Consider the following 72,089-nt stretch of genomic DNA (forward strand, 5'->3'; position numbering starts at 1 on the left):
TGAATTTTGACTTGACTGTGTTTGTTTTTGAGCAAAGAGTTGGGAACGCATGTTTTATGATCTGAAAATATAACAAATACGTTGCTAACTGTAAATAGAAGTAATTTGGGGGCAGCAGGAGACTGATAACGCAGGATTCATAATAAGATGCATCTCTTCACTTCTCCTTCTCTTCCTTTAAAAGGACACTGAATTTACACTTCCACTGTAGAGCATGAAATGAGACTCTTACACCAAATTACTCATTCAAAGATTCCTTCTTTTTTAATGACTGTCCATACTGTTGGAAGAGACTGAGCACATAAACAAAAAAAGTGAAAATGACAAGTGAAATTACTGAGCACTGAAAATGTCAGTGTAAGACAGTTTGCTGTGAACTTTTTCAGAATATATGAAGTGTGTATTGCCTTATCTGATCTGTTGCGCTCTGTGCTAGCTGGGAACTTTACCACGGGAAACAATACAATATAAATTAATTCTTGTGGAAATGAGAATCGAGTGTATCATGAAACATCCGTATTTCCAGAAAACTACTGTCTAACGTAACTATAATTGACAGAATGTTTGTTATAGTCTATTGAAAGGTTTGCTATGTATCTTCTGAGTGACTATATTTGAGAAAATGCCATTATTAGATTAGATACTTTTATTATCACCATTAGCAGGATTCCCTTGAAAACTATCTGTAGCACTTCCTTTTCTTGATGTTTCTCTGGGGATTTAGTTTTCATATTACACTACATTTTACACAAAATAAGCAAAACTTTGAACTTCCAAATTTCAATTCCTGCCACGTCCTTTTGTCCTTCTTGCATTGAGATGTAACACGTGGTTTCCGTTTAGCTGAGTGATGTGCTTTGATGCCAGGATCTGCCCTTGAGAAATTCTGGAAGCTTTGTTTCGGAATCTAGGCTGTGCTACATGCTCCAGGGAACACTGAAAACCACCATAGTTGTGCTTTTATAATACCTTTCATGGTGTGATGATAATATAGTGATCCGTGTATTTGACCTTGCCCTGTAAAAAGGTCCATGTATTTGACCTTGCCCTTTTGTGCATTCATCAGTGCCAAAATTGCAATTTTTTTTTTCTTTCCCAGTAGCTTCGAGTTTGTTTCTAATGTGTTCTTTCAAACTAAAGATAAAAATTGATTACTGGGCATATCAGACTTTGTTTATACCTACCAAAATGGAATATATTCTCTGCTCTTGTCTTTCTCCAAAGACACTTTCATAATGGCATTAAACCCAGCACACACAACAAAGTGTGTGACCTGCATGTAAATTATCCAATATGAATTAAGAATACAATCAACACTTTGGTGGCTCTGCAAATTAAAAAGTGTAAACTGTCTTCAGACCTTGGCAAAACATTAGTAATGAATTGGGCCCTTGACTTTACTTTCAGACATTTCTACATTAAAAGAGGTTGCATTTTTATTTATAGCTACTCAGTGGAGCACAGTGAGATGATGAGCTAAAACTCTGCTAAGGGAAAAAAAGGGTTTAATTGGTTACTAAATATTTACGATGAGCTCTGAAAACAAGTGTTTGCCTGATTAATTCTATGGGTAGGAACAAGTACTTCAGTGTTTTTTGGTCTTTGGCAATTAAAAACAATGGGCAAAATGGTGTTACAACTGGTGTAAAGAGCAGCTTTTATGAATTATGGATGTCTGCTTGAAAAGAAGGTCTTTGTATCAGGTCTGCATGTTAAGCAAAATAAGTTTTTAAGACTTTTCATTTTGTCATGAAATAAAGCACAGTGAATTTAGTATGATCCAAACCTTCCTCTTCTTGGTAACTGCAGTCTCTCTGTCAGCTTCAGCAACACCGCTGAGAAATGTACAGCAGGGTTTATATTACAGTGACTATGGTTGGTTGAGGCTATTCCCTATGTTGTGTTCTTTCCCAAGGCTGCCCTGTTTCATAATGCCTGGATCTTAATGAAGAAGCGAAGGAACAATCGATGAATTAGTCTTAGTCTTACTTGGAAACCTGATGACACTTGAATTGTTGATACACCAGAAAATAAGAAATCGAGACTACAGTTGGCACGCTTCTAACTGTGGTTACTCAGAGGTAAATATTTCTTCAGCTTATTTGGAACTATAATGCCCAATAAAAAGCACAGATTCCTAAAACATGTTATCCTGATGTGTTAGAAACAAAACTCTTGGTGATTCTTCATGAGAGGACTTTTTTTGCCAGCTCTCATTCTCGGTATATAAAAGCGTGTATGCTACTGGCTGTGTTACATCAAGATTTGAAATTTCCAGCCCTATCTTGCATAGAGGATTTAAAAAAGTTTTTCTTTTCTTCTTCTGAAAACAATGACAGATGCGATGCTCTAGTACAATTTAATGGATTATAGGAATTATTAGTGTACAGAGAGACTAAGATCGTATTTCCCACGGCAGTGAGCCGTAAGTTCCTATTCAGACCTGTTTCAAGCAGAGGAACTCTACAAAAGGGAATGGGATTGTAAGCGCGTGTACATTGTAAGCAGCACATGGAATGCTGTGCCTGAACGTGTGCATGTATGCACCTACGTCTTCAGATATGTACTTCTCAAAATTCTTTGTGTGTTTTCAGGGAAATCAGTTCTTCTTAGGAAAAAAAAAGCCAAAACGCAAAAAATGAGTCTAGTCCTCAGTGGGAGAACAATCTGCTGTAGCAGCAAAAGGCTAATCCTAAGCAATGTATTTTTTTACCTAAATAAATATTAAATGTACATGGGTGGAGGAAAGTGCGTAAATTCTGTCATCATTAACATGCACGGGTTTTTGACATCTTCTCCTTAGTTTAAGGGAAAATGTATACACTGGCCAATTCAATGGGGCTTTTTTCTCCTTATTAATTAAAGGATGTCTTGAATGACCTTTCTGTGATAAAAGAACTTTTTATCAGATTCTTGTGCTGTCCAGCTTTTTATTAGTTAGTTTAGTGCAAGCCAGTGTCTCTGCCTTTCTGTATTAGATATTAGCATGAAATTCTTTGTGACATACAATTTTCTTTTCACTGAAGAATTTCATATACTTTTTATCTACTGTTTTCTAAACAGAAGTCTCATTTAATTAAAGCTTTTTAATCCTGCTTGACCTTGCTTCACTCTCTCTAAATATTTGAGTATTTTTCATAATAATCTTCAAAATGTTCTTAATAGAACACTAATTCTGAGTAGTAATATAATTTACTTTGATATATATTTGCTTTATTTACTGTAAATATTTTAGAGATTCATGCTTTTGTACACTCTAATGCTTTAACTGAAGTTAAGCTGTAAGTCAAGGGTCTTTGGTTGTTTCTCTACCAGCATAAGAAGTAGGACTCAAAGAAACTTCATTATGTGATTTAGCAGATCTTCTATTCCTTAGTGCAGGACCAGCTGTACTCATACCATTCCCGACAGGCATTTGTACCTAGATCTGTACCAAAAGATGCATTTCATCTCTTTAAGCTCTCTGCTCTAGTACTACGTTAAATATTAGAATATTGCACACATTGTCTATTACTTCATTTTTTGGAATGTTACTGTTTTTAGTAAACGTAAGTGTTTTTCTTGCTGCAGCTTGTTTTTGCATAAGCGATGAAGGAGCACGTACCCTTTCCCACCTGCACAAGTATCTTCTGTTTGGGAACACTGTCGGTCTCCTCCATATCAAAGACTGGTGGGAGGGATCTGGTCACTTTTTGTTTGATACAGCCAAAATTACAATAAGACACTACAATAGCCTCAAAATGGCAGGATTTCTTCAATCTCTCTATCATGTGACTGAAATCGGTGTTTTATAAGTAGTCCATTTCTTGGTTTGGATGCCCAGGATTTGTAGGTGTTAATTCCTCACCCTTACCTGTTGTGTCTGGGGCATTGGTGCTGGGCTCTCCCCGCGTCCCCAGCTGGCAGCTCCATCGCCCCCCACAGCCCACCCTCCCCGTGCCGCCGCCCGGCCCCTCTTCCCTGCAATCAGCACATTTGCTTTCTCCTTGCATGTTGTTTCTCTGGGGTCGCTGATTAAATAAATCAAACAAAAGTGGTCTGGTATTGATCTTTATAGCACGCTGCTAGTGTTTTCCGTCTGCTCTGAAGTGAATTCTTTTATAAGCACTTGTGTTTAATAACGGAGCCAGTCCATTATCCACTCAAGCAGCTCAGCAGCGCCAATATTATCATCGTTCCCCTTACACGCAGCGCTGTATCAGATTACTGAAAGATCAAGTGAAACATGTCTAGGACTTTCTCTCACTTAGTGCTTTTGTCCTTGTTGCGTGACCCAGAGAAAAGTCCCTCCTCAAACGAGTCCTTGAAGTCACTGCTCCGTGGTTTCTTTGTGGGTTTGTTTTTAAACTCGGAAAAAGATAAATAAGCATCGTTTCCTTTTACTTTGCATTGCTTGCAGTTTTATTTCTTCTGTTTCTTGCAAGTGATATTTTGCTCAATGCAGAGAAAGAAGAAATAAAAAGATTCATTAACTTGTTCTTTGAAAGAGTTGGAATATCAGGGAAGGAGCAGCAGTTTCACTGCATATCTCTATTTTTAATATAATGGCTTAGAGGCAGTAGGTAGGAAAGAAAAGCTATTGATGTGGAATTCAGATTTGTGCTGCACAGCTAAACCCACACCTTTTTGGAAAGTAATTCTTCTGCCAGTAGGAAAAGGAATAGGAAACTTGTAGAAATTCTTATTTATGACTGTGGTAGACTTGGGTTTGGTCTTTCCAACAACAATGGTGGTATCTTATATGTATGTATGTGTAACAGATGTGTAACCACAAAGCTGTCACTGTAGGCAATGCATTTAGGTGAAAACACTGCAGCTTAATATCTGACAAACTGCCCACTCAAATTAGTTAATTCCTTAATCAGTCCAAGAGCATAATTAAGGCTGACGTTTCCATAATAAAAACAAGCAACTACTAAAACCAAGAGATTAAACAAAATGCTCTTCAGGTAGTCCAGCTTCGATACATGCATGGCTGTGGGTAATGTTGCAAGGGAAAATTTACTTTTTCATTCACCTTCAAGTTTAGCCTCAGGTTTCAGGTGTTATTAATGACTAAAAGATATTCCAGTTTGAGATCTCCTGAAGAAGGCTAATTTTTATGAAATGTTATCCTTACTTTAAGGATTATTTGTCCTTCCTCTCCGAAATCAAGCCCTCATAAAACAGCTTTAGTTGGAGTATAGAAAGCTGAGCACTGATCCTCGCCTGCTTAACTCATGGTACATTTACGGGTAACTTTGCATGGGTGGAAAAATGATTTGGTTTCAAATATTTGTTGTAGGATACTATAAAATATCTGGTGAGGAGAATATTCTGATGATTTCGTAACATACTTTTCCATGATTGTTAAATAGCTCTATAGTGAGCTGGATTTACAGTGAACTGACTAGGAAACAAAATATTGCATGCCAGTATGTTAATGGTTGTTGAGCATTAATAGTGCTAACACAATTTAACAGTGCCGATTTAGTTTATTAAAAGACTAAGGGTAGTATAATATTGGCTAGAATAGTCTTAATTTATTTTCTATAGCCTGTCTTCTCTCTTCCTTTTCTTTTACTGCAGTTGATTCTGTGAAATGAAGACATTTTCTGCGTACTGTACCAAACCAAATCATATTACAGAAAGCAGAATGCAGTTAAATGAGAGTTAAATTACTCTCAAATGATAAAGAAATGTTCAGCTGTAAAAAGTGCTGTGAGACTAATGCATTCTTCCAAGTCAGAATGCTGAAGAAAAAAAAAAAAAATTAATCTGGGCTTGTAAAATAGAAATGCAATTGTAATTTCCAGAGAGGTCGGTTCTAGGAGAACCTGTGAGAAGGGCCCTAGTTGGCAGCATTTGGACAAGTGGAGTTCTAATGGAAGCAATCAGAATAATTGAATAAACAAAGAGTTGCTGGTCAAACTTTCTAATTCATGGTCTTCTTTGTCCTGTGGCCTGGTTTTGGCCTGAGGCTCAGCTTCCTGGAGCCCCTCACTCACAACAGCCTCTTTGGGAATAGCTCTGTGCAGAATAGTGAGTGGCCCGTGCCTGGTATGTCAGCAGGGCTTTGGAAAACTCCGGGGTTTTGTCATGTTGCCAGAATCAAGTTTTATAATTGAAATCACAGATGGGAAATCACTACTCTTTGTAGTTTATAACTGCAAAATCTAAATGGCATTTCATGGGCCCAGCAAAAGACATTTGTTCAGCAACCCCAAAATTACCTTGAAGCCAAAGTGCAAAGCTTTGTTGGAAGCATTCAGTTCTAAAAATACTAATGTATAAAATTAAATTTAAAAACTTTCTATAACATAAAGCATTAGGTGTCTTTTATGTGAACTGCTACCAGTTCTCTCATTCCCACTTGCATCTTCATTCTTCTCAGTACAAGTTTGCTATCTTAAGCATCATAAACCAGGTCAGGATTAAGAAAAGAGTCTGTGTGTTGGAGATGCCGTGCTTCGCAGAGTCTTCCTGGAGGGAGTCCCAGGTCAGAAAGGGTGATTTGGAAGCAAGTGCAGAGAGGTGTGAAAAAGCTGATAAATGGTTTGTCCCTGCCAGGCTTGCTGGTAGGGCAGAGGCCGTGCAGCAGCGATGTGAAGGAGAAGGCAGATTAGTGAGCAGGCGGAGAACTGTGTGTGCCTTGAAAGAACTGATTCCTGCTGATAAAGTGGAAAAAGGGAGGTCAGGAGAATTACTGCAAGACAGAAGCTGGTGAAAGCCTTAAGGGCAGGAATCAAGCATGAATCTGGAGATCGTGTTCTTTTGTGTTTTCTTGTGGTTGCTAATGAATCCACCAGAGAAGGAAATTTAAATCAAAGCAGCGAACAAGATGACTTTGGAGAATTTTACCTGAGAAATTTTATTGGGAGAAAGCATCAAAACTGAGTCAAAACCCAGTTGTTTGGGGAGTGACAGGGATGGATCAGATGGTATAGTCTCAGGTATTAAACCTCAGTGGTAATGACAAGCAATGATAGTGGTAAAGTATGGGAGGGGAGAGGAGCCTGGGTTTGTTCTAGAATTCACTTCTGCTCGTGTTTTAAGTCGATTGAAAGATGTGCAAGTGCAGGATACAGTATATCTGTACAATATATCTAATTTTACATCTTTCTGTTAATGTAGTAATGTTTATTTTTCTTATCAAAGCAATATGGATATTTTTTCCCTTGAAACCACTATAAACTTTAATAAGATGGATCTCTGATTAGCAAAATGCAAGTCTCCTAAGTTTTTGTTAAAAATCAGTAGGGTTACCATTTGATGCTTTATGAGCTGGAATAGTCACATCTTTTTATGTGAATCTTTCTATGTTACAAAGTTGAAACAGTTAGCCAGGAAAACAGTAGCTTTTCTAGCAATTGGAAGAATAAGGAATTCATTCTTTGGAGAAAAATATTTCTCATCCCTAAAATAACTGTTTGAATTTCTTTCAAATCTTTGGTTCAACCTTTGATAGCTGCTGTCAATCAACATCCATCATCTTGTGGCCAGCCTTGCTGGCAAGCAGTTGTGCCTGCATCTGACACAGATGCTACCCACTTCTATTTGGCTTACGCAAAAAGAATACATTAGACATCTGCTACAGGATTTGATTGATTTATCATGCAGTGCAAAACTGCTTAAAAAACATGCTGAAATCCTTGGTAGTGTTCTAGGAAGTTACTCAGATTCTCATTGTTCTTACTTTTCAGAATTACTTATTCAAAAGAAAACAAACCGACTCAGGATATAAATTTTATATATATCCTGAAAAGGAATTATTGTATTGTGTGCTTTATTATTCATTATTAATTAATAAGGGTTTAAATAGTAAACTTCGTGGTGTAAGATGTAATTACGTGGTGAAAGCTGTGAAACAAGGTGTAGACAGAACCATTTGGCTTTTGAGGCAGTGTTATAAAAGATATGACCTGCCCTATTAATTCATATTTAAGAGAGGATTCAGGATTTTGAGTCAATAGTTGTTTGGTGTGGGTTGGATAAGACAAGCAGTTACTTCTCTGTATTGTAATCAGAAGAAAAAAAGGATGAATTCCTTTAGAGAAGCATGTGCTGCTTACCTCAAGAAAAGCAGTTGCACAAACCCCATCCATTAAACATTAATGCCATCTTTCCAAATCCTCAGTATTGACGTAAATCACTGAAATGATGGCATTTCCTGTAGTGTAAATTGCTGAGCATTTTGAGGTCCGGGTGTTTAGGTGTATGCTAATAGAGACACACATTAAGTGAAGTCATTCACTTTTATGAACTTCTCATTATATGCATGTTGAAATCCTATCTAGTACCCGAACATTTATGCACACATTTTATTCCTGACAAAGTGACAAGCTTTCCATAAATTCTGGAAAATCTCAGTGTCTAAACCCGTTGGTTATATTTTGGCCCAGTGAAAATTAATCCGCTGATTTCTTGATAAACAATTTCACTTACACTGTTAGGCTTGGGGGGGTGGGGAAAGTGAGGAATGTAGACAGATATGTCCTAAATCAATAGCCTGAGTTTTCAATAAGTAGTATCTGTTCACTTTGCGCTTCTGAAAATTAGAGATGTAGAAAGCTAAATTACGTCCAACATTATAATTTTTATACAGTTTTTAACTGTCAGTACAACAAATGAAAGGCATTAAAATACTTTATTTTTCCAGACTGATGAAAAACCAAGCAAATAAAAGAACTTTTAATGATCAGTTAAAATGAATAATGAATCTGTTTTTCAAGGGGGTTTTTGGCATGGTTTTGTTTTTCCAAAGCAATTTGCTTTCCTACTATTTCTACTGTAAGTCTTTCATCAATGATGTGATATTAAAGCAATAGAAAATTTGGAAGAACATTAGTACTCGTCTCGAAGAAAATTATTCATATGCTAATACTTTTGCCAAATGGCTGCTTCTGTGTTGACGCTTTACAGGATTCACTAAAAATAACAGCAATTAACTTGTCCCTGAAACTATTTCCTATAAATATTTTCATATGCTTTTTTCTAAATAATCAGCAATAAAACTACCCCTGGGGTTCTTTTGTCACCACAGATGGGATGCTAGGATTTGGTCTAGCCAAAGTAGCACAACCCTAACAATACTCCAGTTTTCTAGCACTTAACAGAGACCGCGTAGATGTCTCTGAGACACATGGTGGTGGAGTAAGGCATTATTTTTTGCCTAAACGTGGAGTGAGGAAGTACGCTACTGATGATTTTGGGGGGCCAGCTCTGACTGGTATTTTTTTTTTCAAGTGAGGGTTTTAAAATATTTGTCTGGTGGCTGATATTTATTTTTTTTAAAGAGATTTCAGTTAAAGACCTTCACTAGAATTCACTAGTAATAAGATTTTGATAAATAAAAGGTAGTTAAGGTAGTCTGAGTGTTCTTAAATGTATAGTCCTGTGTTTCTCCAGTGATGTTAAATGAGAATGTGTTATCACTTTTAATCACTGTAAATGTTTGGGTGACCTAGGCGTATGTTTATAATCCAGCACATTGGTGGGAACCTGACAGTCGGTGATGTTGAAGGAACAGGCAGACAGTTGTGCAGACTGTCACGCTGTTAGGGCACACAGATAGTGTGACACAGGACATAAATCAGAACCTTCCAATGAAAGATTGGCCGGTGCTTACACCTGACTTTTGGTGATATATTTAATCTAAAAGACCTTTTTGACATGTTGGAAGACAGGTAGTTGTTGAGAATTTTAAGTAGAAGAGATGGAAGCCAAGATAGCTCCATCACGTTTTGAAGAGGTGGTGGGACTTGCTGCAAGTGCTCTCTGTGGTGGAAGAAAAACAGGAGAGAAATATATTATATAAAGGATGTGGTGTATAAAGTCTTATTTCTTATCTGTGGTCTGGTCTTTTGTGTTGGTTAATGTCATCTGTGCGGTATTTGCTTTCATTTTACAAATTCACATATCCTACCCTCCTCCTCTTTAAATGTTGCCACCGTGCTGCTGCTGGATCCGCATAGACCGCTTCTCCTTGGAGAAAGGGCTAATTTTTGTTATCTGCTCTAAAAAGCCGTTACAGTCCCCACAGACTGTCCCGACAGTGACGCCAGCTTTTGTCATTTGCCGTTGAGAGACACACAAAGCTCTTTCCCCGCTTACACAGTCCTCACAGTTCATTGTGGAATACAGGCAGCCTACAGTTGCTGAAGCAGGAGATGTTATTTAGCACAGTTTCATTTTAAATGGTTGTTATATTTCCTTCATTTCTGATGTTGGCCAGTAATTAATTTGTGATGCAGCTCTTGGCACTGTCAAGTGTATGAGCTGCTTTTGGTTCACTCCCCGTCCTTGAACTTCATGCTGGTTTCAGATGTACAACTGCTTCCAGGTGTGGTTTGAAAATACTTTGTGAGGAAGCTTTGCCACTGGTGTTTTGGCAGATGTGCTGAGCTGAGAGGTGTGTGTGTGTGTATTTGTGTAGCACGGGAGGGATTAAGCCCGTTGGACTGTGCCCGCTGGGTTCCATAAGGGATAGGAAGGAATTTCCTTGATTTCAGTTACGTTGTATTGACGAGCAGTTGATGTGCACCTGGTACAGAAGTGGGAAATGTGTGACAAATTGATTTTGGAATGATTTTTATTTTTATTTAAAGTGATAGCAAGTGTGCTTAGACACAAAGTTTTTCTTTGCCGTATGTAAAATCTAGGTAAGTAAATACTTACAGAAAAGACTTTACTAAGTGAGGAGTACTGAGATTTAAAACAAACAAAACCACAAACGCCACCACCCCAATCCTGCCAAGCTTCAGTGTTCGGTTTCAGTTCCAATCTACATCAAATGGTGAATCTTTAGGACTACATCCAAAACCAACAGCAAATAAATAGCTGGTTGTTGCTGCTGTCCTGATGTCTCCTCAAATCCCTCATCCCCACCAACCAGGGACAGGCTGGTGCCTGATGCCTGCCCCAGCCTTTTTTCAGCAGCTGGTTTCACAAACATTGCCGGAGTGCACCTGACAGAAATCCTTAAACCAACCAAACCCAAAAAATACCTGACCGAATTACACTGCATTGAGTATACTGTTTGACTATTAAGCCAGTAAAAGGATATTCCTGACCGGGAGTCAGGGGAGATGGAAATAGTGGGCCAAAATAAATATACTATCTCTTGCTGCTTTGTACTAGAGACTTTCTTTCTATAAGAGTGAATATTCATGGAATGTTCATGAATATCTTAAGGGATGGCTTCATATTATGTTTTAAGATCTCCTTAAAAAAGTCATTTGTATCCTTCAAGTAAGTTGTAGTGAAGACATTCGCTTCAATGGGTTTAAGTAATACCTGACTGTGTTACTCTCCTACTGCTTGCTTTTGTAGAAATTTTAGGGAGCATCGTAAAATATTGTGGTAATACAGTAAAGCATTTTTGAAAATTTTCTGGACAAAGACTCTTATAAATTCTTTGACTTACCCACATCTACATTATTAATAGTAATGTGGTATTTTGTTACCGATAACAAACATATATACATGAAGTACATATATGTAAATGCAGTACATATAGATGTACACACTAGGAATAGGGAAGCTGATTCTTTTACATTCTCATACTTACCCTTGTGGTCCTAGTTTATGCACGTACAGTGTCATTTTAAGGGCTGCTACAATAAGCCCAAAGTTTCATGTTTTTAATGTAATTCCTGCGTGTATAATTGTTTCTTGTAACGCAGTTTTTAAGGAGTACTGAGGAATAAAAATAACAGATCATATTAACCATCTTGTAGCCATTGAAATGAAGTAATACATGTCATTTTAGGCTACCTGGAGAACTAATGAAGTGTCCTCTTCTGTTTTGCATATCCCAGTTAAATTGGGATACAGAAACCCCCCAGAACGCAGAAACCAATTGACCTCCTCTTAGAAATGGCCCCACCCACACCACTTCTGTCAAGAAGTGTTATCACCATATGGCAATACATCAGAAGTGTTTTAAAAAAGAACTATAATATTTTAATAAATTAATTCCCTATAAAATGAAAGTGTAATAGAAGTTGTGAGAAAAAAGCAAGGGGTTTTTTTCCGCCAGGATTTTTTTATTAGACATTAGAGACAAAAACCTGAGAGCTTTGAACCAGACTCCCTGTTTTCCAGGTCATGATGGAAGGCAGGCTGTTGGCCAACCTCAGACACGGGTGTATGAAACAGTGTCAGATCAAGAGGGAGGTAAAGAGAGATGCTGTTTGTCTGATGAACAGGTGATTTTTAGCCAGGTTAAAATAATTTATCTGACCTCTGTGCATGTATCGCTTTCATTTACAGTTTTCTGGATAATAAAATAATAGGAATTTGCATCTAGGCTGCAAGAAAAGTCATGAAACACGCTTGACTGAGGTATTACAGCTATGACTTTCTGAACCTGTTTCCACTTTTTTCAGGGACTGATATAACAAAGAGCTAAAACTTGTACTAAAAACTTTATTGAGCTATAATGGAATATAAAAAAGAACATGTCGAAAATTACTTATTATATTTAGTAGGAGTGCCAGCAAGCACCAAAATATCATAGCAAATGTGAACAAAGAGCCTGGGCTAAAATTTTTCTGACATACCTGTCTATGGGATATGCCATTTTTTTAAAAAAAGTTTATAGTTGCAATATCTTGAACTTCATCCACATCCTCAAGGCTGAGGAAGGTGACTCCAACTACAGAAAACACGAATAATTGCCTAAATTCTTTGTGCTTGAGGTATAATTTGGATTTAGGCTTACATTCAGAATCAAGTTAATTGAGATTGCTATCCCTGAAATGCACTCAGATGCAATATTAAAGGAAGATTATTTAGGAGTGAACACTAAGACAGTGTAGAAAAGGTTAAGGAAGTTAGAGCCTGGAAAGCTAATTAGTTTCCTCCAGTCCAGTCCCCAAATGAGCCCTTCAGCCCTTGCAGATTGGCTGATGAGGAAGAAAGGGATATGAAACTCCACCAGAAGAACTGGAAGAGCTAAGGGTGTATTAACAGGTTCTGTCACTCCCTGCCCGAGAACTGGAGGAGGCTACTGCATTTCAAAAGCTCCAAGGATAATTGTGTTTCTGTGTTAGTATGCCATAGTCAAGAGACTTTCAGAATTCAGCTGTTTACAAACCTGCCCTAAGATGGTTTTTTTATCTATGGTTCTCCTAACTTCGTGATTCTGTACTTCAGGAGATAGCTCTTAATAGGCAAACGCTGCCAGCAATCAATAAATGGGAAAGAGTAAACAAAAGCACTGAACGATAAAATTGCAAAGCTGTATTCCAGAAGCATGTCAGGGAACACAATTAAGCATTGGCAACTATCCTACGTCTAAACTTATATTTTTTTATAATACAGATTATCGCTTGTAGTAATATCAAAATCTAAAGCCAAAATGTACAGAGGTTCTCGTGGGTGTATGGCAGACAGCAATTTTCCTATGTTCAGCACTACACGGTACCACTGTAGTTAAAGCTTTTTCAAAGGCTTTTTATATTTCCAGTTACAAATTAATTTTTTTTCCTTCATCTGCAGGCAAAGCAGTAGGATGTGCATCTCTAATAGCTGATGCTCCCTGATCGTTCTTTTCCTTGACAAGACTATCCTTTTGGTTCTTTAGCGGCAGAACACTTACGGGTTTTTGACTTTCATCTTCAGTTACGCAACTGCAAAAGTTAGTTGTCATTGAGCCTACGTCATACTAAGAGCATTGTAGGAAGCTGCTGAGCTACTGAGTATCAGAGACCTGTCATTTTTATGCCTTTATTGAGTCACTGTGATCTGAGCAATAGGCATTATCCAGGGAAGGTAATAATGGTACTGAAGTGTTGACTTCTGGCTGACTCGAAAATCTCAAAAGATGTTTGTAAGCGAAAATGCAGGTTGGTCTTATGTCTAAACAATAGAGGATTTGCATGGAAGAAAAGCCTCTGAGCCCATTCAATAAATAATTGCCCTGGGCAACCTGGTCTAGTTGGGGGTGTCCCTGCTGACTGCGGGGAGGTCGGACTAGATGACCTTTGGAGGTCCCTTCCGGCCTGGACCAATCTATGAATCTATGAATATTTATTTATAGAATAATATCACACGTTGTTAGTTTGTCATTCGGTGTCAGTGGAGGAAATCAGGTTCTTCCATGCAGTGGATTTTGTGGGCCTTTTTAGGTCCTGTTCTTCATAGATAAAGATCTATGAGGACTCTTAGAACTTTTGTCCTCCTGACTTTCCTTAAATACCAAGGGCATTCAACAAATGCTCTCGACTGTTTCAGTGCCATTTCACTAAAATGTCTTTATTCTTTCTATAGTTGTGGCAGTAGCATTATCAAGATGCTCTGAAGTTATCGAGTTGTCTCTGAAGTTGGCTGTAAGCAAAGTTAACACCATCTCAATTTATTGTTTCATTTTACTGTTATATTTCCACCCTCTGTAAGATAGGTTGCGGAACTATAAAATACCTCCTTTTTGATGCCTCTGAGGCTCAAGATGGTCCATTTGAATTCAGGGTATATGCAATTTACACAGTTAAGGAAAAGAAGTTTACTGCTAATAAGAGTAGTATCTGCAGGGAAGCCTTATCTTAATATACACTTACAATAGGCTGTATGAGAAGAAAAGATATTTGTAAATTCATCAGCTCTGATTTTACAGATAAATTGGCATTAAAATCAATCATAAAAGCTATCATTTAAATGCAGTGCACATTGTCCTTTATTAAATATTTGAAAGAGAGCATGTATTTACTTTCTTATTATTCTGCTTAACAGTGCTGAGTTACAGGTCAATGTGAAGATTTCCAAGGACAAGGAGACTGTAATTGTATAAGCTGTTTCTGGGCAGTTTTTCGAATAGATTCCCCCCACCCCCCAAGAATTATTTTTCTTACCTTGAAGTTTTACTGCTTCTGCTAATCTGTCGCTTTTTATTTGAAGGCCTCCGAGCTGTCCAAGAGACAAGACGTTTCGGTGAGAATCAGACATTAGGGATTGGCAGCTCATTTCAGGATTCCGGAGCGTTCAGACAGAGTCCTTATTTAGGAGGGTGTTTAGTATGAAAAGTTAGTATCTCCTCAAAGCAGAAGTCAAGTATGTTTAACTTGAAGCATGAAGTTAAACATACGTGTTCCTGAAGAGCAACCAGTGTCTGGCGACAGAGGAATTGTGCCACTAAGAGGCATCTAAACAAACTACATTTTGTGATTGTTTTAAAAAGAATCTATTAAAAAACAAACAAAAAAAATCCAAACCCAACCAAAACCACACAAATAAAAGAAAAAGAAACAACAACAACAACAAAAACCTACAAACCCCCAAAACAAAACAAAAATAAAAAAGGCCCCTAAAATGCTGAGGAAATCGGCAGAATGCCTTTGACACTGGAACTGAGCAAGTGTATGAGAAGAAGGTTTAAGGAAAATCTTCTGCAAATGGAAATGCAGATCTAGTCAAGTGTATTAAGACGATACAAGTTTTACCCACCATAGTTTAAAAGCTGGGAATTAGGAGGACTCTGATGGAATTATTTCAGAGAAGCAGTTAATAAGAAATTAAATATTTCAGACACATGCAGTCTGTGAGAGAGCTGCCGGGTCAATGGGCCCACCAAAGAGTGAAGGGAGCACTTAAGGTGAATAAGGTTTATGCTGAAAAGCTAAGTGATTTGTAACTCTTTTCAAAAAACGTAAATTAAAATGTCAGAGGAAGTACTTGAAAAACATTTAGCAGGAATAGAAGAGGTCCAGAGAAGGGTGACAATATAATTATAGAGCTGGGATGACTTTGTAAGAGGATAGATTTGGAATTATTAGAACCCGCTTTGTGGAGCAGAGGGAAGTGAAATGGGACATAAAAAGAATGAAAATATTGAATAAAACCCCATCATCTTTATTCTTTTTATAACTGAGTGTGTACTTTTTCACAAAAATAGAAACGTAGTCTGGGGAACTCACTGCCACAAGCTGGAGAATATTGGATGGTTTCTGTTTTGGGTGTAGTATATGATGTTGGTCTTTGCAATAGGTAGAGTAAAAGAATTGTAGAAATTTCAGTGCATCAAACTTAAGGCAGCAACACATTAAGCAGAATAATGGTGAAATTTATATAATAGTGGCTTACTTTATTACAAAATTTCTAGAAATTTCCCTGAAGTACCTACTCAAAAGCTAGAGAGAGGAACAGGTTAGAAGCAGTATTAGTTCTAACCAATGTGCAAGTTCCCTATGGGAATCCATAATTCAACGTACAAGAAGTTGGCGATTCTGTTTCACTTCAGAAAATCACTTTAAGAATGTATATGTGTGTAGTTTGCTAATATATTTTCAAAAAATGGCTTTCAATGTTTTATTATGTATTTCTTTTTGTCTGTGATGCGGTTCTGCACCAAACAACAAAATGAAATCCATTTTTTTACTCTCGCTGTTTATATATGTACTATTTTATATATAAAATTATATATATACATTACTGAAGACAAAAATGGTTGTCATGTGCATGACCAAATCTTTAGTATTCTTCTGCTGGTGGTTTCCCATGTATTACTGGTTTGTAGCTAAGCTTCATTAACGCATTTTGCATTCCATTAAAGTCTGAATTCTAAAGGCCAGTGCTTTCCCCTCCTATGGAGTACTAGTTAAAATAGATGCAGAAATGACTAAATCTAATGACTTGTGTGAAAAGCCACTCCTTGGGAACTTACAGGAATGTGAAATATAGTGTACAGAAACAGCGTGACTCTGCAGTCTGAGGTGTAGAGGAGAAAATACTAACACCTTAATGCTTTTACCTTCTTTGTAAGTAATGAAACTGTTGCTGTGAACTTACCTTGTGGAAATCAAAATATCTTGGAGGCATATGGTTAGAATTTGTCCATAAATAGGGGTTTTTCCAATCTGGTTTGTGCTCTATAAGCATTTTAGCATCCTGCTGCAAACACATGTTGACAGTGCAATTAAAGTAGATTATTTATTTATTCCTTACAGCCAGTGCCTGCCGTCTCTATCCAATATGCTTCCTGAATCTAGGTTTTAGGAAATAGTTGTAAATGAAATAAAACTAAGATAGGAAAATCCAGGAATAGGTAGGGAGCTGGTTTGGTTAAGTGAATTAGGTAATCTAGTCTAGCTCTGAATTTTAATACAGTTCACTTAAAATAATTTTGATCCTCTTCAGCTCTGCATGCCACGAGAGACTGATTAACTGAAACCTTATTCATCTCTGGGTATTGGGTGTTTTTTTTTTTTTACTTTCTGCATGTTATTTACAAGAGCTATTGTCTTCAGATTGAGTGCTGGATTATTTTGTGATATAAATGTGTAAATGCAACAGTTTAGTTCTGAGCTGGTGACATGGTTCACTTAGATCTCTCTCTGCAAGGAATTACTTTAGAATAAACCCTATAGACGTTCCCTTAAGGAAACACATCAGTATGAACAGCTTACCTATCCAAAACAGAATTGGTTAAAACACGGAAAACAAGTTTTAATATCAAAACAGAAAAAACCAGTAAAACTGAAAGCTAAGGTCACATACTATGTCTAATCTACATGAGAAAGGTGAAGTCCCTTGGACTAAATGTAGTTCTAAGGTGTTGTGGGTAAGGCCATATAATGATTTGTTTCTTAGAATAAACTAACAAAGACACAATTATGTAGAAGTGTATTTTCTTGATACTGATGGTGGTCCAATTCCCCAAAGACACGAAGCAGGAATTATTGATATAAATAATATTGTTAAATAATTCATTATTCTTAAAGGGTTACTTGCTAGAGATAGGGAATAGAGAAATTTCTACCTTGTTTTTTCTTCCTTCTTGTAATTGGAATGAAATCAGACTTGCCTTGTGGCTTCTGGTATGATGAGAACTTTTAATCTAGCATCTATATTTCGGCTGCTGTGTGCACTTTGTACAGCTGGCTGAGGATTTGGGCAGGAAATTCCATTTGTATATAGCAGCAGTTTCATATCAAAGCCACCAACTTTTCCATCAAATGTTTCTGCCAAACCTCATGTCCAATGGCTACTCTCTGTGTTCTTCTGTTTCAGATTTAGTGCGAACTCCAGCAGAGCATAAAACAGGTTTGAAGAGAATGAAAAGTGTACTGCTTTATTTCCCTAAGGTATATGCTGTATATAGCTTCAGCTAAACCTAGCTTTACAAGGAGAGATTAAAGAAAAGTTAATCCTCAAATGCAACTATTTCTTTTTTGTTCAATTATTTTTCTAAGTATTGATTTCCTGCCTTTTGGTAGGTGTCCTCCATATGTATATATATCAGGACCATTGTGTTTTTAATGCAAGAACTCGCAAAATAAACCAGCAACATCAGGTCCAGTGTGTATAAATGACCTCTTTATTAAAATAATTCCTGGGTTGTTAGTTCTATGTCCCTTATTTTAGAAGTCAAAATTTGCAGTATCAGGTGATACCCTTAGGTTCTTACAGCTTTTCATAAACTCCACTGTAAGCACCCAATCTACAAAATGTCCACTTGCATGTACTCATTTACCTCTAAATATTACCTCTGACAGCTGCCCTCAGACCTGAGGATTTTCTTTACAAAGCCAGTATCATCTTTGCTTTATGACTGACCCCAGCTCAACTGTTAATGAGTAGAGTTGTATTTTTTTTTTTTCCTCTTTCTTTTCATAAAAGATGTAAGTTCAGCAGTTTGTCTTCCAGGTCAGTTCATTCCTTTTCTTCAAGCTAAGTAGCACTTACTAATTCCTCTGAACTAATCTATTAAACTTTCTTAATCAGTGCCAGTCCTTACTTGCTGCTTTGTCTCATGGATTTTGTACATTTTTAATAACCCATAATGTGCAAAGAAATTTCACGTTCTTGAACTGCACTTATGCATCTTTCTAGTTCTATGGATTAGAAAGGGTTTTTCCCCACGTCCTGCTCTGGTTCTGAGATGGTTTCAAGGCCCACAATGAAAGAATGGTTGACATTGGGTTAACAACATTACAAATTCCTTTAATGGTCCTCCTCTTGTGTCCCAGTCCCCTCACAATCTGAGGGAAACACAACCCAGAAGTGAAAGGGATGGGAGCTAAGGATTGCCAACAGCATGGAATGTGTCTTCTTTCTCTTGCTGCCCCTTGGCCTGATGTAGGGACTCCTAAGGGGAGAATCTCAAAAACAGGTATCTCATTGCTTCTTCCTGAAAGGATATGTACAAAGATATTCAAATCAAGACTATCCTTGTTCTGGAAGTCTTACCAGTACTCATAAAAAGAGGCACAAAGGAGAATGATCAGATACTACTTTAGGAAATATTTCAGTCTCTGAACATTGGGTTTCCTTCAAAGAAATATATTAAACAACATCTGTTCTTTGAAATGATCTGTTTCCTGAGAAATAAAAATTGAAAGACTCCTTCTCATGAATGAGTTTTTCTTCAAATATGTCACGTATGGATTTGTACTTACAATTTAAGCAGGGCTAGTGACAAAGTATACGTCTTTCTAGGTTTCTTCTGGGTTTTGTATTTATTGTGCTACTGTTTTGTGTGGGGATTTCATGATAAATCAAAGGAGGGCAGAACAAATGCTAGCTAGTCAAAAAAGGGTTTCTGCCTTTTAGTTCTGAGAATCTGATTTCAACTTTGTAATTAGCATTTCTCCAGATAATTGGGCCAGGATCCTGCTTGGCCTTGGTTTTCATGTAAGTAGCAACTGTTCGACTGAGAAAGGTATTAAGACCATGATAAATTGGTTTTGTGTTTTGCATTTGGATTTTTTTTATGTCTAATGAATCCATCAGTGGTCTATTAGAACACCCTCACATTGCTCCATTACCAGATATTTTTTGGCTGTTACGTATTTTCTTGCCATACATTTTTCTTATTTTATTACTTCATTCTACTTTTTATCTCTTGTAAATCTCTGCTTCTTTTACTTGATGGGATCTTTTTGCTGCTAGTTCTTCTCTTGGCTTAAGATATTTAGTATATAGCCTTTTTTTATCTTGTTTTGAGTCATTTTAGAACTTAACTTTTGCCAGGTACTATTGTTGGTTTTTTACATTACTGTAACTGTAGAGATTGCGTAGCTTTATTTCTTCCTCACACATTATTTATGTTCATCTAGTTTCAAATTACTAAAGTCTTAATCTGTAAGAACTTTCCCCGGTTTTATTTAACCTGGTGCACAAGGCATTCTTGTGACCATATCTGTTATTACAAAAGTCAAGCATCCCTGATTTTTAAACATCCTGCCTTTCCTAATGCCACAGGAGAAGAAAGGGGACAACAAATGGCATAATTCCAGGGAGCTCAAAGGGAACGTGGCATGATCTGAATTAGCTGAGCACTTCCAGTTTAGATAAAGCAACCCTCTTCCTGGATGTCACAGCGTATTGAGTCTGCTTCCCCTTTATGACTAAATTAATGCACTGTACCTCAAAACCTGGATGGTAATTCCTTGACACAGTCTGGCCTAAAGCATCCAGTTTGCAGTGAATTCTCCATAGCTCTTCCTGCTTTCACTTGAGTTTCACCTCAATTACCGGCTGGTGTTCAAGCCCTGTTGGGGGTGTTACCGGTTTCATCTTCTTTGAAGTATCCTAGATATGGACTGTGGACCATGCTGGCTTCCTTACTCTATAAATACAGTACAAAATAAAAATTTAAGTCCCAAAGAATGAAAGGAGGATTGCACGGTTTGTATGGTGGATGGGAAACTGTGGATAGCAGCAACCTTACTGAGAACACTGCATTCATAAAGGCAGCAACTAAAAATAATTTTTAAGAAGGCATGAACTTTTCACATTGATGTGAGGGATGTCTGTTTTGGAAGGAAGAAAATCCCAGTGTATTGAATTAATTTCTCACTCGTGCTGAGAGTGGGAGATCTGGACAAGGAAAGCAGCAGAAGAAACAAAACGTTTGAAAAATACGCTGCAGTGTGGAGCCTAAAACTGGTTCATGCAACGGCATAGGATACTTCCAAATTTATTCAAGGTAAGATGCCACCACAGGCTCTAATGGGTCATGTCTGAAGGTGTTCCAGGGAGAGCAAGGGCAGATACCAACTGAGGTACCAACCGATCTGCACTTTGCCTGGGTTCTGCACAGTCTTGGATAGAGTTAAGTTGACGGTACCTACGAAATTGAGGCCTTTGGGAAATTTGACAGCTGTTAGAATAATTCCTTTATCTAGCAGTTAAAAGCCTCTCTTGAGAAAAATTGTAGTTAATGGTCCCTCGATGTCCAAAGGGATGGGTAGGATTTAGGATTTACAGTGTCAGGCAGAATATGTGGCACCAGTTTGTTTATCTGCCCTGAAATTGGGCAATGTCAAATACTTGTTAAAGCTTTATTTATTTAAGCGTATCATCTTGTGGATGCTATGTATGTGTAGCTTTAGTCTCTGCTTAACTCAAAGGGGAGGATAGCTTTGTTTGGCAGGACAGTACATGCACTATATTTTCCTGCTTAAAATGACAAAGTAAGTGTGACAGGAGTGTGCGCTCGTACGTGGTAGGCTAACTTGAAAACAGAATGAAAACAAGAATGAAATAAAGGAAAAAGGATAGATTTTATTTAGCTTCTACTTTCAATATTTCTTTAGAGATGTTTAATGATAGAGAAGAGAGAAAAAAGCCATTAAATTAATCAAGCAAATATAAATTAATCAGCAAATATAAAATTGCTAAATTAATTATTCTAAAAATATATACTATATGGTAAACATTGTTAAATGAAAAGATATTTCTGTTTTTAATTGGAGTGTAGTTATTTCAACATATAGCATACTACTGAAGTACTGGGGACATGAATAACTTCAACATACCTTTTCAGTGCATGTGATGCTTTTCATTCTTGTTTTCCATGAGAATGCATCTCTGAACTTGAGCTAAATTCTATCTGTAGCTGCATTTGCATGCTGCCATTACACGGATGAGTCATGAAGATCTGAGAGGCAATATGTTAATAAAAATAAGATGCTTTCTTTGACAAAATGCATATTGAGGCTTTAATATCTGAAGACATACAAAGACAAAATATGCTCTCAAAGACTGAAAAAAAAAAAGGATTATACGTTTAATAAAATAGAAAAGGCAAAAATCAGTAGCAGGCAAGTGTTCTAAAATTACTTTGATTCTAGTTAAATATATATGATGTAGTTCTCTAGAGATACCACTAAGCTGAGACAGATTCACATCTTTGACACTTGGGGAACGGATACGAAGCTGAGTAACTGGGTCAGCGGATGCAGCTTATGGAAAGTGACTGCAACAGATGCTGGGTTTCTAAGGGTGTTATGTAGTCAGCTATGGTAGTTGATGACTTAATTATCTTAGTTTAAAGTACAGGTCTCCTAAGTATTTTTAATCAGACGAACTTCTTCATCTTGGTATTCTTAAGAAAGAAGTGGAGGAAAGAGAGGGAAGTTGTGGGGACTTGAGTCAATTGACAGGTACAGGAGAAAGAAGTGACTCCTGACAGGTCTGTGCACTGACTTCTGTAGTCCTCTTTTACAGTCACTATTTGCACATTCCTTAGACCTCTTAGATAGAAATCTTCACTATAGCATATCTTGGCCTGTGGTCTCTTCTGATCAATCATTACTTAGACTATATTGGTTGAAAACTAAAAATACAATGTATCCAAGAACAGTTTATTTAAGTTGGAGTTACTTAAACCAGCAACTTCTAAGGGCTAAAATTAAAGTTGCTGTTAGTTTAGTGTGTGTGTGTGTATATATATATATTTAAGTAGGAATTCTTCTTCTGTCCACGTGGTGATAAATGGCAGGTTGTTCAACATGAATAGCAACTTTGCCTTAATGAAAACAAACGTTAACAGAAATAGGGAAATCTCTGGACTGCAACGAACATGCTCCTTCCTAATCGGTTCCCCTTGTCTGTAAAACACACCCACATACAGAAAAAGTCATAAAGTGAGAGCTGGAAGGCATCGATAATAATGCATTTTAGTTGCAAAATCCACTGCGGAGTGAATGTCCTATACAGCTTTAGTTGTTGTCTGGAACCATTAAGCGTCGTCATGCTCTGTGTGCTGGTGCCAGGGCAGTCAGACAACAGCATTTCACAAGGATCACTTAGGAAATCTGTTCATATTACTCAGCTGCTATAAAAAGCTGCCTCAGGTTTTCCCCCTTCAGAACAAGCTCTTGATGTGTCCAGCTTTTATTGGCAAGTAAGCTAATATTTTTTATTTTTTTTTTATCTTTTGATTCTCTGAAATGGTTCATAACACATAATATTAGTGAACGTAAGCAACGGTCAAAGTGTAAATGGATTGTTCTTAAGCAAGAATCAAAATTGCTTGTGGGATGCAGCCAAAGCCCGCTGGCCGTCAGGGATATTCTCTTCATTGTACCTGGTTGGTATTTTCATTTGCAGCTCTTTGAAAGAGTACTGGAGACAAGTGGCAATGAGCTACTTGTAGATAAAAGGAAATATTAATAAAACCTGAAATAAACATTTTGCAATCCACAGGTGGCACAGTACTTCTGCTTTTCTACTTTGGTCTTGGAAGTTGACTTGTCCCACTATAATCCAGTAATACACTTGGAATTGATGTTAATACCACTTCCGCAAATTAAGTGCAGAAGTACATATTTGGATAAAAAGATAAACTTCCCTTACATACAGTCAGTGATGACAAGTGGTTTGAAGATGGAAATTCATGTCAGATGCCCACTAAAGAGTTAAGAAACTCGGGTCTTTCTGGATATAACGAAATTAAACTATCTGCTCTGCTTAGAAGTCCATGCATGATCCTTAGCTATCTAAAGCCAGCATCTGTTGAGAGCCTGCTGTATGTATATAGTGAAATCCAGGGGTTAAGAGGAACAGGAGCTGCTCTTTCAGCCCATCGCTAGATAACAGTTGCTAAGATACCATATGGGTCATGGAGTGTGGAAGGGTCTCTCCTACATACTGGCTTGGGCTTGGGTACAGAGAGAAGGAAATTTCACTCATCATGGAAGGACTGAATAAATCCTTCCTTGATGAATCCTTGCCTAAAATAGGGCCTAAGTCTGTTCACCCAAATCATCTCTCCTAAAGTTCATTATTTCTTATCTTCCATATTAGAATAGGTCCTTTGTCACTTGTGGCGCTCACTCTCTTATCCCCACTGGCACTGAACCTCCTGTTTGTAACCACGTTGGTTTTCCCCCTGGCTCTCGGCCTCAGATTTCTTTTCGCTCGTTGTACTCGGGAAGTGCAGATCTGGGGGAGATGGACCATCTGGAAGTGCCAGCGTCTTGTTTTCCTTTCAGTAGCACATCTTGCTGCAATTTCTGCCACTTGATGTTTCCAGATGACAAGTGCCTTCCGAATTAATCCTCTTCTGTTCCCAAGGCGTAAGTAAAGAAACACTCCTTCCCGAGTCCTACACACGCCCTGGCGCTTCCTTCTGACAGTAATTTTGGGAGGTGCAATAGCTCCGTACTTGGGAGCTCTGACTCCTAATGGAGAGGCTGATGAATGGAGAGCCCAGTATCTGTAGCTGGGGGGAAAAAAAACAAAAGAGCAGCTGGACCTTTCTGAAATCACAGTTTCTTGGAGCTATAAAAGTTAAATCACCATCATATCATGGGGAAAAAAAAACCTTAATTTTTATTTCTGGCAAAAAAAATGTATCTCCACTCCAGTAGTTATCATTACTAATCAACTCCATTTTCCTTTTGCATTTTTCTGAGGGGAAAAAAGTCAATCAGACTTATCACTACCATGGCCTCGTCACTTGGGCTTTTTTGTGCTTATATTAAATGTAAATCTAGTCTGTCTTGCAGGGAACTGGCAGATGGAAATGACCTGGTATCTTGTTCTCTGCATTGGTCACCATTTGGTAATAGTAATAAAAAAGGGGCAAATTATTCTCATTTCTGTCTATCTGAAGTTAGTCCAAATAAGATAATTTTTTTTGAAAGAGCTCCATGATCATGATCCACATTAAGAGTTATGAGAATATGGATGAGGGAGAGCATGAAAAAGATCTGAAAATTCTTCATCACGGTGGAATGTTATGCCCAGCTGCTTTCATCAAAACGGCATCATCGCTGCACACATCTGAGCAAATAGTGACTGCAACAAACTTTCTGTGAAGAGAATGGGTCTTCAGTGTGATGACTTAATTATGAAGTTTAGAATAAATTTAAGTTTGTTTTGTTTTAATGATTAATAGTTTAAATCAAAATATAAGTGCCAACAATTCAAGCATGCTGATAAATGAAGAGTAACAATGCAGGGTGAGAACACACGATCAACCTTTTAGTTCAGGAAAGGGTGATTTTTCAGAGTTGTGAATAATTAGTGTTTTTAAGATTCAAAAACCAGAGAGACAACCCTTGCCCTCATTTTCCATATGCATATTAAAGAACTCTTTGAGGACATTTGGTTGGCTAATGTGGCTTCAAGCTAAATGTTTGCACAATGCAAGGTCAGCAGTCAGTCATAAATCATAAATCAGTAGTAACGCTGGATATTTAAGTTTAAAGGTTGATATTAGACTTCATTTTTATGTATTTTATGTGCTCTATTTCTTCTTTACTACTTTATTTGTTTTTCAGTGCCCTAAAACATTATAATCTATCTTTCCTTCTTTCTTAACAAAAAGGAATTGAATAATGTTCACATAGCCAAGAAAAGGTTTCAAGGGAAATGGCCGCAATAATCTCAGAATATGCGTTGATCTGATATTTTAAATACAACATTGTATTAATGTCTTGAAGAAACAAGTCATAATCATGAAAAGTGGTTAATTTGGGGTAAAATAGGATCTTGGCAAGAGGCTTGAATCAGTATAGACAATTAATTCAGACAAATCAGGGTACAAATCCTAAACTAAAAATGGAATAAATAAGAACTTCATTCTAATTAAGGTGGTTATTAATCTGTAGAACTGAACATTAGAAGTTCACTCCAAAAGATATCCTGAAACATTTAATTGCGACTTTATTAAATTCTCTTAAAGTTCTAATTAACTCGAACTAAATGAACGTAGATGTTTTTAAAGAAATACAAAGCTTAAATCAATGAAAGAATGTACTAAAACAGTTCAGAAATGTATTTTTAAAATTTGGGAGTGAAATGAAGACATCCAGTACAGCCAGGGTCAGGCAATGAATGTTTTCACTGTGTGATTGTGAAATTGTAGTTTTCTGGTAATACATTTGCAATATCATTTCCAAAGCTCACCCCTAAAATCACAATTGACTTTATATGGTTGTTAATGACAGGTGTATGTCCTGGATAGTAATTGTCTGACTAAAAAAACCTCAGCAAACCTGAAGCTGTCTCATTAACAAGTGGAGCTTGTCTGAATCATTTTCCTTCTTCTCAGCCTGAGGAAAGCTCTCTACTGTGTAAGAAGGGAAATTTAAAAAAAAAAAGAAAATTCTTTTCACCTAACGTAAACCTTTCAAGTGAAAATAATAATTGTATTTTTAAAGTTATATCAATTTTGAGGTTATTTTTATAATTTCTTGAAACATTTTTCAAGAAAATGAAAATTCCAAGGTTGTTCTACAATAAAAATCAAAGTAAACATGCCTTTGTATTAAAACCAGACATATTTAGAGCATGAGGATTTTTATTTTTTTTTCAGTTATTAAAACATTGGTTGTAGCAGAGGTTTTCTTTTTTTTTTTTTTTTTTTTTGAAACAAATACAGTCAGGACTGAAAATATTTTTGAAAGAGAAGTTAAGGGCATTTGTGGTCATCTCACTCCTCATGCACTGGCCCACCTGGCAAGAAAATTACCCCTAAAATGATGCATTTCCTTCCCATTACTTGCTGCACAGGTGTCTGATGATCATTGTCCTCGGGAGGAGGGAATTTTTTTATTTTTTTTTATTTTTTGAGTACAGTGAGATGCATTTAATGGAAGAAACTTTGCTTCATCTGCTTTTGTCTATGGGTACATACCAGAACTAAAGCTCTTGAAGGTACTGCTGCAGTTTTTCAAACTGGGGGGAAATGGCAGTAAGGACAGGGACAGCTGGGCTCCCCTTTGGAGAGTTTTATCATAACCAGAAGTATTTTCCTTTTGTGGATTAAGGTTACAATTTCAGTTATGTGGCTCTGTCTCACGGCAGTTTATTAGTCCACGTTAGGCATACACGGGTTCGGGGGAGAAAACTTGCTGAAGCCAACACCTCCATGAGAGCCCATTCATAATTATTGGGAGTTGAGGACGGACTACTAAATTAGGTAACAAAGCTGTTAGTAAAAGAGTTTACAGGAAAAAAAAAAAAGGCTACACTAATTATTGGAGTGGATCTCAGGAGAGTCCAGCTGCTTGTGTGATTTTTGGCCCAGTTTTCTTGCTTTTTGTGCTCTGGTTTCTCCTCCTGCAGAATTAGAACAGAATGTTTTGCTGTTTCAGACTTGTAAAGATTACTACATGCTAATCCTTATGGGTTTTGGTACCTTCACATGTTTGGGAATATGTTTATAATCTTTATCTTCTCTTGAAATATTAGAAGTGGCTATTTCAGCCAGACAGTAAAGAGGTGCCTTAGATTTGTGATAATTTCTACATTACTCATTGTTGGAATAGATGCTGACTGTTAATTTTTGTATTTAATGTAGAATGACAGTATTAATAGTCTGGCCAGCCACCAAAACAGATAATGGTATTTCTAAGTCTTCCGTAGCACTTAAAAGTCCTTCGAGACAGATTATTTAATTCTGGTGATACATCCACTAGTAATATCAACAACAGTGGTAAAAATTAATTAGGTGGTGCTCTTACTTAAAATCTGTGTTTCTGTTCAAGACTATTATTAGAGCTACGTCAATTGATATTTCCCTCAAAAATATCTCCTTTGCAGATGTTTGTCACCTTTTAATTGATATTTTTATAGCATTATTTTTGATACTTTTATAGTATTACAGCATTATTTCTCCTCACAGGTCAGGTTACTAATATTGATGTTCCTATAATGCAATTTCTTAATATTTTTTTTTCAAATTGAAACCCTCCAGTATATTAATTCAGAGTCAAAACATCTCTCAGGAATATCAGCAAACTATATATCGGTAATTTCTATTGATAAAGAAGTTTTAGGAATGAAATCTGTTGTGGTTTTGGGTAGCTGTATTCTTTTCTCCCTCTGACAAAACCGTAACCCCCAGGCCCTGCATCAACCCCTGTGGGTTTGTACCAATGAGATGATAAAACATAAACCTCAGTAACAAGGAGAAAGCATGTGGATAGCAGATGAAGCTCCAATTTTCACTGTTATGTTTACCTGTGTATTTTTTAAACTTTAAGGCCCAAAAGAGCTCCAAACAGGAACATAAAGGGGGAAAAAAACCCCAAAACAGAAAAGCTGGATTTTTTTTCTGCACTTACAGCTCCTGTTCTCTGACAGGTTGTTTTGCCTCCCTTCTTCGGTCACCTGAGATATCGACAGCAATTGCTAGTTACGTGGCTATCTGCTACGTCGCGCCTCATACGAAGGGCACTGGGCATCATGCTAAATGAAGTGGCTCTGACTGTGGACCCTGACGAGCGGGACACAAAGAGCTGGCCGTTAGGATTTTGACAGTGCTGCTCTACCATATATACCTTTTATAGGGGACAGTTCATTATCGCAGACTTATACTGCACTGCATGGAAAGACATTGACATCGAAATCACTGACATCTTGTAGCATACACTGAGCTGCTGGTCGGGATGAGACAGGTTACTGTCATATGCTGCTGATTGTAGATTTAAATGGTGCAGAAACTAACATTTGTCCAGCAGGGAGGTGGAGAACATCAGCTGTATAAGCAAGTTGTCAACCTTGGACATCTTTTTTCTAAAGTTAAAGGGGGGATAAAAAAAAAAAAAAAGATTTTGCTAATGGAATGAAGTGACTTGTTGACAACACGAAGTTGTCAATTTTTGGTTAACAATCTCACAATACAGCTGAAAATACTCTCAGAAGCCTTAGGTGCAAAAGAGAACAGACATGGAGAAAGACTTAACGAAATGCAAGTCCCCGTGTGTTCTGGTTCCCAGGGCTACTGTCCTCACCCTCAAGAAAAGTGCAATACTGACACTTTCACCATTTTACAGAAAATCCAGTTTTCCTAGGAATTAGCCCACATAATTGGGAGGGGAGGGGAGTTTACACCAGCTCGGGCACAGAAACGGGACACTTAGCAATGGAAAAGTCACCTTAGTTACCTTGTCATTCTCCTTGTCAGGGCAGAGTGATTATTTACGATACAGCTAAGCATTTGCCTGGGTTCTCTGAAATCTCCTGCAACGCTACATTGCTCCAAGAACAGTGGATATTTGTAAGTCTCTTTTCCTTTCTCCTTCTGCCTTTCTTTGTCTATGTCAGATTTTATATGAAGGCCAATAACCCAAAGCATGTCCTCGAGTTCTGAATTCCTACCTCAGATGTCTTTAATACAGATGTTTCCTGTGTTTTTTCAAGTTTTCCCACCTGTGCTAAACAAAGTAGTGCTTAACATGTATAAAAGTGAGGCAAAAAAAAATTACTATATTGAGTTGATCTTGTTTCAACATTGTTTAGTTGAAATTCTGTTCAGAGTCCAACTCCATCGGAGATTCAGCCTAGCGGTTATCAAATGTAATACCTGTCACAAGACTAATTGTTCATTCACTTAAGACTGGAACTGTTCTGTTTGTTCTTACTGAGCACACTGGAAATTTGAATAACTTATGCAAAATATTATAGTCTTAAAGCTCAGTTTGCATTATCGAAAATTATTTGAACAAATAGCTGAAGTTGTTTATTTGTTAGATTTTTACTTTTAGCCTGTAGCACTTGTCACATTCATAAGCCAAACATCTTTTCCCCAGATCATCTCTTTTTTAATTTCATACTTCCAGCAACATGAAATGTTTCTTTTGATTTAGAAGAGGAATTTGATGAATTTACAGGAAATGCATAAATAGAGACACCAAATCAACCACCTGTGGAAGTAACATTTGTTCCCTTTTGTGCATGCAGATTAAAATGCTGAGTTTAGACAGCTGTACCCTTGGTGATCTATCTGGAGTAGTTTAAGAAATCAAATTGCAACAAGTCTTTGTTTCCATCCTCACCTCATTTACATGTTCCCTTTTCTTGTCAGATCAAAGTGAAATAGATTAGTGTAAACCCACCCCCCAATAACAACTGTGTTGGGGTGGAAATGCTCAGATGGTTAAAAACGTCATTAGTTTTTGTACCTCTTTTATTATCTAAGAGCAATTGAAACTAGCTTACAGCTAATATAGTTTCTAGCAGCTGTATGTGTAAAAGGAATAGAATATTCTGTTTCCATTGCAGCACTGTTATAAAGAAATAATTTTGCAGGTACAATTTTTCAGCCTTATGCTAATACAGAATATGCTAATATGTAATAGAGTAAAAAGAAAAAACAGTAATGGACTGTTCATGCTGACTTCGTCATCCCAACAAGAATCTGCAGTTCTAATCTCATTTACAATGAAATGTAAGGAGTTTAAAATCCGTATTTAGTCATGAATTTGACTTGCTACAAAGAGGGGGGGAAATCTATAAAGCATAGAGAAGATGAGTTTATTTGTTGACTTGACTCACATACTCCCTTTCACTTTCAAGTCTCTTTAAGTTCAACAGAGATAAACAATCGGATTTATTAACTGTTAAAACATTAAGCTTTTTAATGGCGTTCAGCAGCCTCACAGAGAAGAAAACAGCTTAGCTCTCCAAACAGCTTTTGCTGCAAAGCTCCAGCAGAATTCTGAAGGTTAATATCTTTGGTCACCTTACAAGGGGAAAGCACAGAAGCCAGATGACTTGTGCAAGATCACCTGCTTCCATCTGGCTTCGGGGACAGTGACATTGACTAGTCTATTTTTACTTTGTATTTTAATCTCTGTCTGCCATTATCAAGGGGAAAAGGCTGAGCGTACCAACTTGAGCTGACAGCTCAACCCAGTCCAATTCAGCCACCGCCTTTCTGTGTCCTTAAGCTTTGTTTTGAACCAGGCGGTACATGCGTTATGTCAGAGATTAGAAATCAGCCAGCGGTGAAATGCTACGTTCTGGGACAGCACCAGCAGCACAAATAGCCCTTTTTTTTTTTTTTTTTTTTTTTCTTTTCATTTCATTCTCTGGCAAGCATCCAGTTACTCTGTATAGCCCTGCAAGCCAGGTTTCCAAGCCAGAAAGGAGGACTGGAGTGAAATGCATCTCGAGCTGATGATTTCACATCTTGAGACAACGTGTGCTGAAATTGAATAAAATCAGAGCGGAATAAACTGGCAAATTTTGTAACTCTCACCTCGTTCAGGTAGAAGAAAAGTGCTGAAATGATTTTGAAAAAACCCAGACCCTCACATGGCTGAAGAGAATGTACTTGACTTCAGTTGAAAGCAAGTTAGGGTGCAAGTTACCCGTATCTTACAGTCCACAGCTTTGCTTGGCCAAACACAAAGATCTGTTTGCCTTGCTTTGAAGGGGACACTGGGAACAGCACAGAGCGGTACAACTCTAGGTAGCATTTATTTGCCTAATTCAAGTTCACCGCTCCTATGCTTATTGGCGTATGTGCCTGCTTGTATTAGTTGTTCGAAAATTGCCACAATTTGTCTGGAATATGCAGTTGCTTTAGGATTTGCAAGCAGAAAGCAAGTATGCTGCTTATTTCCTAGATGGAGTGTGTGGCGTCATAGAGAATGCAATTTCCAAAGCTGAATCAGAAAAAATTGTTTGCAGTCTCCTGAGCTGAAAGAGATTAAATAGGGCAAACCTTTATTAGGCTGTACTGACATCGGCCAACATTAACTTGCATGGTTTAATTTTTACCTTTGTCTTTTTTGAGGTGAAATTAGGGACAAAAGAATAATATGCCTTCTTATTAGTTCTGAAAACATTATTTTGGGAGGTATGTTTAGAAAATAAATGACATTTTGTATGTAGACTTTAAGACAGGATGACCTGCATATTTTTTCAAGAGACAAAAAGAATATATTCTTTAAATTTTATATACATTTACGAAGGAAGCGTTTATCTGTTTTGTTTAAAAACAGATATTTTAATCTATTACTGTTCGGTGACTATTGCATCTTTGAGTGTTACAGAGTACCCAGATGATACTGATGTTTTTCATGTCAATCTCTGCTGAGTTAATCTCTCTTCTTTTTTCTGTGGTCTTGGATTTCAGCAAATTTTTAAGATTTTGAGATAAAAATCCTCTACTGTACCATATTTAGATGTCATGATCATAAATCATAAAATGCCCATGTAATCCTCCTGTGTCAGTGTTATAGAAGTGATTGTATGTTAGCTTTATTGCATGGTGAAACTTTTATAGGGCCTAAGCTTAAAAAGCTTCCTCATAAACATGGGGAAGGTAAGTCTGATTTTTGCCTCATTTAGAAAGGTTGCACACCAGTTAAATTAGTATTAAATGCAGTAGACAAAGCAGAACTCTCATAAAACTTGTTATGTTTCAGCTTCTCTGTCATCGTCCTAAATTTGGGGTTTTTTGAGTACCTCAGGACATCTCTATTGGTCACTTCACCATCATCCAAACAATTGTAGATTTCAACTTTCTAGGGTTTTATTTCTTTTAGAACCACAGGAAAGGAGATTAGGTTCCTTCCTTTGCTCAGGACTCATAACCTGGCAGATGTTTGTTTCACAAAATCACATATTTGTTTTAGCAACTTCTGTAGTTTTTTTTTAAAAAAGCATCCCAGGTCTTCACATATGAACAACATTGCCAATATTCACCTATCCTGATCCTTATGCTTTATTTTCCCTGATGTACATTCCTATTCTTCCTTATTGTGATTTATGAACGTTGCTACTTCTCTTAAATCTCTGTGGATAAAAAAAAAAAAAAAAAAAAAAAAAAATTATCTTAGTTTTTTGCAGCTGCCTTCTACATATGTGAAGATCTTCTGAATGTCTGATTCCAGTATTTGTTTCTCTGCATTAACAGAGCTACTATTTCAGTACTTCCCTAAGATTAACAAATGATTATTTTCTAGACCTACAGTCATTCTTTCTGTCTCCTCTAGATTCTTTCCAGTTGATTAACGTGTCTTTTCACAGGATGTTGAGTGCTGAATAAAGTAATAGATTTGCGTCAAGTGACTTGCATAAAATCTTACTGTTCTAGCAAGGTACTACCCTATTTTAAAAAAAATAAAATGGGATAATGCTGATTTATATTTAGTTTGCGGATTGCTGTAAACCCAGATATTGTCCAGGGCTGCTTAACCAGTTGTTCCTGGTGCTCGATACTGGGAATTACTCTTACCTGAATTCAGTACTCCATACTTTCCTGTATAATATTATACCTTATTGGTTTATGTCTGTTCTACAATTTATCAAGATCATCTTGCCCTCTGAAATGTTTGTGATCCTATATCATCATATCATGTTTTAGCAGTTGTGTATTTTTTTTTTAAAATATTTGTTTCAAAAACTCTACATATCCTTCATTCCAGTGTTTATAGGCGCACTTGAATGTGTGTCCACTCCATGAAGTTGCTCACTGGGGAAGTATTTAATATTTGACAAATGCTCCTGCCACTTTGCAATCCTCTGTTGATGTGTAGGTGGTGTTTTGCACAGTGGATTCTATAATGTGACTTCCAGTGATTTGTAGTCTCTTTCTTTACTGACCAATTTTGGCTTTTCTGTATTCATGGAAGTGCTCAGAAGTTTTCAGCATTTCTTTTTCAGCCTGAACACAGTTTCTTGTGCATCAGTCAGCCCTTAAAAATACCACTGGTTTATCGTCTTGTGGAAACATAATTTCCAAAGTATTTTATGATTAATCAACAAAGTCCTTAGATTCTTCTTTAATGTTTCTACTGTCAGGTCCTAAAAACTTTCTGGGAAATGTTCCAGTGCTATTATCTATTCTCCATAAAAAACCCAAAACCTAAGCTGGTGGTTTAGTTACGACAAACTAGAATATGTTGCTGCACGTGTAGATACAGCTATGAATTTTTGTAAGAATCCTCCTAACAATTCTTCTTTGCTCACTACTTCAGACTTTTTTAACTTTCACAATTTTTTCCCATTGAATATACATTCAATGCCCCTAACTATGATATTCAGCCGTCCTGCCTTGAGCATGCACTTGTGTCAATGTTGGAATTAGACAACCTCTAATTAGTAAGCTGAAGATTTTCATGTCATGTCAGGAAATCATTTAAAAATACCCGCGTTTACAGCTATGTTTCCAAAGATGTAGGGCACAGTACTGAGGCAGTATTTCCTTACCCGTATTTCACCAAAAAGGGAGATGGATGTGCGTAACTTTCTATTTTACTGCAAAAAAGCGGTACTTAAAAAGCAGCGAAGCATCCTAGCCATCAACAAAAATACTTGATTTACAATGAAAATGAGGACTCTTCTTTTTTTTAAAATCTATGCATCTCTTCTAAAATGCACATAAATATATTTTAAGGATAGAAGTAATGCATATGGAGCAAATTATAATATCTTTGTGAAATTCAGTATTTTTATTATTTTATAAAACATTAACCTTGTTGCAGATTTTAAATTTACATATACAGTGTAATATATCTGACTGGCCTATGGGTATTGACTGATGGATGGACAGACTGATTTTTATTTGTGTGTGCGTTTTGTAGTTCTTAGTCATTCCCTAATGTTACATTCTCAGTGGTTTATTTTTAGAGCAATTAAGGACAGGCCAATGTGATAGTAGATTTGAGAGGCATGGACATAATTGTGCTAGAGAAAGCTGGAGATTTACTTCCTCAGTGCAGTAGAATATGCAAGTCATGCCATTTTCATGCAGGATAAACAAGGATACCAGTTTTGCAGATTATTACCTGTTTGTATGTGTAAGAAAGTGGAATAACTGACGGCTTGGTAGAAACAAGTACTGCGTAGAAAATAACTTACGTTGGCAGTGCTTTACTTTCAGGAATCTACATGGAAATATATTTCACATCTTTTAAGCTACTTGAGGTGTGTTGGTATAATAACGCGTTATGGAAGCATAGTCCCTGGATCTTAAACCAACGGTTAGACAGGAATAAAGAAACAGAACGTATCTTCTCCATGTATTAAAGAACATAAGAAGGAAATCACTTGTTGCCAAGCTTTCATTATTTTCTTAAAAAATGTTTGATAATAATCTCTTGCTGTTTAAAGTTCCCTGAGGCCTTGTTTCAATTATTTTTTCTGCATTCCCATAATCTTCTATCAAGGCTTCATTTATTTGAAGACACAAATGCGACCATCATTGCAAATACAAATCCCATTATGCCAGCTCAGTGGTGTTCAGTCCAAAACTACTTAGCACTGGAGGATACAGACAACCGATAATCATCTTGCGTTCCTGCTGATTCATAATGAGTTAAAGTCTCTAAGTCAATGCTAATAATCAAAAGACTGCTAATACATATTTGTTTAATGTTGAATGACGACTTAGGCAGTTGAGAAGTATTGTCCTTGTTAGTTGTCCTTTCAATAGCTTGAAAGGTTATTTTGGAGTGGTGGAAATCCCACTCGTATAAAATATTTCTGAAATGCTTTTACACTTGTGATCTTTTACAGTGCCCTGATTACCTAGGTGGTAATTCATAGGGAAGGCTTGTTGTGGTGTCTGTGCAGTGATTGCTGGTGGTAGTTATTGTACCCAAAGGCAGACTCTTTGACTAAATCTTTGTGAAACAGACCGGGTTTGGAAATGGACAGACTCACTGGAGGAGGAATACCATCTTACCTCTACTGCTTTTCCACTTCCAGCTGTAATTCTTCACTCTTCCTGCAGCTGAAAGCCCACTTGAGTCGGTGCTGTGTCTGCCACAGGTGTCCCAGCTGCAGGGAGCAGACATCAGCCCAACCCGCTAGTTACAGTGGGGCTCCAGGGCCCGCTCAGCCTCGGCAAAATGGGTAAGTCCTTGGGTTTTTCCAAAGAAAGCAATACTTTTTCTCTGGACGGGAGGGTTGGGGTGTGTATAGAGGGAAGAGGGAAAATGAAACCGTGATGTGGTGAACACTTTAACATGCAATGGGAGAAGTGATGGCCACTAGAGCCGGCTTCTGATTCCAAGCCGAGTTCAGAATCTGCTCGATCCTGATTACAATTTGCCTTTTTGAAACTTTGAATCCTTTCAAATTCGTCAGTTAAACCCAAGGTGCTGTAAAGGCCCAGGGGCTCAAGTAGGATTGCAAATAAATATTCATAATTTTTTTTTAAAAATCAAGTAATAAATGATTTGTCATCAGGGCTACCAGTCTCCCACATACTTGTTCCTGTTCCAGGATTTTTGGTATATTTTTTTGATAATTGAGTTTATGCCAGGACAGAAGACAGCTGTAAAGAAGGAATAGTTTATATACTCTCATGCTGTATTCTGATTTATTATAATGATAGTTTTCAGTTTTACATTGCCACATATTGCTGTGTTCAGTGTACTACTACATCCAGTTTATGAAAATCAAAACAGTTCTGCAGTTAGAACAGCCAAATAGGAACATGCAATTTTGGTAATAAAGCTGCATAGTATAGAAGATATAGTCTCTTGATTGTATAGAAAATTGATTGAAATATACCTTGCAAGTATGTATATAGGATCTCAGGAAGGTTGACATAAATATGAGTTTATTGTTTTGACTGGAAGACTTACACTTTGCAAAAAACCCAAAGGAATATAGTTCCAAGTTGAACAATTCTGCCTATAATACTCTGCCTTTCTTTAACAAAGTATTTGTTTTCCTGCCCACCCAGCTGTTATTTTACAATTTGTTATGTCTTCTGTCAAAAATAAAAAATATAATGCATTTAATAAAGCAAAACAACCTTGAAAAATTTGGCAAGCAAATGTGGCTTGCAGCAAATCATTTAATCCTCTTTTGTTCAACACAAAATCAATTGGTTATGTGTTTTTCTGAGTACATTTAAAAGCTACCACACCTCCTGAGAAATGGAATAGGAGGAGGAAGAAGGCAACGCTGGAGAATTTTAAAAATTCTATTTATATTCATCTTAGTATGCATGTTGCTTGTGGTGAATAGACCATATCACATAACAGCAAATAATTAGAGCCCAGCTCACTGCAAGCATTGCACGTAAGAATTATAGTTAACCTTCATCTAGAGGAGAAAAGTGGAAACGATAGAGCACAAAGCAAATGTTTTCAGGAGAACCAGCATCTACATAAGGAGAATGAGCAGTTGGAGTTTTCTTTGCTTCACTGTGACATTATCCTGTTACAGATGGCGTCTTCCGTAGTTTCCCATCACTTTTATTCTCTGCTGCTGTAACAACACATCCAGAAGAGGAAATGGTTGCCATTCCAAATGGGATCCATGCCCTTGAAGGCAGCGGTTGGAGCACACCAAAGCAAAGGAGCAACACGTTGAAGGCTAGATGCTACCGCAGGCTCTTCATCTGAGGTTACAAACGAAGCCAAGCTGGGTGAGAGAGACGGCTTTATCTCAGCAGTGCCCTGAGAGCTTAATGAATCACTGCTGGCCCAGCCAAGCAGCCAGCGAGCCCGAGGAGCCACAGGTGTCATCAGGAGTTTTTTAGATTAGTCAAAAAATCGTATCCTCTGCTGGCTCCCTTATAAAATGGGACATTAGTTTGAATTAAAATTTTAACATTGACTCCTTGTTTTCTTGCAAATGGTTATGCATCAAGTTAAAGTCAATCATGTTGTCACTTTTTTTAGAGTCTGTCCAGACTACAGGGCAAATATCGATCAGGAGAATTGTAGGTTTATTGCCACCAGGGCAGTTTTATAGTCATCTGCTTATCTTCTGTTGACTGGAGTAAATTGTAGAGGGCAGTCAGGGACCTATAGATATCTATGGAGAGTTATTTCGTTGCTTTTTGTTAAAATAAGAGCTTTTTAAAGGACAGTTTGCATGGTCATGCCTGAGAATATTTCACGCTATCCTTAGTAACCTGAGGATAAACCCTAGGTGGATTGTATGTGTTCTCTTGACATTGAAATAAATTTTCAGTTCTGCTGAAATTCACAGTACTGAGATCTATTGTACTGCAGGTATTTGGGTGTTGTGATAACTGGGTTTGGGTTAAAATGTGTAACAATTTCAGGTATTTAGAGAGAGTAGTAACTTGGAAAACAGTGCAAAGGGAGATGCTCTTGAGATACAGGAAAGGTTTATAGCTGTGCTGACAGGGAAGAAATAGGGCTAGGGACAGAAAGTAAGAGAGTTTTCTTGCTAGATAGGTGTGTACATAAGTACTGACAGAAGTTTGTGTCTCTGCTATGTGTTTGGGAAGGAATGAGGGTGGTTCCAGGCTGCGGCCTGGCCCTGTGAGCTTGTCCCTCTTCCCGGAGTCCTTGTCTGAAGGCAGGTTAGGCCTGAGGTGCAGCCCCTGACCAAAGGGCCTCAGGAGCCAAGTGGAAAGAAGACGAAGGTGATGGTTGTTGTATTCCTCTGGCTCTTTTATGCTCCCTTTTCCAGCGGCTGAGGAGGAGGAAGATGCCTCTCTCCTGCAGGGCAGAGCAGGCCAGGACGCAGCCAGGCTGGTGCAAAGCCTGGAGGAGAGGGGGTGGGTAAGTGGGTGTGCGGGTGTGCCAGTGTGTAAAGAGCTGCCTTGCACCTGAAAATATTTATTGCTAATTGGGGAAATAACTAAGTTGCCTGTGAGGAGTCACAGACCTGGGGATCAAGCTGATGGGCCATGGTGAATGGAGCTGTGTATAAACCCCTTCCTAGCTGGGCTCTCCTGGTTGCCCTGAGTTTCTTTTTAAAATGTTTTTGTTTATGCTGCGATTCAGGTGGGCTTCCCAGAGCTGGAAAGTGTCTTTTTGGGGGGGGTTCAGGGTGGGAGAAAAGGTGGACAGGCTCCCCTCAGGATGGCGAGGCAGCCAGGGCTCACCTCAGGCCTGGGCACAGGCCCCCAGTGTTTCAGGCTTCTCCCTCACCTCCTCAGATTGTTTTAAGCGGTGTTGTGTTTTCCCTGGTGTTTTCAGAGTTGTTGAAAGTGCTGGGTGTTTTTCTAAGTGTTCTTGAAAGGTCCCCCTTTATAGGAAAATGAGCGTTTATCTACTATTGTAAAATCTTAAAGGGCTCTTCACCGAATGAAAATGTGCTGGTGTGACAAACAACTTACACGATAAGTACAGGAACCCACAGGTGTTGTCATGTTAAAAATTATTGGGATATAAAAGCACCAAATAAGATCTGGTTATAATCAAGTTTGGTAACTGTATTTTCACACTGATAAGCACTTAATGGGAAATAAATTCATTTCAAGACTCTGTCTCAAAATGGGCAGTAACATGCTTTTTATACTATAAAAAGTACTGCAGGCTTAGTTTTGGTTTTGAAAAATCTATTAGCAATCTAATGTAAATGCTCAGAACTTAAATTCTTCGTGTTTTTTCTAAATTATTACTTTCGGATAAAAAGTATCATCCTGTTTAATGCTGATCTTTAAAAATTATGCAAATTAGAGCAGTGACTGTTTTAAATCCAGTTACGGTATCTGCTTAAAATGAAGCTTTTAACCCATCCCACCTATTACTTGCCAAAAGATAAGGATTAGCCTATTTGGTAGTGGAAGAAATTTCTTGATAGTGCCTGGATGGCTTGGAAGAAGATAAGATACAGAAAAAGAGAGATGGTTTTCTTTTACTCCCTTTGACATCCAGGGATGACAGGCGTTGGCACTAATGTTCTAGGACTCTGCGATTCCACGGAACCAAACAAGTTGAATTTGAACTTTTTTCAGTGGGTCTAGCTATAGAGCATATTGCATATTGAAAGCTGACAGTTGGGCATTTGGCAGCTACCAGGCTTAATCCTGTGACTTACGTGGGACCGATTATCTGATGTATTCAGTTACACAGCACAATTATATGATCAAATTTCACAAGGAGATAATGTTTGTAGCAGAGCACTGTAACGTGACAGAAATGTTCAGTGAGCCACAGATAGTTACACCTTGCCATCCTCAGCTATACTTAAGTAACTCTACATAAATAAATCAAAATAAATATTCACTGTGCCTCATGATGTGGGAGTTCAATTTTATTTTCTTCTAAACGACCATCAAGCAGCATTGACTGAAATTGTATGAGATCTGAGAGAAGTACTTCTAACGGCAGCTTTGGAAGGCCCACTCTGTATTAGAATGGAAATCTGTAAATACCTGCAGTCTTACTTTAGTGTACGTGGCCGCGACTTGGGAAGTCTCCCAAATGTGCTGATTAATACTGCAGCTGACTCTCCGTGTAATTAAACATTGTCTCGTTGTGTTCTATGGTGCTAGTTCTCTTTTCCTTGTAGTACCTATAGAAAGGGAAGTAACATAATCTTTCCCTTTATTTTGACTTTAAAGATTACTAAAATGCAGAACCATAATCCTGTCTTATGTGTCACTGTGTGTTATGCTGGGAACAAAGAGTGGGCCGGGACATGGGGATGTAAGCCCTAGGAGAGCACACTATTTAACCAAAAGTGCGGTGCTCCAGTAATAAACATATCTGAAACTCCAGGCAGTCTTCCAATGCAGCCTGTATCTACTCTGGTGCAAGGATAGGCAGCTGCCGAAATAACATCAATATTGTTGGAAACAGAATGATGTAAGAACTGAATATAGAGTAACAAAGCTATGCTGTATGTTCCAGAAGAGATGAGGTATTTCTATTTGCTTAATTAAGGTGTAAGGCAATATGCAAACTTGCTGCAACGTAATACTGTGCTGAAACGTGGAGGCTATTTCTACAATGTAAGGGATGAATGTTGTGGCCAAGACATGAGTGCTTTCCATCTACCCATGTGCTGTGGTTTCTGCAGGAAGAAAACCTGGGTGCGTGGTGTGGAGGGAGCCTTCTGACTTTCTAATGAGGTCTCTGGAGATGTGCCATGCACCTGCCCTGCAGCCTACGAGTCCAGAAAGACTGGTGAGTTTGAGGTGGAATTAGTTGGAATTGATCACTTACATCAAGTGTCAAAACTCTACCTCTTTACTGTTTTCTACAGTATCTTTGCATGGCCAGAGGTAAGTCTTATGCTACCGGATGCGTGGTTCTCTCTGCAACCTTTTACTTTGTTTAGATTCATCTAACTATTAACTTCACATTGTAACCCACGCTTTCTGCTGTGTCCTGCAGTTAAGGTGGGATTTGTTTTTTCATTACTCTTGTGGTTTTGAAGGATGGTGAACAGACAATGAAAGGGCAGACGGTATCTGGATTGAGCTGCATAGTAGTTATATCTGTGGTCCACTGGTGACTCTTCAGAAATGTTTAGAAGAGGCAGGGAAATGCAGGTGGATGAAATAAGCCCCTTGATGTCTTAATTCAGCTGTGACCTGAACCCTAACATCCTCTGTGTATCATAATCAACAGGGCTGACAAACAATAGACTGTAGAAAAATTGAGGCATTGGGCTTTGTCTATTCCCTAAAAAGTAGCTGTAGTCTGGGTAAAAAGGGTAGCGGGGAGTGGATTTCAGTCCAAACTAGTGAGAATTTGGTCTATACAGTAAGTGAGAAAGTTATAGTAGACTATATAGCTGGAATGAATGCTAGATAGAAATAATACCGAAGGAGTAGAAAATGGAGTATCTATTGAAGTGGAAGCATATAAGGTCTGGTTGCAATTCCAGTATATACAATTGAAGATCACTGGTCACTGATCACTGATTTAGTTCTGTTTTTTTTGTGGATGATCTGTTTCTATAAAAAAAATTAACAGAATCTTTAAATACACACAAGGAGGATTGCTTTTCCCCCCCATTTTGGAGAAAATCAATGAATCGAGACCAAAACAGTGTATTAGTTCACTAAATTTATTTGTATTTTTTTGTTTCACAGACAGTGTTTCATCACAGTACTCACATCTTTGGTTTTCTTTCCTGCTCCTGTATGTATAATTAAATGAATGGTGGGGTTATGTATTCAGTGGCAATGGAAAGATTCCTGCAAGCTGATTTAAATTCACTGGAGAGGGAGAGAGCAACAAAGATATAAAAAGATACTTATTTGAATGATGCATTGGGCTACGGTGGGTTTAAACAGTGCTTACAACTAGCACAAACAAACAGGTTCTGCGAATACCATTTGAAATTGAAGAGCAGAGTCTTGCAGCCTTAGTTGTAGAATTTCTTCCTAAATTACTGGTAATTTTCTGCGCTCTCAGTGAGCCATATAATCATACACAGTCAAAACTTTGTACTGGGAAGCCTAATAGAAAAGGAATTCAACAAAACCATGTCTCCATGAACCCAAAATTGTAGCATGAGGCCAAAAATGGAAATGATAAAATTATGAGACAGTATTTGGCTGATTTTGGAAGAAGGGATGGTTATTCATGGTGGGTAACAGTAAATTGATTTGTTTAATGTCTTGAAGGTGTCTGTTTTGCCACAGGGATTAAGATCTTAATCTCCTGGTGTGCTGCTTATTCCTATTGTGTAAAAAAGTTCCAAGACCGAACTCTTGTGAGCAGAAGGGGGGGTGATTTTGCATATGCCTTCTGCAGCGCTGTCTCCATGTTGAACAGGTGATTTCCTAAATAGTTCCTTATCAGAAAGCTGCTTTGTAATGTTTTCCTGGCTGCCCAAAGGATAAGCTATCCCTAAGTCTCCCTTTTGTCGTCATCGTTATATCTGAGAAAGAGAGAAATAGAAATTTTGGTCTATTTCTGGCGTTTTTGTCTAGGCAGGAAGAAGGGTTTATTTTTTCCTTTTTTTCATACAGGAAATAATTATATCTTATTAAAAATCAGTCAAGGGTCTTAAGATGTAAAGAGATTTTATAAGTGTGTTTGATTCTCTAATACTTATGTGCGTATGACATTTTGTAGAATTACAGTACAATGCTTTAAACTGACAAAAGTTACTGAAAATGTAATTTCAACAAAGCTAAAAAATCTGAAAAATCACCAGTAAGAAACCCAGGATCTATCTACAGGGTTTTTTTTGTGTCTTTTCTTTCAGAGTTATGTTTTATTTCAAAGGTATTTACTACTTCTAAAGGCTTGTAAAGTAGGGTTTTTGTGTAGCTATTGTATTTTGCTTTTTTCAAATCTAGAATATCTTAGCTCTAAATATTTTTTTTTTTTTTTTACTGTAAAATTTATTCTTATTGTGACTTAGTTTGGTTTGGAGCAGTTATGACTGAAACTTTTGTCTCCTTAGCTTTTGAGTTTTAAACTTGAAAATGTTAATGATTGATGGTGAGACCAAACACAAGAAATTCAATGATCCTACAGTGAGACTAGTTTCATTTTAGGATGCCTAATTTTCGGTTAATGAATTGCATTTTATGCGTGTTAAAGATGATCTAATTGGAGAACTTCTGCTTTAAGCATGCTTTGTATTTCATGAAAGGGTTGTTCTGCACCTAGTAAACTGCATCATCTTAAGCATTTTTTTTTTTTTAGGGAATAAAAACAGATTAAAGCAACATATTGAGAAGTAGCTGTTCATTAAACTGCTGCGCTATTGTACTTCTGTATGGGATGAGTCATAAGCTATTGAGGAAAAATCACAAACTATTTCACTTTATTAAAATATTAGAAGCTAATTTATTCTAGTTCTATTTGTCTGCAGATTCAAAAAAGTCCTTCAGAAATCAATGTTTTTCATTTTCCTCCTGACTTGTCAAGGTGTCATTAACATGAGAGCACTGAGAGCAATGTTGAAGAAGATTTTGATTGCTTTTAGCTAGATAAAAAATGTGGGAAGTCATAATGCACACAGTCATTTAGTTTTTGGTATCTTTTTTGTTTTCTTCTGGGACTTTTAGGTAAACACAAATCCTTGCTTTTTAAAAATATTTTAAAACTTTTAAGTTGTGAAGTTTCAAAGAAAAAAAATAGTCATATTTAGATGAGTGAGATTAAAAGAAGATGTAATAAGCATCCGGTGAGTTATGACTCTACTGCATAAGTTTTTTCTACAGAAGTAGAAAATGAAACAGCATCCCACGATCTGTGAACATAAAGTCGAGATTAGTCATCATTGGAAGGATGTCATTCCGGTACACTCAATTTGTCTCTCTCTCCAATCTGTCAGTTTATCTCTAATCATTAAGCTTGATGCGTTTTCCCATTTTCTTTGTCTTCCCTGAAGAAATCTGTGTTTTAGGTTTCTGAATTCCCAGACTGGACTGATGCACCGTTTTCCAGGTATTTCAGAAGGTGTCTCAGGTTGCATTACATGTTTTATGTTCCAGTCTTCATGGAAGGCTGAACCTGTCCAGCCCTGAAGTAGGTCGTAAACACTTGTTTAAATTTCAGTGACATAGGTCCTTTTGTGAATTGTCTTCCATTTCTGCACGCAAGTGTTCCCACTAACATAAAGTATAGTCTGGACTGGTCTTCTTCCAAAAAAGGTATTTTAAAAGAATCTTTCCAAGTTTTTAGTTAATGTTCTTTCTTAATCCCTGATCACGGGCTTCACAGAGAGCAGGAAGTTTAATGAAATACAGGATGTATACTCGTTTTGTAACAGTTATTTCACTCAAGCTTTTCGGATTGTAAATGCAGGTTTAATTTGGAGAAAGAAAAACTAGAAACTCTAGGACTTTTCAATATTTTAAGCTCATAATTTGCAAATCCCTGTCTTTGACTAAGCTTTATTTACTTATTTGTGCAATTACTAACTTTCGAAATATTTGCAAGTATTCTTTATTGGGCATGTTGCCATAGTGCCTACTGGCAAAATACTTGTTATGACTATAACAGTGTTAGGAAGAAAGGCAAACTAGAATAGAGCAAATTTTCAACTATGCAAAGTTATAAAGCTTATGAAATTTTATTGAAAAAGAGTGGAGAGGAATAGTCTGAATGCAAGGGAAACTTTGGAAATAATTGAGCTTTTTGACCTTGAAAGTAGTCCCGTATGAGGCTGCATTCTTGCATAGATAATATAAAAAATAGGAGTGTTCAAATGTAATACGTCTATACTACCTTTTCAAGGAGGAACAAGTAAAGATTTAGAAGATTAATTCTCCTGTCATCTTCTAAAATCCTTGAGGATTCATGATCTTTCATAAAACTCATATGGAAATGGATTAAGCTTTGCTCTTGTTCTAAAGGAGTCTTTTACTTTAGACAACTGAAATATTGATTATTTTGCTAGCTTTTTTTAGATAGCATCTTTTTAGTGAGTGGTAAAAGTAGACTGAATATTAACTGTTCCAAGAAGTTTTACCCTGATCAGTTTTAAGCAGAATCAGTCAAGCTTGAATCTGTTGTATTATTAGTTTTATTTAAATATATATGAAAATATTTTCAATAGGAGTAGTTCGTGCTATGGCATAGAAAACAGATTCAGCTGTGACTTACTTTTTTTTTTTGTTGTTATGTTATGTTAAAAAAAATCACAGAGTTGCCCAGGTCCAGACAATTTTTTGCTGGAAAGCAGAATAAATTGAAATAAATAGATATGTGAGAAAAAGCACTTCTGAAAGCAGTAACACTGAAAACAAAGAAAAATATCTCCTAGGGGCAAGGAAGGTGACCTGGAATGCTTTTATATTGATCTTGATTAAGTTTTTAAACTTGTGGTCATAGTTAGAGCAGTGAAGACCTTTTTCAAAATGACCCAAAGCTCTTGGAAAAGAAGTGGGAGAGCGAATCATCACTCATCTTTAACAGCAGACAGACAATAAATTGAGTTTAGTTTCCCTTAAGCCATACGTTTTTCCTTTGCATTTTATTTTAAGCGTTAATATTTTAACTTTCAGTTTACAGCTATAATCTGGAAAATGGCTTTGGTTAGTATTTTTTGTTAGACTGAGTGAGATAAAGTGGCTGTTAGTGCACTCATAAGAAAACATCCATTGTGGTGAAGGCATCCCCTGAACTATGTGAAACAAAAAGATTAAAGTTGACGTAATAAATACAGGTCACAATGCGGCTGCGAGACCTGTGTCTTCTCAGCTGGACTCTTCCCTTCATTTTAATAAAGCTATTCCCAAGTTACTTTCAACAGATAGTTTAACATTTTAAATTGTTAATGGGTCACATTGATGCTGTCTTCCTTCTGTAAGAAGAGCAGAGCCTGATAATGGTAATATTTAATATTAATAATTACTATTAGTCATCTTTTCTGACCGTGTAAGATACATAACCATCATAGTGTGGCAATATAGTGGATATGTATATCTTTGTCTATAAACATTTGCTATTATTTTCTTTGGTGTATAGACAGCTAATAAAATTAAATAATTGGACCTTAAGAAAGTAGGTTCAGGGTAGTTACTAACTGAAAGCATGAATCTAATAATTATTTGCTAATTGGACTGTGATTACACTTACATTGTTCTGTCACAATTATAAAAGGTTCCTAATTGCATCTCAAAATAATGGTGTTACTGCATCATGTTACTTCTGCTTAACTGAGTGGAAAATAAAACTTTTTAATTACTTTGAAATATGATCTTCAGATTCCGGAAACTAAAGAAGTTTGATGTTTTAGGGTTTTTTTGAAATGGCAATTTTTGAAGAAACTATTCCGTTCAAAACTAAGTTTGAAGAAAAACCTTATAGTGTAATGAGAGTCTGAAATTAAGCTCCTAATTGCAGGATATTTCTGAACTCTTTATTGTATACCATCAGACTATTAAGGGTAATATCTTTTACATAATGATAGCAATTTAGGGAACATTTATCATTGAATATTTCAACTTACAATGTTTTAAACTACACTACTAGTCAATTTTAGAAGCTAAAAATGGTGCTTCATTGCCCCAGGGAACACACTTAAGTTAACCTAATGGCATACGGCAGCACCTTGGGGAGGCTGCTAAGTGTACGTGAAGCGTTTTCTACCTGGGTCCCGCTTGTGTTCTCCACCCAGAGAAGCAAGTTGGAAAGACCGGCAATTCTCAGGGGGGATGCTCTGGCGCCCAGAATCTAACCTTTGCCGTGGCTTTCAGCTGTAGACTCTAGACTAATGGACTTTTGAATTCCAGATGCCGCTGGAGAATATCTGTTTTGCAAAAATGTAGATGTAGTCATGTGTACAGTTTTTAAAGCTGAAGCTTAGAAATTTTAAAAGCTCCTGAATGCGCACATGTGGAAATGATGTTTTTGTTTCCAGCAATGAACTGTGGGAGACATTCAAATGGCATTTAAAAACCTCCTTAAAGTAATAGTGTAATCCTATTTTAAAAAATTGAAAAAAGTTGCTTTTTTTTTCCCTTCGACTCAATGTTTCTTTTTATTCTTACGATACATAAAAATGTAGAAATAAGTAACTTGACTTTCACGTTACTAAACCCAGTATAGGCTGCTGGGCTAAAACCAGATCACAGAGATCATAAAAGAAAAGCTTAAATAGATGAGGGAGATGGGCATAACATCTGCTAGATTCCAAAAATTTTGCAGAGGCATGGAATCAGTGCTGCTGTTGTAATAATCTCTTAGTCCCCATGATGGAAAGCAAATACGGAAAGAAGAAAAATGTCTTTTTCTGTGTCATTTCTTTCAAATAATTCACTTGGGGCCTGGTGGCTGCTTCACGCACATTCTGTTTGAGAATAGGCTTGCTTGGAGTAACATAGTTTATGTTTGATTAATCTCAGTAACTGAAGAAGCATAAAAGGATCAGTACCATGTGTTTTCTTACTTCTGCTTCATCCCTTAGTTTATAAGTCACACTGAGATTTGGTGTTTATACAAACTTTACAAATTCTTAGGAATTTCTAAATTGATCAGAAATGAGTTGTTTTAAAATCCATTTAAACAGAGAAGGAACAACAATGTATTCCTGTTAAAATATGTATTCAATACCTGATTTTTATTAATCTGGGTCAGCTCTTATTTAGACAGGGTGCGCGTTATGAGATTTTTATAGGCAAGGCTGTTGGCTTGATTAGCGTCAGCAGTGCTTACAAGATATATCCATTCTTTTCCTCTGAGATACCAAGAAGAAATTGTTTTTTCCATCCCAGTACATTATAGAGAAACATACACCTCATCATAAAAATCACCTTCCATTGGAATGAAGGCAGAATAATTTGATGAGTATTGCTGCAAGATATCGGACTGATAACGAGGGGCAACCATATGCTCAGTGGTGCTTAGAAGAGGCACAAGTTCATTAGTATTTTTGCTGTTGCTGCTGCCAGTGTTGTCAACAAAAGTATTATTTCTGTAAATAGTTGTCCTTATGGTCTGTGTACGCTCCAGCTGCCGGGGAGTCGCCTGTGTACATAAGGATAAAAGAAGTGCTAGAAGGGTAGAGACTAGCACCACGCAACTTGACATAATAGCAGGCACTGAGGTCTTCCCAAATCTGGACTCCATCTGTAAGTGCATCATATTGCACTGTGGTGTCATTACTTCCAGTTGCAAACAAGTTGTTTGCAGGTTGTTGCACTGTAAACTGCGCGGCTGTCATCTACCACACATCCCAGTACAGCATCACCAAACAATTTCTCCTGCCTTCCTAAGTGACTCCTCCTGTCAGTTAACTCCATCCTCATTTCTCTCTCTGCTGCATCTCTGCTCGTTCAAGGCTCTTCAGACACTTTATCCTTCATTATCTGCAAACACATGGAGGAGATTTTTCACCAGAGAAATTGTTTCATGTTGCCAGGTATTTGCGGCTTCTTTGGACAGTCTGAGGTAGGGTATGGGAAAGTTGTCTTTATTTTTCACTCCCTTCCCACTAAAATTCTCCACGTTTATTTGTGATTAGAACCCATTTAATTGAGATGTTATGCTCTAGCGTGTCAATTTTTGTAATAGAGTATACGTTACTGCACATGTTGGTTCTAAAGATCAGTTAACAGCTTAAAATAGGTGTAGTAAAAATCATATGAAACCTTAAGCATCATATGAAATCTTACTCATGTACGAAAGTGTTAGACTTGCTGAAGCTGATGCTTAATCCGAGCCTCACTATACAGAGGAACCTTTTTGAACAATTTAAACTTTTTTTTTAGATAATAGCTTCAGAAGTTTTCAGCCTTCTTCCGTTTCTAAATCTGCTGCTGAAACACATATTTCTCTCTCATCTGTTCTGACTCACCTCTTTCCAGTCCCTAATGGATTCCCCCTGCCTGCCCTTGAGTTATAGACCATTTCTGAAATGCTGTATGACAGCACTTTCTTGCAGTGTTTTCAAAAAAGAAAAATTGGCTGTTTATCTCTCAAAGTCCTGAAAAAGAACTTTTTGCTCTTAGCATTTTCACGAGGTAGAGGGCCAAGGTTGGTTCTCATTCCACAATATCAGATGGGAAGAGTAATACAGATAACTCTTTAATCAAGGTCCCAGTCTTGCAAAGCGCTGTTTTTTCCTTAAGGGTGCTATGTATTCTGAGTTCCCACAGAAGGCAGTAAGTTCCCACAGTAAGTCAAGCGCACTCCGCAGTGTTCCCAAAATCTGAAATTTAATAGTGTATAGTCTGAAATAGTATGTAGGTGCTGAAAAAGATTCACCATACGGTAATCAAGACAGCAGGAGGCAGGTGATCCAGCTTGCTGACTTACACTCATCATTAATAGCTTTCCTTGTTGAGCAGTAGATCCTGTGCATTTTCATTGCTGTTTGAGAAAGTCTTTAGTAACATCCTACTTTTCTCTGAAGGGAAATAATTGAATCAGTGCAACCAAATCACCTTTGATCTTCTCAGTGTAAGCTCAACATGATGACCCATGTACGTCTATCATTATTAAGAAATTTCCTGTCTTGAATATGTATGTTTTTACTGTCTTTGGCACATGATCTTTTAAAATATTTTTTTAAAATTTAAATATATTTTTTAAATATGGGCATTAGAAATGACTGTGTTATTACAACAGTGACTTTGACAGTGTTACGCAAAGCTGTTTACCTGCCCTTCCTGAATGGTTGAATGGTTTAGTTTAAAAGCTAAGGATTTTCATTTTGTTTGTTTATTGAGCCACAATAATATTAATTAGGAGGATATCTGCTGTATTTCTCTCGGGTCCTTTCAGCTTTGTCTTTTATGTACCATTTGTTGTCAAAATTTAAGGGCATTCTGTATTTCTTAAACATCTTATTGGGAGGATTGTTCAGAGATGCTGCCCCTGGAGGTACCACTCAAACATACCAGAAAAGTCTAGTTCCCTGTTGCTTCTTCTCCATGTTCTTCCTGCAGCCACTCTTTCCTCTGCTGTTCAGCCTTTTAGGATTCCCAGATTGTAATTCTGATGCCCACTTTTGTCATCGCAGGAAATTTTGCCCTTGGCTAGTGCTGAAGCTCACTCTCTGGGATTCTGCCAGAGTGTAACACTGTGCAATGTGTGTTCTGAGTCAGCTTGGTCTTCCATGTATGGCTTTCAATTCCACGATACTGAATTTTCAGTAGTTCTATATTATTTTCTAACTTATTGTCTACAAGGAATGACCCATAGCGGAGTTATCTCATTCTTCTCTTGAAATTTGACATAAGAGGATTACCATAGTCTTTTGGGGTGAAGACACTTCAGAATGATACTTCCACTCATTTAAGGCTCTTTTAGGTGTTTCAATACTTGCATCCTTTTTCTTGTTTCCTCCCAATTAATTTTTTTCATTAGCAAGTCCTTGACTGAACCATTTTGAGTAGAAGAGATGAAGAAGCATGTAAATAGTGAAAAGATACATACGTACAGAGTGGGTACAGGTGGGTTGTTCTCAGCAGGTTTTGCGTTCAATGGTGCTCAAGGCAATTTAATATCACAGAAACACGTTAACTCCCCTCCTTCAGCTGAACAAAGTACAGTTGTGGGGGGTTTAATACTGACAGAGCACTATGGACAGTATTTTATCAGTAATTTCTCATCCCTTCAGCCAAATGCCATAGGCTTTCTGTCTCGTGACTGATTCTCTGTATCTCTCAGATCCTTCTTACTCAGAGAGAGAAGGGCAAACTGTCTTTTACTGAGTGAGAGTTAAAGTGGTAAAAGGAAGCTCGGTTAGGGAGAAAAAAAGATGAATATGAAGAGGATGAGAAAAACACTTCTCTAGTGCCTCTTCATCAGTGATCCCCAAACGCTTGGCAAAGCCTCTGCGTTGGCAGAGAAATGTTACACGCTGAGAGCCGAGTCACAAGGAGGGACTTCGAGTAGGGGCCGCTGGTGAAGGCTGCAACCAGTCCATGGCAGAGGCAAAACCGGTTGCTCCATTAGAACAGTCTGCCAGTGCTATTTTTGTGCTTTTAATCTATGGTTTCTGAATTCTCTTTAGACACGAAGACCCCCTGAGAAAAGAGATGAGAAAGGGAAGCTATGACAAGGGTGTGAAATTTAAGCTAAAAACTACTACCTTTTCATGAGCTGTGAGCTCCTCTCAAATGGCACTGGCAAAAGCAGAGGTCTCTTCCTGCCTTGTAGTAAAAGTTGAGACAGTACATCTCATGGACTAATTCCTTTTCCACAGATCCCAGTGATAAAGCTGCCACTTGAGTCAAGCCAAGTAAGAGTGTGTCACTTCCGGGGGTAGTTCATTAACAAGCAAGTAAACGAGGACCCTGTCAGCCTCCCAGCTCCTCCTGTGCGGCCCTAAACACAGAACTCCTCTGCTCACTGTCTTTTCCTGTAACACCCAACGTTTCTAAATGGGAGAACACAGTTTTCTGCAGTAGCAAAATACAGTTGTTTCCTTCAGGAGCTTTGGCTGAAATAGAACCGCAGTGTTTGGCCTCAGCAAAATGAAATAGGGACTAGAAGAGCCATGTCTAACAGTGAAGAGACAGGAACATGAGTAGCTCTGCTTCCATGTTATAAGAATATCTTATTTTTTGGTGACCTAGTAAAAATGGAAATTCAGCCTTTATAAAATCTAAAATGTAATTATTAAGAAAATATTGAAGTTTCTTCTAAAAGAAAAACACAGCTGTGCCTAGTCTAACCATGAAATAAAGTCTTCTGTAATATGTAGTGGAAGACCTTGAGAATGTACCTCCCCGTAGGCAATGCTTCTAAACATCATCTAACTGCATATTACTTCAGAAGTAAATATTTAGAAATAAGATAGACAGAAATCTTAGAAGTTTTGTTTGATTATATATACTTACAACTTGATCTTTAAGGAGATGCCCATATTTGTTGTTTGATTGCTGACCAAATGATTTCTTGCTCTCAGATGTATTACTGGTACTTCATCTACAACTTGCAGTTTAAGCACCTATTAAATATTTGATGTGCATCGCAAATAACCATAGCTAATGCTTATGCATACATTTTCCAAAATATACCTTTAAGACACAGTATAGTAAATTTAAAGGGGAACAGAACCATAAAAGCTGGATTCTACTCTGAGTGTGCAGTTGGGTATTTTATGACTAAAGCTGTTACTTCCTTAACGCTTGATGTTTATCATTGGATAAGGAAACAACCCACCCAAACCCAACAGAAGCACCTGGACTTTCTGTAATTAATCTTAACATCTAAATTTTAAAACATATATATGAAGGAGATATTATATAGGACAGCCACTGTGGGTATAAATATTATTGTTGGTATATCTGAAAATTCTGTGAAAGTACAAGTTTGCAATAAATAAATGAATTGGAATGAGTTTATTGCTAGCTATTTTTATTCTAGTATTGAAATTTTCCTGCTACAATCTCAAATGAGTACTGATACAGGGGAAGACACTTGTGTAAAGGACTTTATGAAGCTTTATTTACAATCTGCTAGAGAAATAACACCCAAATTGAAGCATTTATGTGGACATACAAGTTCTTGAATATGAATTTTAGCAGTTACTCTGGACTTGTGTTTTTATAATACAGAGCAAATTCTATCCCTTCAGCTCCTTAGATGAGAATCCAGATGCCAAACTTCTGTCATAAACTTTTTTTATACCCTAGTAAAAGCGTTGTGGATCCAGAGAGTGAGTTCTCCTGGGACTGTGTTTTTTCTTGGGGGAGGGAGGAGAGAATTTTTCTCAGTTCTCACTTTGTCAAACTCAAGAAGACAATGAAGGCAAACCCAAAATTAAAGCTACTGAGTATAAATAATAAATGCATACATATCATTGTGGGGTTGTTTTTCCCATCTTGTGGCTTTGTATTATTTCAGTACTAACAACGTGCCTAAAGATGGTTTATCTTAAGGATCAATTTGTATTAAAATTTCCCATTTTTTTATGATGTAGTGATTGCAGATGTGTCAATGTAGGGAAGAAAAACAGTACAGTAAACTGGTATTTGGAAATATCCAGCTGTTCTTGTTTGTAAATTGTATAATACGTCAAGTCACGGAAGGCAAAAACAGGGGCTCTGTGAGTGGAGAACTGCCCATGGGACGAGAAGGTCAGGTTCAAGACCTCTTAAGAAACCTGAAGGTGCTTAAGTCCATGGGACCTGACGAAATCCATCCACGGGTCCTGAGGGAGCTGGGGGACGAGGTTGCTAAGCCGAGCCGCTTTCCATCATATTTGAGAAATCGTGGCAATCTGGCGAAGTTCCTGCTGACTGGAAAAAGGGGAACATAACCCCAATATTCAAAAAAGGAAAAAAAGAAGACCCAGGGAACTATAGGCCACTCAGCCTCACCTCTGTGCCTGGCAAGATCAGGGAGCAGATCCTCCTGGAATCTCTGCTAAGGTACATGAAAAATAAGGAGGTGATTGGAGACAGACAGCATGGCTTCACCAAGGGCAAATTGTGCCTGACAGTTTTGGTGGCCTTTTACGATACTGCCACAGACTTGGTGGAGAAGGACAGAGCAACAGATGTCATCTACCTGGACTTATGCAAAGCGTTTGGCACTGTCCCGCACGACATCCTGGTCTCAAAACTGGAAAGTCATGGATTCGATGGACGGACCAGCTCAAAATGAGCCGGCAGGGCGCACTGGCAGCCCAGAAATCCAACCGCATCCTGGGCTGCATCAAGAGAAGTGTGGCCAGCAGGTCGCAGGAGGTGATTCTACCCCTCTACTCTGCGCTCGTGAGACCCCACCTGGAATACTGTGTCCAGATCTGGAGTCCTCAACACAGGAAGGACATGGACCTGTTGGAACGGGTCCTGAGGAGGGCCATGAAGATGATCAGAGGGATGGAGCACCTCCCCTATGAAGACAGGCTGAGAGAGCTGGGGTTGTGCAGCCTGGAGAAGAGAAGGCTCCGGGGAGACCTCATAGCAGCCTTCCCATATCTGAAGGGAGCCTACAGGAGAGCTGGAGAGGGACTCTTTGTCAGGGAGTGTAGTGACAGGACAAGGGGTAATGGTTTTAAATTGGAAGAGGGGAGATTTAGACTAGATACCAGAAAGAAATTCTTTACTGTGAGGGTGGTGAGACACTGGGTCAGGTTGCCCAGGGAGGTTGTGGCTGCCCCATCCCTGGAGGGGTTCAAGGCCAGGCTGGATGGGGCTTTGAGCAACCTGGTCTGGTGGGAGGTGTCCCTGCCCAGGGCAGGGGTTTGGAACTCGATGATCTTTAAGGTCCCTTCAAACTCTAACCATTCTATGATTCTATCATAATACAATCAACTAAAAATTCTTTATTGTAGCATATATCATAGCTTATATCACTGGTTTTAAATAATCATAAAACACTTTCTTTTTTCAATCAACAAATATTACTAGATGTAAACTTTTATTTACTGAATATAATCTAAGGCTACTCTATTTTACTCTCTTCTTATGACAATTTTGGACACTAAGGTGTGTCTTCCTCTTGAAGGTAAACAAATTTCTCATATGGTTTTTCTGACTTAGACATTAGTGTTGCCTGGATACAGCTGGTGCTATTCAAATAGTCTGCTGCGATGCTGTCAGCAAAGCAGTTTTGTTACATTGATTTATAAAGGCATTATCTGTAAAAGCAGCTCAGCCTTTTCCATGAGCAAAGGAGAGGAGCCAATAGAATGTAATTTAGTTCGCTTTTTACGAGTGGTGTTGGATTCCCAATGTCTTACAGAAAAGGCAGATACTTTACAAGAGATGGAGGTTGAATGCTCACAGTGTTTATGTACCTTTTAACATTACTGTCCTAGGAGGCATCTTCAAATATCCGTTATCATTCACTAATTTAAAATCTTCAAGTTAGAAAGTTAAAAATGTCAATGGTAATTGTCACATGAGCTGAGAGATGTTGGCATTTTACAGCTCGCATTTTTGCACCTCTTCAAGTTTTCCTACTTCCTTTCATATATACCATATTTTCAGTCTTTATCATGGCAACACCCTTAGAGCTTCGGAGATTCACTCATAGTGCACGTTACTGTAACAACCTAAACCACAGTGATCCAGACTGTCTTCATATACCAGCTTAACATCTCTGTAAGGGCTGAAAATTCAAACCTTAAAGTAGTTAATTTGACATGTGCAAAACACGACTTTGTCAGTTGTTCCACAGTTGAACTCTCTCTTAGTGTCCCTGTCGGGGCTCTCGATGGGTGGTGATGGCTGGGTGAACACCTAGAGGAGATGTTACCGTCGGCTGAGCGGGCTGCGGGACTCTGCAGTGAAAAGGCAGAAATTACAGTGGCGCTCACAGCAAACCTTGCAGCAGTACGTATGAGCTGCACTATACAATTTTAAACAGGATGTAATTAACATATGAAAGTCACTGCTGAAAAGAATTTTTGGAGCTGAGAAGCAGGTTTTTATAAATCTTAGCGTTTCAAGATTTGTTCTCTGAAGCATCTGGTACTCGTCATTGTTTGAGGCAGGATTTTAGTAATACCTTAGTCTGCTCTATAATAGCCTGAATGTAATTAATATTTTACCACTGAATTTCTTAACGTAGCGCACACCACGCTCCATTGCAAACACTGCATTATTTACACAGCCCACAGTAAGGGACTTAGACCAGGGATATGGTGTTTAAGCAGATTTGCAGGTGTCATAATGGTCATTTACAACTAGGAACAGGTTAAGTCAACTGGAGTTTTTCTCTTTTCAGGCAGGAGCCCGTGTTAACTCTTTCTGCCCAGCAGTGGGTGAGCACAATGATGACTTTAGATCAGGTTTTGCCCTGGTTTGTACTGTAGAACTGAGATCCAGTAGATTCTGTAGCCAAACCTATAATTTTACTGGAAGTTTGTCCTGAATTGAAGAAACTGTTTCATTAATTCATTCAGGAAATGTGGCCTCGTAGGGGCAGATCCTCTTACCAAGTGCTTAGACTTTAGTGTTCACTGGTGTTTCTAGAAACGGCAGCTGGGTATTGGAATCTTTCCTCAAAAAGATGAGATTCTTCATAACGAGGATAAATGCCAGCAAAGTGAACGCATTTTCAGAGAAAAAACCTTTCTGCTGGAATCCAGTAAGAGGTTACTTGAAGAGAGAGGCGGTGGTTAACGCCACTTACTTTACTGTTATCCTGATGTGGTGTCTAATAAGACGCTGCATGTTAACACAATGGGGATTGTTTATTCTCATACTGGTCTGGTGAGCTGGGTCTCGCTTAGTCGTCATAGCTGACCAGAACAGACAACGTTCTGTGTAGTGCCAGAAAGTTGGATACAAATGCATATTGTGTATAGGTCTTTATTTTAGCATAACATACCACATTTTGTAACTACTCGTGCTAAATTCTACACTAAAATCTACTGTACTTTAAAACAAACTGCATTTAAATTCTCTGTAGACCTTTGCAGGTGAATGATTTGGGGAAGGGGCTGTATTTGTGTTCTGTGTGTTCAATTCATACCACAGTGGGGCCCTCAACTCCCAGATTGATCATCTAGGTGCTATTGCAATAAAAAAGTAATAATGATAATAATAAAATTAACAGCTATAGTTAGCTGTGACAAGCTGAGCATTTTTTTTTCACCTCCAGCTGGTAGGAAATTGCAGTACATATTTTTCTCCAGACGTAGTCTTGTACTTAGGCTTTCCATTAAGTGGAAAAATATCCCTGCGTTTTCTTGCTGGCTTTATCTGTTCATCTGCTTCGGTGACCTTACTGATATGAAACCTTGTAAAGTAGTGAACTAACACTGACAGAGACAGGAGGTCAGACTCGTGTAGTTGCTGTAATGGGTGATGCTTATATGCTTACATTAGCATCAGTGTTACTGCCAGACTGTTAGATAAACGGGTATCAAGGTTGAGTTTCCCATCATTATTGGAGCTGCTCGTACGTCTCTGCTTTTCCTGGCTTCGTCACTGCAGAAAAGTTGAACAATTTTTGTATTTTTTTTTTTTAAAGTCTAGATCTGAGATTGAAGCAAAGTACGAATTCTCTAAATTTCTCTAGGTGAGAAATGTTCTGCTCTGATGAAAATGTTCACTTGTCTGACTCCTCGCGAGACGTGTTGCTGCAGGACGACCGTACCAAGCGCTCTGGCTCCTGCCCTTCATGGAGCTGTAAGTCTTTTTTTCACAGACACAGTAAGCTCTTACGTACACTACTGCTGCTGCCTGTGCTTTTAAAAAGAAAAAACAAGTATCTTTACTTGCAAAATTAGAATTCAAATCTTTGACATTGTGGTAGTTGCTGTATATAGAAACACGACATGGATTTTTTTAACATCCAGACAGGAGGCCTGCATTGGCCATCAGCGGTATAAAGACAACTCGAAGCAAGGGGCAACATGAATCTCCTGAGAATTGAAGAAGGGACATGCCAACAGAGGAGGTCAATAACAATTTATGAAAGAAAGTAAAAGTCTTGGAACAAATATAAATTGTTCATTTCTATTGTACAACAGCCCAGATTATAAATATTGGCAACTAAGGGGCACAGCCAGGAGCTGCATGGGAACCATCAGCTTACATTTATTTTATCTAACACCTTCTTCCATCCATTTATGTTGGTCTCTATGGCTTCTTGTGATATGATGTTCCAGACTTAGGTGTTATTTTGGAAAAAAACAAAACTCGGTTCTTTAAAAATTGCACTGACTAATTTTAGTGGTTGATTTCTAGTTATATAGTGTAAGAAATTTTAAATAATCTTAAGATTTTTATGTATCATTCATTCTTTATAGGCCACTGTCTCCCTCTTTCAGTCATTTATTTTCCAAACTAAAGGGGCTTAATGCAACTCATCTCATCCTGTATGAAAGCCCTACTATAGCTCTTACGATACTTGTTGTCCTTTGTGTGATTTCTAGTCCTGCCATATCCTTTTTTCAGATGGCATAAATACAAGCTCGTGTAGTTTTCAAATGCTGGGGTTAACATTTTGTAACGTAGAGTTCCACAGATCTGAAAGGGAAGAGAATCAGGCCCTTATTTTTTAAATCAGAATATTTATACTCGAAAGCTTCCTTTCTGCCTTCTGTATGTCTTCACATAACTGGTGTGAGGGGTGTGACTTGTCTGGAGTCAGTATTATAACAACTAAGTATTTTGGCATTATTGTTATCTGGGTTTGTCATCACATCCATGTCATCCCCCTCTGCAATGCTGCATAAGCCTCCTCGAGAGACACTAACTATTGAGCTGGCATTTTCAGAGATTGTCTATAGTGTTTCCAAAATCTCCTTCCTGCACATTTATTAGGAATTTAGGTTATTCCCCCTCGAGTTTAATTTTCTCTTCCATTGCACATGCCGTGTGCCATTCTATATTGCTTCCTCCACAGTTTGAACTCTCTCACATTGAGGACTTTGAGCACCTTCATTCCTTTCAAATGTCTGTGATCACACAAGTCATTTGCCCAATTTAAATTTGGGTTTCGGTAGCTTTGCGAGTCCTGCTTTGGCTGGAGCTGAGCTGGCTGAGATCCGCTCTGCTCCTCATCCCACCCCTTCCTGGGGACGGCGTGTCTGAAACAGGCTGAGCCGCTTCAGCCGTCACTCGCTAATTCATATCCGTCTTGTTGGAAGGAGGTGATTAAAACAGTGTGTCAAGGAGTGATTAAGCAAGGAGTCCAGCTGCCAGTAAGGTGGTTGCAGTGAATCCCAGCAGGGAGACTGTAAAGAGTAGCTGGGGACCATGCTCTCTTCAGCAGCGTGTTTGTAGCCAGAAGAGGACAGATGTCTCCAGCCTGATTCGCTCTGCCATCCCCCTCACACTGTAATAAGTAGTTAATACAGACTTGCTTTTCCTCTGGCCTCTCAGCTTGAACTGAGCTTTCACAAACTACCTGACTTGCTTTCAAGTACTTTTTTTTTTTCCAGAACGATCACTCGCATCCTTCCTTGTATTAGCTCTGTGTTTGCAGAATCACCTCATTTCACAGCTCTTAATTAGTTGCAAAGCCAGTGGCAGCCCTACCGCTGTGCCACCTCACCCTCTCGCTTATGTTGCTTTCTTCTCCAGACAGCACCTAACTACAGCTCCAGTCCCATCTGGGAGCTACTGTCATTTGTGATTTTTTTTTTTTATAGCATCATGTGTATTTTATTTTTTTTTGCTTCACACTTAGATGAGAGGTGTTAATTTGTAAATAAAAAAATAAAATTAAAACAGTGAAAGCAAGAGGGAGAAGCCGCTGCCAGCTAAAAAGAAAATGAGGGAATTAGAGAAGCAGCTGATGTTGCTGCAGCGCTTCTGGCTGCATCGATTCGCTGATTGATTGGGTTGGTAGCTCTGACTCCAGAGTCACGTATTACTAACTGGGTTCTTTTAATGTTATCACTTGCACCCTCCATGTCTCTTGGTACCAAGTTCATCAATACTACATTACTTGAAGAGGAGGAGGTAGAAATCAGGTGTTTTCAGTCATGATGACCATCTCAGATGAGATCAACCAAGATCAGTCAGACTTGCAACTCCATTTTGATGGTGAACTCTGTTAAATTAGAAAAAGTCTTTGAGTTTTTTCTCTTCGTTATTTGATTCTTCGGAGCCTTACAGAGTTTTGCTGAAATCTCTCCTGCTCAGTTCATCTCACTCATCCAACCATTGTCTGCAAGTCTTTCTAATTTTAGGGACTTTGCCAGTTTGGGTTAGGTCTTATTTGGTAAAGCTCTACTTCACTCATCAAATTCAATATGACAATTTTTATGACAGCATGGTGTGTAACCCCAAATGATTTATTAGTCCGTATTAAATAATCTATCTATAGGGACTCTTCCATTAAAAGCCTATATAGGCAGCCGGGGATGGAGGTCTGAGTCCATCAGCATGAGTTTGTGAGTAGTTTTCTAATATGGTTTATATTCTCTCGTGAAACAATACTGCTTTAATATGGTACAAAACTTGAAGTCTCTTAAACTTAAAAATACTTTATAAACTGCAAAATTCATCTATTTTGAACTGAATCTATAATTCATTGCTGCAAAACTATGATGATTTAAAGAATATGATGCCTGTATGACTTAAGAATATTGGTATTATATATGATTAGAAAAATAATACAGACACAAGACTAAAAGAAAAGAAAAATAAGATTAGAAAACCCCCACCAGTCATACCTTGTATAATTTGTTTTGTATGTGCTTACAAGTGCCATCTGATTCTATTTTATATAGAGGTGAAACTTCCCTAACACCTCTGATGCAAAAGTCCAAACAATGTATAATGTATGCATGCGAGAGCATTCCCATATGTAGGCATACAGTTCCAGGCGTGTATATGTACATAATATAATATATATTGCTCTGGTAACTTTAATGATTTGATGCATCTTTTTTTACTAGGAGATACTAAAGCCTAAATAGGGTTTGAATATCTGTGTTAAAATGCTTTCCATATTTCTCTTTTAACAGTACTTCTAGATTTGTACAATGCATACTTTTACATCCTACATTTAACGTTGTTGCAGAGTTAATTTAAAATGAAACTTTCCCTCTGCTTTATAGTATGGAAAAAAAGTTCCACAGGAGGCTGGTGTTCGGTAGAGGATTCCAGAACTTCACTTCTGATTTGGGTTATAAAGTGAGATCTGAAATCAGGTGCGTTTCAAGTGGTTTGAGGCTTCTTTTACAAATCCCCAGTGTTGAGCAGTTTCACCTTAGAACTCTGGCAAGGGATTTGCACGTATTGTCTGACAGAAATAGCAGCATTTAAAGACACCGAAAGTTTCTGGGGTCAGTCAGCATTTAGCAAACCGTGCAGGAGGACGCCCCTGTGGATTATGCCGGCTATTGTTTTGCATTATTCATTGCTGCCTTGAAACAGTCTGAATCTAGATGTGAAACAGGCATGTAATTCGAGGTGAAACCTTCATATTAGTGTATTAGAATATCTGAGACACATTTGCAATAATTTAGTTTATCCATATGTGAAAAATCTAAAAAAGGCTTTTTATAGAGTAAGTTTTGTTTAAGTCACAGACCTAATAGTTCTCCTGACCTTGATAGAATACCTAAGTATTTACATTTAAAATACCACTGTATTTTTTCTCAACTCGTACTTTCTTAGTGTTTAAGCTCCTTGATGGTATTTTGGCTGAAACGTAACATTGGGATGCGTCATGCCTGCGTAAAGACAGACTGTTGTTTAATTTCAATAAATAATCACTTTGTGTTCTCTGTAGCCCGCTGGCTTTAGAGAACAGCTTCACCCCTGAGAATGGAAGCGGTGCTCCAGGGTAAGTAAGATCTGAGTTTTGTTCCAGTTGTGCCTCAGATTGCTCGACAGTGTTAGGAAAATCACTGCTTCTCTCTAACTTAAGCTTCAACAGTAATAAAATTGTGATTGTGATACATATATTCTTTGAAGTGTTTGGAGAACTGCTGATGAAATGTACTGTATAGGAAATGCCTGTTGCTGTCACTATTCTGAGTCTTCTGAGAAGCATTCCTTGATGTTTGCATATCCAGTTTTATATCCCAACAGCACAGGCTGTTGATTGATTCTGGTGGATCTGGAGTTCCTGTTGTTGATGAGATCTACTCCACCCACCAGAACATTTAACGCCTCGTGGCAAACATCTGGATTGCTGCCTTTTGCTCAAGAAGTGATTGCACTATGTCTCCCGTAATCCCTTAATTCTGCTGGGTTTTCTCTGCTTCAGCAGGTGTGTGCCTCAGTGCTTGCCATTCTTTGGCAGTCTAACCCTCTATATGTATTTTATGTACTATTTTGATAAATTCTACTCATATTTAAAATAATTAGTATGTACAATGCAGTAACGGAAACTTCTCAGCTGTTATATTAATATTTCATTTGCTAGATTGTTTTAGTATTACTGTTACCAACATTGAAAGAAACAGTGAAGACATTGTAGATAAACAGACACAAACGCAATAGCAGAGATTTTTTTTTTATCTTTGACCATTTCTTTCAAGTGTGTAGATCTTTAACAAATCATTGGACAGACCCTATAGTATCAGAAAGAAGAAAATATGTCTCTAGGCACTACAGAATGAAAACTTGTTTAAAGGCTTCCAGCTCCTATTTTCAGGTATAATCTTATCTGGAAATGAAAAAAAAAGAAAGCAACCAAAAAGCCCTTGCCGATAGCTAGACGAGCTGAAAATGGAGGATTTAATGACATAAAAGTGGTAATTCTAGACCTGTATTACATACAATTTTAATAAAAGACCATGTTATGGAGAGCCTGAGGCTGCAGCACAGCATGGGTCTCCGTGTTTTATAAAAAGCATCCACATAGTTATCTAAGTTAGCCAAGACAAGCAACGAACTAGAACTGATTCCTACCGCCACTAAAAGCTCTTTACGTTGCACCATGGTATTTATAAGGGGACATAATTATATTTGCATGTATTTTAAGTCCTGTTTTCCTGAGAACACTTGGTATGTATTTATATTTTCATGGAACATAAAGTATTTCACACAAGTGAAAGGACAGAACGAGAAAAGAAATGCCAACCATCTAAAGAACATTCTCTTTATATAATCAGTTTACACTCCAAACGTGCGCCCACATCTCTGCATGCAGCTACAGCTCTGTCTGCTTGACATCAGGAAGTTCAGCTGCTTACTCTTCTTTGGATGAATCTTACAGCTCGGGGAAAAAAGCAGAATGTTGGCAGAGGCACAATGGGCCTTCCCCGGTAAAGACCACGCTTTACTGTAGAAGAGAAAAGATTCCAAATCCTTACACGTGATTGTTTAACTTTCTGTTTGAGTTTATTTCCATTTATAAATACAACTAAAGAAATAGAGTCAGAAATGTCAGTTCTCTATAATTAAATTACAAAATGGGACAAAAACAATTTCACAAATTTTCTACCAAAAGAGTATCACTGGAGAGAATGGAAGCTTCTCACGGGGAATGGAACTCATTTTCTGTATAATTGTAGAACCATCTGATTGCTCTCATTTGATATCGTAACTTGCAAAAGATGATCTATATCTGCCTTGCATTGTGCGAGAGAGATGTCTGGAGAATCCACAAATGACAGCAGTCTAGAATCAGTGATAATACATTTATAAATTCTTTGTATTGTTCTTTATAACTTGGATTAAAATTGCTTGTGAGTATAAGAGCATAGGATACTCGGATTCTACTGATAAAATATTGGTTGGTTTTTTGCTTGGTTGTTAGTGGGGTTTTTCTTAAGGACCTTTGTTCTCAGAAAACCATTTCAGTCGCTCTTTAGATGCAAAGAGCCTTTCACTGGTTTTTGTCCACAGTAGTTTCCTGGAGCTGTGGACACGTTGGGTCCCAGACTGGTCAGTGTATTGGAGAGGTGTGGGGCAGTCTGGTTCACTCGTATATATTCTGTGGTAGGCAAAGATTTCTGCTGTTTCATTGAAGGTGAAAATCACAAAATTGATGCTTATGCTCCCCTAAAGAATGAGACCGCTTTTGAAAGACTAAGGTACTGAAAAGAAGTATATGGTTCCTATCCCTGAGTAGAACAGTCTCTTTTAAACTTCCTGCTGACCAAGGAACCTTTAGTCCTTCTGACTGTGCAGCATCTTGATAAATGAATCTTTTTAATTATGGGAATTCAAAAATAAATTGTTAATGAGACAACAACAATGGCGCTGCTTATGTAATTGCTGCACAAGAAATTGCAGAGAGAAACGTGAGCTGAAGATTCCAGCTTCAGAGTCTGACTCCCATGAGATACGGAATCTTCTCTGCTGCTGTGTATTTCTTCTGACTGGTGGCCTCTGAATGATGTTTCTGAAAGGACACTCTGAACCCTCTTGAAATACACAGAGCAGATTTATGAAAAAAAGGAGGAGTTGTGGTGCTGCAAATTACTAAAACTTAGGTCCCTTCTCAGAAATGTTGCTCGCGCTACTTTTTCACCATAAAAAGAATTAACATGCCCTTCAGTATTAGTCTTACTAAAACATGCTTGTGCAATAATAATCTCATTGATAATGTTTTCATTTCTTTCATTTTTCATTTTGCTACAACAGCACAGGTTACATAACTCATCAGTAATTATTCTGAAATAGAAAATATGTATAGGCTTAATTTATGTAGTCTTTAAACTGTCAGTCTCTGAACTAACTTGTAAAATGAAATAAAAAAGGTAGAGATGACATTTACAGTTGGTTTATAAAATTGGGTAGATCTTTGATGAAATCCACTTTGAAGAAATGTGGTCTTTGCACCTTTTAGGAGCGTGGATTCTGCGTGAAATAGAGAGTGGTGAATTATTCCGTACAGCCTGGGCTTCAGTGCTTGACATACTGGCCAGGACACAGGCCGTGCTGGGGGCTTCTGTCAGGGAACTGGTTGTCGTTATTCTCCTGCTGGAGAGCAGGACGGGGGCTTTTCAGGGAATTCTCATGGGCTCTGCGTGTGTTGCATGCACCATTTTTACATGCTTATTTTAACATCAACAATTGTAGGATTTATTCTTATAATGCCAGATACATTGCATAACTAAGCAAATTCCAACTGCGCTTTGTATCCAGTGGGTACAAAACATGAAACTCCGATCTGTCGTCAGTCTCTCTGTGTACGAAGCACAAATGTCATCCTCCAGCCAGGGTTCTCCCGAGACATTGGTTTTGTCTCTTCCTCTTCAAAAAGCCTCTATGATTTTTGAGCTCCTTACCCTCTCCCAGGACTTTATGGATGATGATATCTGTAAGCTGCGGGAAATCTTCCCAAGAACATTTAAAAACATGTACATGATTCTTGATTCAGGTATCAGTGTCCACATCCTTATCCCTTTCAACCCTCCAAATTTAACGGTGCAGTTTTAGGGCTGAAACCTTAGAATCATAGAACTATAGAATCATTTAGGCTGGAAAAGACCCTTAAGATCATTGAGTCCAAACCTGATAAAGTATAATTCAGATAATCTTCATCTAAACTGAAAAAGTGAGTCCTTTGGCAACAAAGGGGAGGAGGTTTCGCCATCCATCTGCCTCTGGGTTTGCCATCTCCATGCCTGTCTTTTGCTAAATGCCTTTTGATAAGAAACACTTTCAAAAATACAATCCATTTACTTGAATTATGTTTTCAAGTACCTGACTCAAAATTTTGCTTGACACTTTGATATACGTTTATATGTGTGTTAAAAATCTATGAGGAAATTAGAGAAGATAAGTAAGGGTTAATTTGGCTGCAGGCATTCTTATTTAAATTGTACTTCCTAAAAGAAAGGTAATAAAATTCTATTGTCACAGTACTCTGCTGGGAATACAGAGGTGGCACTGACATATTTATTGCCTCTAAAATGACCTTTGTGTCAAACGTCATGCATTGATTAATTTTTAGACAAAATTATTTGGTTTTATTTACTGGTTCACCCAAGAGCTCCACTTACACTGTACCACTCATTTTCTCTTCTGCTCAGTTAAACTGACAATCAGAGTTGCTGTAGTTCTGTGTGGCTTTTACCTTTTGAACATAAATATGAAGCAAAACCTGGCAGACTTTAAAAGCTGTGGTAGCAGATGGACTTATCAACCTCCCTTTGCCTTTTTTCATTTGAACTGTGGCAACAACCATCTAAATTGAGGCTAATTAAATACAATATTTCTACATAATTATGATAAAGATTTCCAGTGCCAGTCTGTGCGGTTTTCTATGGTTGTCTATAATTTCTTGGTTAAGAGAGCAATTTATTCTTGATGCTAATTGATGAAGAGATTATTAAAGTTGGATTGTATGACACTTACTTCCTGTATTCCCTTTCATTTTAAATAAGATGGGAGTAATTCTAAAGAAGTAGGTGCCAGCATTATAAAAGAATGGTGTATAAAACAGCAGACCTTTTCTTACTCTGTTGATTGATAACCACCGACGAAATTACAGCAGTGCCATAAACATTTTAGTGTGCGTCATAAAGATTTTTTGTGTTTAGCATTAGCCACATGGTATAGCTGGTTTCAGGTGGTAGTTTCACAAACAGTCATCAGAAATTAACTTTAGTAATAAGTTCTAAGTGTTCTAAAAGCTAAAACTAATAAAAGTTACGTTATCCATTTATATTCTTTAAGAAATTCTTTGACGATTTTCTGTGACTTGACCTTTATTTAATGACAAGATATCTGAAAGGTTGATTTGTGTGAGTCACAGCTACAATTATTATACTGTACCAAAAAAAAAGGAAGTTAATGGATTTTTAGAGCTGTTTGGTTTAAAAAAAAAAATTAGGAATACTCTAAAAAATCTTCATATTTCACTATCTAAAATGTTTCTTATCAGGTCAGCCACTCTACCAATCTATACATTAAAATTATTTAGAAAAAAAATGTAGAATAAATGTATCTTTGCTGAGTATAGGCAAGTATAAGCCTCAAGCTGCAACTCAACATGTAATTATTTAGGGCCGTAGTGGAAATGCGTAATAACCATATGAATTGAGCCCATTTACGTAAATGTGAAAAATAGATACATACGTTACTGTTAAAAAGTTGACGTTAATGGGATCTCTGGTTGCCTATAGAAAATGCGCCTGCGTTATTCTAATCCTGAAGTGCAAACACCCTTACTCGGTACTTTTGCATGGTGTAGGATTCCAAGCGTTTGATGGATGAAGGAGCTCTGATAAAGAAACATGTTATTATTTATGCTGTGTTCTCCTCTTGAGAATTCTGGGTTGGATTTTCAAAGGAACCTCACTCAGTTACTCTTTCTCCCACTGAAAGCTTAAGGATTTTATTTTTATTTACAGTAAAAGACTGCAGACTGTCCTTGCAGTAGAAAGGAACATTAATTTATATGTGAATCTTACCCAGTAGGTTTTGTATCCCTGCGTTATTTAGGCTCCTTTGAAAAGTCAGCCTAATGCAAGCAATCTTATTTACACAAAGAGAATTCCCATTAAAGAAGGCAAGACTGCTGAAATAAACTATGTCTATTCATGTAGAATCAGATTCTATCTGTCCCTCTAGGTTTATAATTTACAGACTTTTAGCTCTTGCCTTTGAGGACTAAATGTCTTGCTCCTCTCATTTTCTTCTCAATACACTTAGCAGTTAAGCTCGTTTGTTGATTTGGATTCAGGCACAAAGGAGGAAAGTTGATTTACAGATGAAGCAGGATGGTTCTTACCTGCTGTTATTTCCAGAATCCCCGTTGTTTGGTTAAGTTCAGAAGAAAGTTGCAGTTACTCTTCCTGTGCCTGCTGCGGTTCAGTGCGCTCCTGAGGACAGGCCTGCTCAGAGGGGAAATTGTCCACATGTGGCTCCTCCGATGTCAGGCTCGTGGCACTTCTGTCACTGATCTGGAGCACCTCCAGATCATGGAGATTCATGGAGCACCTCCCCTATGAAGACAGGCTGAGAGAGTTGGGGTTGTGCAGCCTGGAGAAGAGAAGGCTCCGGGGAGACCTCATAGCAGCCTTCCAATATCTGAAGGGAGCCTACAGGAGAGCCGGAGAGGGACTCTTTGTCAGGGAGTGTAGTGACAGGACAAGGGGTAATGGTTTTAAATTGGAAGAGGAGAGATTTAGACTAGATACCAGAAAGAAATTCTTTACTGTGAGGGTGGTGAGACCCTGGAACAGGTTGCCCAGGGAAGCTGTGGCTGCCCCATCCCTGGAGGGGTTCAAGGCCAGGCTGGATGGGGCTTTGAGCAACCTGGGCTGGTGGGAGGAGTCCCTGCCCAGGGCAGGGGGGTTGGAACTCGATGATCTCTAAGGTCCCTTCAAACTCTAACGATTCTATGATTCTATGATCTGTGTGAGGGAAGAAGGTCCTCTTCACGCGTGTGTGCTGGTTACGTGGGGGAGGATGGCCCTCATTCATAAGCGTGTGTGTGGAGTAGTAATTCTGAATTTTCTTATTCCATTACCTTCTGTGAAGACATTGCTGGAGCAAGGAAAATATAGGGAAAACAAGTTATGGTCTGCCTTGCATTTTGTGAGTTGTAAAGAGCATTTTTAAAAAGAAAAGTAATTAGTTACATATTTATTAATGCAGACTAAACAGAGTCCCTTTAGAAACAATGATCTTGTTTATGTCGTGATTCCTAAAAGGCTGTAAGCATGTGTTTGCGTTAAGGACATGCTTCTGACTGAGAAATGTGGACCATTGATTTCTTAAAGGACTTTTGGATCCTTTTGGGATGACCGTATATGTGTGGGGATATTTACTTTTGCTCAATTTCCAGGAGCCCAAATGTTTAGAGAACTGCTATTAACTATTCATGCTTTGGCTCTGTTACAGTTCAAACAAGACCAAGACTTGCAGCAGTGGTTTTTTTATTTTATAAAATCATTTTGTGAAATAAATCACTCAAGGCTTGAGTGAGCTTCTTTTTTTATACTGAGTTTCGTCCCTTAGGGAACCTTTCATACACACTTTATAACTTCCTGAAAATACGGAGATTATACACAGAATAAATAGCAGACAGCTGTGAGCTATGAGTCTGTAATGCCAGTAAAGGGATTTGGTGATCTCATAAACCAGAAAAGCAAAGTCTGAGCATCTTGAACACTATTCAGACCCTGAAAATGGAATGAGTATTCTGTAATTCAACTCAATTTTTATTTGGTGTAACATATGGATCGGAGTAGATGATTCATACTGACAGGATGGAGCACTGTGATCTTCCAACAGCTCCCATATCATCTCCAGGCTAGTAGCACTAACCGTTTCATTTCTGTTTTCCCCGTCATTCTCTCTGCTCTTTCACTTGCCCTTCATGCTACAGAACTGCTCCGTCATACTCCCTTATTTCCTTGTCAAATACTCTTCCAACACTGACGCCAAACTGGAGCCGAAGTGCTCCACAATGTGCTTACCAGCACCCTGAGCGCTACAGGGACGCGATGGATACAGAGTTCCTGGGGCTGGCTGGCTCTGAGCCGCTGACCCACCTGAATTCATAAACTCTGGCAGCATCCGAAGTACTTTAGAGCATGGTACAGGGATGCTTTCGTAGCCCCGACACTTGCTCTGATTAGCACCAGCTCAGCCCAGTGATGGGCACCAGCACCCGAACCAGGTTTTTCTGCACTTGCTCCCAATGACCTCTAATAGTCAGCTTTTCCCATTTTCTGAAGTTTCAGAGTCTCTTAAGCATCACTTAAGCAGCTAAAATGATGGACATCCCATTTCTCAAAAAAAGTGCAAAACTAAATCCCTGATGTCTGTTAGTTTTAATAAGTCTAGAAATGATAAAAGTTCTGCGGTGTTGCAGTAATACTTCATTTCCCAAATGAAAATTATTTTGATCCGAATTTCTGTTTGTATCTTCGTGTTGTAAATGTTAGGGAAATTAGATTAAGTTACGGAACTGAAAATAAATATTATGGAAAATGTGAAGAGAACAAGGTTTTTAGTCTTTTGAATGAGTCAATAAAGACTTCGATAGTAAAAGGCATAAATAAATACTGAATTGTAACTCCCATTAGTTGCAATTCAGAGAGAGAGAGTTACTTGATTTGATGATAAGCTGTGTCTTGGCTAGAAATTGCTATCTTGGGTGAGGTATTTGCATAGAATTGTTTCATGCTTGTAAAACTAAAACTGCTCCTAACTGTGAGAACTTACCCATGGTAATGCTGCAACAGAACCTGGCACGTCAGGAGAATGCACAGAGGTTCCTTTTCTCCAGAGCTTTCCCAGATTTCCCTGAAGTTTAGTGTATTCTGCTGGAATTCTAAGATAAGAATGGTATTTTTTAAATAAAATGTCTTAACACCTTGTGTGTTTTAGTCAGTTTATCCTTGTTATGGATATGATCTGGAATATCCAACCAACCAAACCAAACATCCTCAGCTTCAGGCAGAATGATGATTTTCAGAGAGGAACTGAGTAACCTGAGCTCATTTTTATGAATCAGAAATTCCAGTGTAATATGCCAGTTTAGGCTCACATTTGATCAGCAGTTAAAAAACGTCTATCAAATGTGTGCAGTACCATTTCTCACACAAACCACTTTTTTTGTCAGCTGGGCTCTTGGAAAAAGACAATTGCTTATTGAACCATTATAGTGAAAACTGTTCTTCTGACAGCTGTACAGGGAAATCGTGTGCTGCTCTTAAAACAGTTCTAAGTAGTTCTGCTTGGAGATTTTCCAAGAGAACAGTTTTTTTCCTCTCAAAATGCTGGTTTTTGAGCATGCCTGTTGATTTCTGACAAGCCGAATAGCCAAGTGCTGGAACTGTGCTTGTCAGGAAGATCTCAGTCAACTGTCCTGTTGGTTCACTAGCGCTCATGGGTTTGTGAAAAATCATGAAACTTTGGAGAAGGTTCTTAATTTCAGCCCATAGCCACCAGCTACTCCCAGGAGCATATTCTAAATAAAAAAAAAACCCTCTTATTTTTCATTGCTTCCAAAACAAAATAACATATAATTTAATTTTGGCAGTTTAGGGAAGACCATCTTAATTAGGAGTGATACCTTTTTATACCTTTATGCCAGCAAAAAAAGCATCACCGAGCAAAAATACCTTTTCTTGGTATTCTAAGAAGGGAGGCCTAATTTTGCACATACTGTGATGGCATCGCTCCAATGAAGTCAGCAGTAGGAAAGGGTCATGGTGAAATACCTTCCGGTCGGCCAGGGAAGAGTCGTTTCTCCAAATATCGATTAGGAAAAGCTGATTTCATGTATGAGACGGAGCAGAGCTCAACATTCACAAGACATGGGATTGTGAATCTGGGAGTCATTTCTGGGTTATAAAGTGGAAGATCCTTCCAATTTGTTAAGAATGTAGAAAACATGGAGCAACATTATTTGGAGCAGACTGTGCCAATTCGGGGAAGATGAAATTATGCTAATCTTCTAGTTACAGTGTATAAAATTATATGCTATTTGAGAAACATTGAGTTCTCAGCAGGGGTTTCAGCAAGTTGGTGGCCAAAAGCTATCTTAATGAGACAGCTGGTTTGAAAAATACAGTAAAAATGACAAGGGAAATAAATGAACGATTAAATAAAATGAAACTTGGATGAAAGCATAAAATGAATTTACACAAACCGAATCCTGAAGATACTGTTAAACCCCGTTTTAAAGCCACAAAGTCAAGAGAGTTACAATTTCTCACAGAACCTGTAGCTGTGTCCTTTTTGGTGTCTTATCAATCATTAAAAAACCTAGAACACCGTGCAAATTCACTAGATTACTGATGAAATGTTTTGGTACAATTGAGCAATGAGAAATCTTGATTGAAAAAAGAAACGTAATAATTTACTGCTTACCTTCACTCTGTTCTTATTCACAAATATGATGGAGCCTTCACAGAACAAGGTGCATGTTTTCCATTAAAACAATATACGATGTTTTAGCTACTTAAAGAAAAATTATCTGGGAAAGAAAATTGAAACTTAGTGACTGGATTATGTCTAGGTGAGAACTACGCCTGAAATATACCCGTCTCTTGCACGTGCATATTTTGGGTGAGACAAAGCAGTTTGTTGCTGTCCATGTGGTGGAATTTCTTTGTCCTTTTATTTTTAAAATTGTACAGACAAAGACTAAGACTTTGGAAGAGCACACTCACAAGCAAAGAAATTTAAGTCTCACCGTAGGTACTTTCTTCCCTGCAAGCATAATCCTACCACCTTTACTCGACATACTTGCACCCATGTGTGTATGGATAGAAATATTCCTCACGTAAATTCCACCACATTTTGGGTCAGATCCAAGATTTCTGTTGATTCCAGTGAACTTTAATCAATTTGTTGATGACAGCTGTTAGCGTTACTTATGGTGTGAAGTAAGTGCCAGAGGTGAGCGGGATCGCAGGTTGGGCTTTGATATATTTGTTCTACACGTTAATATTCCTGCTCATTCCACTTATGAAGAAATCAGGTTCCCTGAGAGTCTGACTGAGTGTACGGTAAGAACTTCCATAGACGGGGTGGGCCAAAAGAACAGCAGAAGAATTATTTCAAAGGAAAACGTAAAACCTCACTTTTATCTGTTCAGTTTAACTGTCAGTGAGGAAGGAGGTTTTCTATATTGTTACTGTATGAGTTCATTAATAGCTGCACATTGGTGTAAACATTCAAGGATAGTAATGAAGATATGCAAGCAAATTGAAGACAGTGGGAGCAGATTTTTAAAGTAAGTCATACCCTTTATAGTGCAAAAATG

Source organism: Numenius arquata, chromosome 13 (assembly GCF_964106895.1).
Source record: "Numenius arquata chromosome 13, bNumArq3.hap1.1, whole genome shotgun sequence".
NCBI lineage: Eukaryota > Metazoa > Chordata > Aves > Charadriiformes > Scolopacidae > Numenius > Numenius arquata.